Below are 72,089 nucleotides of genomic sequence, written 5' to 3'. Positions count from 1 at the left end.
CAGACAGAGTGTTTCAAAACTGCTCAATCAAAAGTATGGTTTAACTCTGTTAGCTGAAAGCTCAGATCAGAAAGAAGTTTCACAGAATGCTTCTGTGTAGTTTATATTTGAATATATTCCTTTTTCCATTACTACTCTCTTAGCGCTCCAAATGTCCAGTTGCATTTTCTACAGAAAGAGTGTTCAGATCTGCTCAATCAAAAGTATGGTTTAACTCTGTTAGCTGAATGCACAGATCAGAAAGAATTTCACAGAATGATTCTGTGTAGTTTATATTTGGAGACATTCCTTTTTCCACTATTACCCTCTTAGCGCTCCGAATCTCCACTTGCATTTTCTACAGAAAGAGTGTTTCAGAACGGCTCAATCAAAACTAAGGTTCAACTCTTTTAGTTGAACAAACAGAACAGAAAGATGTTTCACACAATTCTTCTGTGTAGCTTTCATTTGTAGACATTCTTTTTCCCAATATAGGCCTCTTAGCGCTCAGAATGTCCAATTGCAGTTTCTACAGAAAGAGTGTTTCAGAACGGCTCAATCAAAAGTAAGGTTCAACTCTGTTAGTAGAATGCACAGAACAGAAAGAAGTTTCATACAATGCTTCTGTGTAGTTCATATTTGAACATATTCTTTTTTCCACTATTACCCACTTAGCGCTACGAATGTCCAGTTGCATTTTCTACAGACAGAGTGTTTCAAAACTGCTCAATCAAAAGTATGTTTTAACTCTGTTAGCTGAATGCTCAGATCAGAAAGAAGTTTCACAGAATGCTTCTGTGTAGTTTATATTTGAATATATTCCTTTTTCCACTACGACGCTCTTAGCGCTCCAAATGTCCAGTTGCATTTTCTACAGAAAGAGTGTTCAGATCTGCTCAATCAAAAGTATGGTTTAACTCTGTTAGCTGAATGCACAGATCAGAAAGAAGTTTCACCGAATGATTCCGTGTAGTTTATATTTGAAGACATTCCTTTTTCCACTATTACCCTCTTAGCGCTCCGAATCTCCACTTGCATTTTCTACAAAAAGAGTGTTTCATAACTGCTCAATCAAAAATATGTTTTATCTCTGTTAACTGAATTTACAGATCAGAAATAAGTTTCACAGAATGCATCTGTGTAGTTTTTATTTGAAGATATTCTTTTTCCCAATGTAGGCCTCTTAGCGCTTAGCATGTCCAATTGCAGTTTCTACAGAAAGAGTGTTTCAGAACGGCTCAATCAAAAGTAAGGTTCAACTCTGTGAGTTGAATGCACAGAACAGAAAGAAGTTTCATACAATGCTTCTGTGTAGTTCATATTTGAACATATTCTTTTTTCCACTATTACCCACTTAGCGCTACGAATGTCCAGTTGCATTTTCTACAGACAGAGTGTTTCAAAACTGCTCAATCAAAAGTATGGTTTAACTCTGTTAGCTGAATGCACAGATAAGAAAGAAGTTTCACAGAATGATTCTGTGTAGTTTATATTTGGAGACATTCCTTTTTCCACTATAACCCTCTTAGCGCTCCGAATCTCCACTTGCATTTTCTACAGAAAGAGTGTTTCAGAACGGCTCAATCAAAACTAAGGTTCAACTCTTTTAGTTGAACAAACAGAACAGAAAGAAGTTTCACACAATTCTTCTGTGTAGTTTTTATTTGTAGACATTCTTTTTCCCAATATAGGCCTCTTAGCGCTCAGAATGTCCAATTGCAGTTTCTACAGAAAGAGTGTTTCAGAACGGCTCAATCAAAAGTAAGGTTCAACTCTGTTAGTTGAATGCACAGAACAGAAAGAAATTTCATACAATGCTTCTGTGTAGTTCATATTTGAACATATTCTTTTTTCCACTATTACCCACTTAGCGCTACGAATGTCCAGTTGCATTTCCTACAGACAGAGTGTTTCAAAACTGCTCAATCAAAAGTATGGTTTAACTCTGTTAGCTGAATGCTCAGATCAGAAAGAAGTTTCACAGAATGCATCTGTGTAGTTTATATTTGAATATATTCCTTTTTCCACTACTACGCTCTTAGCGCTCCAAATGTCCAGTTGCATTTTCTACAGAAAGAGTGTTCAGATCTGCTCAATCAAAAGTATGGTTTAATCTGTTAGCTGAATGCACAGATCAGAAAGAAGTTTCACCGAATGATTCTGTGTAGTTTATATTTGAAGACATTCCTTTTTCCACTATTACCCTCTTAGCGCTCCGAATCTCCACTTGCATTTTCTACAAAAAGAGTGTTTCATAACTGCTCAATCAAAAATATGTTTTATCTCTGTTAACTGAATTTACAGATCAGAAATTAGTTTCACAGAATGCATCTGTGTAGTTTTTATTTGAAGATATTCTTTTTCCCAATGTAGACCTCTTAGCGCTTAGCATGTCCAATTGCAGTTTCTACAGAAAGAGTGTTTCAGAACGGCTCAATCAAAAGTAAGGTTCAACTCTGTTAGTTGAATGCACAGAACAGAAATAATTTTCACAGAATGCTACTGTGTAGTTTATATTTGAATATATTCCTTTCTCCACTATTACCCTCTTAGCGCTCTGAATGTCCACTTGCATTTTCTACAGAAAGAGTGTTCAGAACTGCGCAATCAAAAGTATGGTTTAACTCTGTTAGCTTAATGAACATATCAGAAATAAGTTTCACACAATGCTTCTGTGTAGTTTTTATTTGAAGATATTATTTTTCCCAATAGAGGCCTCTTAGCACTCAGAATGTCCAATTGCAGTTTCTACAGAAAGAGTGTTTCAGAAAGGCTCAATCAAAAGTAAGGTTCAAATCTGTTAGTTGAATGCACAGAACAGAAAGAAGTTTCATACAATGCTTCTGTGTAGTTTATATTTGAACATATTCTTTTTTCCACTATTACCCACTTAGTGCTACGAATGTCCAGTTGCATTTTCTACAGACAGAGTGTTTCAAAACTGCTCAATCAAAAGTATGGTTTAACTCTGTTAGCTGAAAGCTCAGATCAGAAAGAAGTTTCACAGAATGCTTCTGTGTAGTTTATATTTGAATATATTCCTTTTTCCATTACTACTCTCTTAGCGCTCCAAATGTCCAGTTGCATTTTCTACAGAAAGAGTGTTCAGATCTGCTCAATCAAAAGTATGGTTTAACTCTGTTAGCTGAATGCACAGATCAGAAAGAATTTCACAGAATGATTCTGTGTAGTTTATATTTGGAGACATTCCTTTTTCCACTATTACCCTCTTAGCGCTCCGAATCTCCACTTGCATTTTCTACAGAAAGAGTGTTTCAGAACGGCTCAATCAAAACTAAGGTTCAACTCTTTTAGTTGAACAAACAGAACAGAAAGATGTTTCACACAATTCTTCTGTGTAGCTTTCATTTGTAGACATTCTTTTTCCCAATATAGGCCTCTTAGCGCTCAGAATGTCCAATTGCAGTTTCTACAGAAAGAGTGTTTCAGAACGGCTCAATCAAAAGTAAGGTTCAACTCTGTTAGTAGAATGCACAGAACAGAAAGAAGTTTCATACAATGCTTCTGTGTAGTTCATATTTGAACATATTCTTTTTTCCACTATTACCCACTTAGCGCTACGAATGTCCAGTTGCATTTTCTACAGACAGAGTGTTTCAAAACTGCTCAATCAAAAGTATGTTTTAACTCTGTTAGCTGAATGCTCAGATCAGAAAGAAGTTTCACAGAATGCTTCTGTGTAGTTTATATTTGAATATATTCCTTTTTCCACTACGACGCTCTTAGCGCTCCAAATGTCCAGTTGCATTTTCTACAGAAAGAGTGTTCAGATCTGCTCAATCAAAAGTATGGTTTAACTCTGTTAGCTGAATGCACAGATCAGAAAGAAGTTTCACCGAATGATTCCGTGTAGTTTATATTTGAAGACATTCCTTTTTCCACTATTACCCTCTTAGCGCTCCGAATCTCCACTTGCATTTTCTACAAAAAGAGTGTTTCATAACTGCTCAATCAAAAATATGTTTTATCTCTGTTAACTGAATTTACAGATCAGAAATAAGTTTCACAGAATGCATCTGTGTAGTTTTTATTTGAAGATATTCTTTTTCCCAATGTAGGCCTCTTAGCGCTTAGCATGTCCAATTGCAGTTTCTACAGAAAGAGTGTTTCAGAACGGCTCAATCAAAAGTAAGGTTCAACCCTGTGAGTTGAATGCACAGAACAGAAAGAAGTTTCATACAATGCTTCTGTGTAGTTCATATTTGAACATATTCTTTTTTCCACTATTACCCACTTAGCGCTACGAATGTCCAGTTGCATTTTCTACAGACAGAGTGTTTCAAAACTGCTCAATCAAAAGTATGGTTTAACTCTGTTAGCTGAATGCACAGATCAGAAAGAAGATTCACAGAATGATTCTGTGTAGTTTATATTTGGAGACATTCCTTTTTCCACTATAACCCTCTTAGCGCTCCGAATCTCCACTTGCATTTTCTACAGAAAGAGTGTTTCAGAACGGCTCAATCAAAACTAAGGTTCAACTCTTTTAGTTGAACAAACAGAACAGAAAGAAGTTTCACACAATTCTTCTGTGTAGTTTTTATTTGTAGACATTCTTTTTCCCAATATAGGCCTCTTAGCGCTCAGAATGTCCAATTGCAGTTTCTACAGAAAGAGTGTTTCAGAACGGCTCAATCAAAAGTAAGGTTCAACTCTGTTAGTTGAATGCACAGAACAGAAAGAAATTTCATACAATGCTTCTGTGTAGTTCATATTTGAACATATTCTTTTTTCCACTATTACCCACTTAGCGCTACGAATGTCCAGTTGCATTTCCTACAGACAGAGTGTTTCAAAACTGCTCAATCAAAAGTATGGTTTAACTCTGTTAGCTGAATGCTCAGATCAGAAAGAAGTTTCACAGAATGCTTCTGTGTAGTTTATATTTGAATATATTCCTTTTTCCACTACTACGCTCTTAGCGCTCCAAATGTCCAGTTGCATTTTCTACAGAAAGAGTGTTCAGATCTGCTCAATCAAAAGTATGGTTTAAGTCTGTTAGCTGAATGCACAGATCAGAAAGAAGTTTCACCGAATGATTCTGTGTAGTTTATATTTGAAGACATTCCTTTTTCCACTATTACCCTCTTAGCGCTCCGAATCTCCACTTGCATTTTCTACAAAAAGAGTGTTTCATAACTGCTCAATCAAAAATATGTTTTATCTCTGTTAACTGAATTTACAGATCAGAAATTAGTTTCACAGAATGCATCTGTGTAGTTTTTATTTGAAGATATTCTTTTTCCCAATGTAGACCTCTTAGCGCTTAGCATGTCCAATTGCAGTTTCTACAGAAAGAGTGTTTCAGAACGGCTCAATCAAAAGTAAGGTTCAACTCTGTTAGTTGAATGCACAGAACAGAAATAATTTTCACAGAATGCTACTGTGTAGTTTATATTTGAATATATTCCTTTCTCCACTATTACCCTCTTAGCGCTCTGAATGTCCACTTGCATTTTCTACAGAAAGAGTGTTCAGAACTGCGCAATCAAAAGTATGGTTTAACTCTGTTAGCTTAATGAACATATCAGAAATAAGTTTCACACAATGCTTCTGTGTAGTTTTTATTTGAAGATATTATTTTTCCCAATAGAGGCCTCTTAGCACTCAGAATGTCCAATTGCAGTTTCTACAGAAAGAGTGTTTCAGAAAGGCTCAATCAAAAGTAAGGTTCAAATCTGTTAGTTGAATGCACAGAACAGAAAGAAGTTTCATACAATGCTTCTGTGTAGTTTATATTTGAACATATTCTTTTTTCCACTATTACCCACTTAGTGCTACGAATGTCCAGTTGCATTTTCTACAGACAGAGTGTTTCAAAACTGCTCAATCAAAAGTATGGTTTAACTCTGTTAGCTGAAAGCTCAGATCAGAAAGAAGTTTCACAGAATGCTTCTGTGTAGTTTATATTTGAATATATTCCTTTTTCCATTACTACTCTCTTAGTGCTCCAAATGTCCAGTTGCATTTTCTACAGAAAGAGTGTTCAGATCTGCTCAATCAAAAGTATGGTTTAACTCTGTTAGCTGAATGCACAGATCAGAAAGAATTTCACAGAATGATTCTGTGTAGTTTATATTTGGAGACATTCCTTTTTCCACTATTACCCTCTTAGCGCTCCGAATCTCCACTTGCATTTTCTACAGAAAGAGTGTTTCAGAACGGCTCAATCAAAACTAAGGTTCAACTCTTTTAGTTGAACAAACAGAACAGAAAGATGTTTCACACAATTCTTCTGTGTAGCTTTCATTTGTAGACATTCTTTTTCCCAATATAGGCCTCTTAGCGCTCAGAATGTCCAATTGCAGTTTCTACAGAAAGAGTGTTTCAGAACGGCTCAATCAAAAGTAAGGTTCAACTCTGTTAGTAGAATGCACAGAACAGAAAGAAGTTTCATACAATGCTTCTGTGTAGTTCATATTTGAACATATTCTTTTTTCCACTATTACCCACTTAGCGCTACGAATGTCCAGTTGCATTTTCTACAGACAGAGTGTTTCAAAACTGCTCAATCAAAAGTATGTTTTAACTCTGTTAGCTGAATGCTCAGATCAGAAAGAAGTTTCACAGAATGCTTCTGTGTAGTTTATATTTGAATATATTCCTTTTTCCACTACGACGCTCTTAGCGCTCCAAATGTCCAGTTGCATTTTCTACAGAAAGAGTGTTCAGATCTGCTCAATCAAAAGTATGGTTTAACTCTGTTAGCTGAATGCACAGATCAGAAAGAAGTTTCACCGAATGATTCCGTGTAGTTTATATTTGAAGACATTCCTTTTTCCACTATTACCCTCTTAGCGCTCCGAATCTCCACTTGCATTTTCTACAAAAAGAGTGTTTCATAACTGCTCAATCAAAAATATGTTTTATCTCTGTTAACTGAATTTACAGATCAGAAATAAGTTTCACAGAATGCATCTGTGTAGTTTTTATTTGAAGATATTCTTTTTCCCAATGTAGGCCTCTTAGCGCTTAGCATGTCCAATTGCAGTTTCTACAGAAAGAGTGTTTCAGAACGGCTCAATCAAAAGTAAGGTTCAACTCTGTGAGTTGAATGCACAGAACAGAAAGAAGTTTCATACAATGCTTCTGTGTAGTTCATATTTGAACATATTCTTTTTTCCACTATTACCCACTTAGCGCTACGAATGTCCAGTTGCATTTTCTACAGACAGAGTGTTTCAAAACTGCTCAATCAAAAGTATGGTTTAACTCTGTTAGCTGAATGCACAGATCAGAAAGAAGTTTCACAGAATGATTCTGTGTAGTTTATATTTGGAGACATTCCTTTTTCCACTATAACCCTCTTAGCGCTCCGAATCTCCACTTGCATTTTCTACAGAAAGAGTGTTTCAGAACGGCTCAATCAAAACTAAGGTTCAACTCTTTTAGTTGAACAAACAGAACAGAAAGAAGTTTCACACAATTCTTCTGTGTAGTTTTTATTTGTAGACATTCTTTTTCCCAATATAGGCCTCTTAGCGCTCAGAATGTCCAATTGCAGTTTCTACAGAAAGAGTGTTTCAGAACGGCTCAATCAAAAGTAAGGTTCAACTCTGTTAGTTGAATGCACAGAACAGAAAGAAATTTCATACAATGCTTCTGTGTAGTTCATATTTGAACATATTCTTTTTTCCACTATTACCCACTTAGCGCTACGAATGTCCAGTTGCATTTCCTACAGACAGAGTGTTTCAAAACTGCTCAATCAAAAGTATGGTTTAACTCTGTTAGCTGAATGCTCAGATCAGAAAGAAGTTTCACAGAATGCTTCTGTGTAGTTTATATTTGAATATATTCCTTTTTCCACTACTACGCTCTTAGCGCTCCAAATGTCCAGTTGCATTTTCTACAGAAAGAGTGTTCAGATCTGCTCAATCAAAATTATGGTTTAAGTCTGTTAGCTGAATGCACAGATCAGAAAGAAGTTTCACCGAATGATTCTGTGTAGTTTATATTTGAAGACATTCCTTTTTCCACTATTACACACTTAGCGCTCCGAATCTCCACTTGCATTTTCTACAAAAAGTGTGTTTCATAACTGCTCAATCAAAAATATGTTTTATCTCTGTTAACTGAATTTACAGATCAGAAATAAGTTTCACAAAATGCATCTGTGTAGTTTTTATTTGAAGATATTCTTTTTCCCAATGTAGGCCTCTTAGCGCTTAGCATGTCCAATTGCAGTTTCTACAGAAAGAGTGTTTCAGAACGGCTCAATCAAAACTAAGGTTCAACTCTGTTAGTTGAATGCACAGAACAGAAAGAATTTTCACAGAATGCTACTGTGTAGTTTATATTTGAATATATTCCTTTTTCCACTATTACCCTCTTAGCGCTCCGAATGTGCACTTGCATTTTCTACGGAAAGAGTGTTCAGAACTGCGCAATCAAAAGTATGGTTTAACTCTGTTTGCTTAATGAACATATCAGAAATAAGTTTCACACAATGCTTCTGTGTAGTTTTTATTTGAAGATATTATTTTTCCCAATAGAGGCCTCTAAGCGCTCAGAATGTCCAATTGCAGTTTCTACAGAAAGAGTGTTTCAGAAAGGCTCAATCAAAAGTAAGGTTCAACTCTGTTAGTTGAATGCACAGAACAGAAAGAAGTTTCATACAATGCTTCTGTGTAGTTTATATTTGAACATATTCTTTTTTCCACTATTACCCACTTAGCGCTACGAATGTCCAGTTGCATTTTCTACAGACAGAGTGTTTCAAAACTGCTCAATCAAAAGTATGGTTTAACTCTGTTAGCTGAATGCTCAGATCAGAAAGAAGTTTCACAGAATGCTTCTGTGTAGTTTATATTTGAATATATTCCTTTTTCCACTACTACGCTCTTAGCGCTCCAAATGTCCAGTTGCATTTTCTACAGAAAGAGTGTTCAGATCTGCTCAATCAAAAGTATGGTTTAACTCTGTTAGCTGAATGCAGAGATCAGAAAGAAGTTTCACCGAATGATTCTGTGTAGTTTATATTTGAAGACATTCCTTTTTCCACTATTACCCTCTTAGCGCTCCGAATCTCCACTTGCATTTTCTACAAAAAGAGTGTTTCATAACTGCTCAATCAAAAATATGTTTTATCTCTGTTAACTGAATTTACAGATCAGAAATTAGTTTCACAGAATGCATCTGTGTAGTTTTTATTTGAAGATATTCTTTTTCCCAATGTAGACCTCTTAGCGCTTAGCATGTCCAATTGCAGTTTCTACAGAAAGAGTGTTTCAGAACGGCTCAATCAAAAGTAAGGTTCAACTCTGTTAGTTGAATGCACAGAACAGAAATAATTTTCACAGAATGCTACTGTGTAGTTTATATTTGAATATATTCCTTTCTCCACTATTACCCTCTTAGCGCTCTGAATGTCCACTTGCATTTTCTACAGAAAGAGTGTTCAGAACTGCGCAATCAAAAGTATGGTTTAACTCTGTTAGCTTAATGAACATATCAGAAATAAGTTTCACACAATGCTTCTGTGTAGTTTTTATTTGAAGATATTATTTTTCCCAATAGAGGCCTCTTAGCACTCAGAATGTCCAATTGCAGTTTCTACAGAAAGAGTGTTTCAGAAAGGCTCAATCAAAAGTAAGGTTCAAATCTGTTAGTTGAATGCACAGAACAGAAAGAAGTTTCATACAATGCTTCTGTGTAGTTTATATTTGAACATATTCTTTTTTCCACTATTACCCACTTAGTGCTACGAATGTCCAGTTGCATTTTCTACAGACAGAGTGTTTCAAAACTGCTCAATCAAAAGTATGGTTTAACTCTGTTAGCTGAAAGCTCAGATCAGAAAGAAGTTTCACAGAATGCTTCTGTGTAGTTTATATTTGAATATATTCCTTTTTCCATTACTACTCTCTTAGCGCTCCAAATGTCCAGTTGCATTTTCTACAGAAAGAGTGTTCAGATCTGCTCAATCAAAAGTATGGTTTAACTCTGTTAGCTGAATGCACAGATCAGAAAGAATTTCACAGAATGATTCTGTGTAGTTTATATTTGGAGACATTCCTTTTTCCACTATTACCCTCTTAGCGCTCCGAATCTCCACTTGCATTTTCTACAGAAAGAGTGTTTCAGAACGGCTCAATCAAAACTAAGGTTCAACTCTTTTAGTTGAACAAACAGAACAGAAAGATGTTTCACACAATTCTTCTGTGTAGCTTTCATTTGTAGACATTCTTTTTCCCAATATAGGCCTCTTAGCGCTCAGAATGTCCAATTGCAGTTTCTACAGAAAGAGTGTTTCAGAACGGCTCAATCAAAAGTAAGGTTCAACTCTGTTAGTAGAATGCACAGAACAGAAAGAAGTTTCATACAATGCTTCTGTGTAGTTCATATTTGAACATATTCTTTTTTCCACTATTACCCACTTAGCGCTACGAATGTCCAGTTGCATTTTCTACAGACAGAGTGTTTCAAAACTGCTCAATCAAAAGTATGTTTTAACTCTGTTAGCTGAATGCTCAGATCAGAAAGAAGTTTCACAGAATGCTTCTGTGTAGTTTATATTTGAATATATTCCTTTTTCCACTACGACGCTCTTAGCGCTCCAAATGTCCAGTTGCATTTTCTACAGAAAGAGTGTTCAGATCTGCTCAATCAAAAGTATGGTTTAACTCTGTTAGCTGAATGCACAGATCAGAAAGAAGTTTCACCGAATGATTCCGTGTAGTTTATATTTGAAGACATTCCTTTTTCCACTATTACCCTCTTAGCGCTCCGAATCTCCACTTGCATTTTCTACAAAAAGAGTGTTTCATAACTGCTCAATCAAAAATATGTTTTATCTCTGTTAACTGAATTTACAGATCAGAAATAAGTTTCACAGAATGCATCTGTGTAGTTTTTATTTGAAGATATTCTTTTTCCCAATGTAGGCCTCTTAGCGCTTAGCATGTCCAATTGCAGTTTCTACAGAAACAGTGTTTCAGAACGGCTCAATCAAAAGTAAGGTTCAACTCTGTGAGTTGAATGCACAGAACAGAAAGAAGTTTCATACAATGCTTCTGTGTAGTTCATATTTGAACATATTCTTTTTTCCACTATTACCCACTTAGCGCTACGAATGTCCAGTTGCATTTTCTACAGACAGAGTGTTTCAAAACTGCTCAATCAAAAGTATGGTTTAACTCTGTTAGCTGAATGCACAGATCAGAAAGAAGTTTCACAGAATGATTCTGTGTAGTTTATATTTGGAGACATTCCTTTTTCCACTATAACCCTCTTAGCGCTCCGAATCTCCACTTGCATTTTCTACAGAAAGAGTGTTTCAGAACGGCTCAATCAAAACTAAGGTTCAACTCTTTTAGTTGAACAAACAGAACAGAAAGAAGTTTCACACAATTCTTCTGTGTAGTTTTTATTTGTAGACATTCTTTTTCCCAATATAGGCCTCTTAGCGCTCAGAATGTCCAATTGCAGTTTCTACAGAAAGAGTGTTTCAGAACGGCTCAATCAAAAGTAAGGTTCAACTCTGTTAGTTGAATGCACAGAACAGAAAGAAATTTCATACAATGCTTCTGTGTAGTTCATATTTGAACATATTCTTTTTTCCACTATTACCCACTTAGCGCTACGAATGTCCAGTTGCATTTCCTACAGACAGAGTGTTTCAAAACTGCTCAATCAAAAGTATGGTTTAACTCTGTTAGCTGAATGCTCAGATCAGAAAGAAGTTTCACAGAATGCTTCTGTGTAGTTTATATTTGAATATATTCCTTTTTCCACTACTACGCTCTTAGCGCTCCAAATGTCCAGTTGCATTTTCTACAGAAAGAGTGTTCAGATCTGCTCAATCAAAATTATGGTTTAAGTCTGTTAGCTGAATGCACAGATCAGAAAGAAGTTTCACCGAATGATTCTGTGTAGTTTATATTTGAAGACATTCCTTTTTCCACTATTACACACTTAGCGCTCCGAATCTCCACTTGCATTTTCTACAAAAAGTGTGTTTCATAACTGCTCAATCAAAAATATGTTTTATCTCTGTTAACTGAATTTACAGATCAGAAATAAGTTTCACAAAATGCATCTGTGTAGTTTTTATTTGAAGATATTCTTTTTCCCAATGTAGGCCTCTTAGCGCTTAGCATGTCCAATTGCAGTTTCTACAGAAAGAGTGTTTCAGAACGGCTCAATCAAAACTAAGGTTCAACTCTGTTAGTTGAATGCACAGAACAGAAAGAATTTTCACAGAATGCTACTGTGTAGTTTATATTTGAATATATTCCTTTTTCCACTATTACCCTCTTAGCGCTCCGAATGTGCACTTGCATTTTCTACGGAAAGAGTGTTCAGAACTGCGCAATCAAAAGTATGGTTTAACTCTGTTTGCTTAATGAACATATCAGAAATAAGTTTCACACAATGCTTCTGTGTAGTTTTTATTTGAAGATATTATTTTTCCCAATAGAGGCCTCTAAGCGCTCAGAATGTCCAATTGCAGTTTCTACAGAAAGAGTGTTTCAGAAAGGCTCAATCAAAAGTAAGGTTCAACTCTGTTAGTTGAATGCACAGAACAGAAAGAAGTTTCATACAATGCTTCTGTGTAGTTTATATTTGAACATATTCTTTTTTCCACTATTACCCACTTAGCGCTACGAATGTCCAGTTGCATTTTCTACAGACAGAGTGTTTCAAAACTGCTCAATCAAAAGTATGGTTTAACTCTGTTAGCTGAATGCTCAGATCAGAAAGAAGTTTCACAGAATGCTTCTGTGTAGTTTATATTTGAATATATTCCTTTTTCCACTACTACGCTCTTAGCGCTCCAAATGTCCAGTTGCATTTTCTACAGAAAGAGTGTTCAGATCTGCTCAATCAAAAGTATGGTTTAACTCTGTTAGCTGAATGCAGAGATCAGAAAGAAGTTTCACCGAATGATTCTGTGTAGTTTATATTTGAAGACATTCCTTTTTCCACTATTACCCTCTTAGCGCTCCGAATCTCCACTTGCATTTTCTACAAAAAGAGTGTTTCATAACTGCTCAATCAAAAATATGTTTTATCTCTGTTAACTGAATTTACAGATCAGAAATTAGTTTCACAGAATGCATCTGTGTAGTTTTTATTTGAAGATATTCTTTTTCCCAATGTAGACCTCTTAGCGCTTAGCATGTCCAATTGCAGTTTCTACAGAAAGAGTGTTTCAGAACGGCTCAATCAAAAGTAAGGTTCAACTCTGTTAGTTGAATGCACAGAACAGAAATAATTTTCACAGAATGCTACTGTGTAGTTTATATTTGAATATATTCCTTTCTCCACTATTACCCTCTTAGCGCTCTGAATGTCCACTTGCATTTTCTACAGAAAGAGTGTTCAGAACTGCGCAATCAAAAGTATGGTTTAACTCTGTTAGCTTAATGAACATATCAGAAATAAGTTTCACACAATGCTTCTGTGTAGTTTTTATTTGAAGATATTATTTTTCCCAATAGAGGCCTCTTAGCACTCAGAATGTCCAATTGCAGTTTCTACAGAAAGAGTGTTTCAGAAAGGCTCAATCAAAAGTAAGGTTCAAATCTGTTAGTTGAATGCACAGAACAGAAAGAAGTTTCATACAATGCTTCTGTGTAGTTTATATTTGAACATATTCTTTTTTCCACTATTACCCACTTAGTGCTACGAATGTCCAGTTGCATTTTCTACAGACAGAGTGTTTCAAAACTGCTCAATCAAAAGTATGGTTTAACTCTGTTAGCTGAAAGCTCAGATCAGAAAGAAGTTTCACAGAATGCTTCTGTGTAGTTTATATTTGAATATATTCCTTTTTCCATTACTACTCTCTTAGCGCTCCAAATGTCCAGTTGCATTTTCTACAGAAAGAGTGTTCAGATCTGCTCAATCAAAAGTATGGTTTAACTCTGTTAGCTGAATGCACAGATCAGAAAGAATTTCACAGAATGATTCTGTGTAGTTTATATTTGGAGACATTCCTTTTTCCACTATTACCCTCTTAGCGCTCCGAATCTCCACTTGCATTTTCTACAGAAAGAGTGTTTCAGAACGGCTCAATCAAAACTAAGGTTCAACTCTTTTAGTTGAACAAACAGAACAGAAAGATGTTTCACACAATTCTTCTGTGTAGCTTTCATTTGTAGACATTCTTTTTCCCAATATAGGCCTCTTAGCGCTCAGAATGTCCAATTGCAGTTTCTACAGAAAGAGTGTTTCAGAACGGCTCAATCAAAAGTAAGGTTCAACTCTGTTAGTAGAATGCACAGAACAGAAAGAAGTTTCATACAATGCTTCTGTGTAGTTCATATTTGAACATATTCTTTTTTCCACTATTACCCACTTAGCGCTACGAATGTCCAGTTGCATTTTCTACAGACAGAGTGTTTCAAAACTGCTCAATCAAAAGTATGTTTTAACTCTGTTAGCTGAATGCTCAGATCAGAAAGAAGTTTCACAGAATGCTTCTGTGTAGTTTATATTTGAATATATTCCTTTTTCCACTACGACGCTCTTAGCGCTCCAAATGTCCAGTTGCATTTTCTACAGAAAGAGTGTTCAGATCTGCTCAATCAAAAGTATGGTTTAACTCTGTTAGCTGAATACACAGATCAGAAAGAAGTTTCACCGAATGATTCCGTGTAGTTTATATTTGAAGACATTCCTTTTTCCACTATTACCCTCTTAGCGCTCCGAATCTCCACTTGCATTTTCTACAAAAAGAGTGTTTCATAACTGCTCAATCAAAAATATGTTTTATCTCTGTTAACTGAATTTACAGATCAGAAATAAGTTTCACAGAATGCATCTGTGTAGTTTTTATTTGAAGATATTCTTTTTCCCAATGTAGGCCTCTTAGCGCTTAGCATGTCCAATTGCAGTTTCTACAGAAAGAGTGTTTCAGAACGGCTCAATCAAAAGTAAGGTTCAACTCTGTGAGTTGAATGCACAGAACAGAAAGAAGTTTCATACAATGCTTCTGTGTAGTTCATATTTGAACATATTCTTTTTTCCACTATTACCCACTTAGCGCTACGAATGTCCAGTTGCATTTTCTACAGACAGAGTGTTTCAAAACTGCTCAATCAAAAGTATGGTTTAACTCTGTTAGCTGAATGCACAGATCAGAAAGAAGTTTCACAGAATGATTCTGTGTAGTTTATATTTGGAGACATTCCTTTTTCCACTATAACCCTCTTAGCGCTCCGAATCTCCACTTGCATTTTCTACAGAAAGAGTGTTTCAGAACGGCTCAATCAAAACTAAGGTTCAACTCTTTTAGTTGAACAAACAGAACAGAAAGAAGTTTCACACAATTCTTCTGTGTAGTTTTTATTTGTAGACATTCTTTTTCCCAATATAGGCCTCTTAGCGCTCAGAATGTCCAATTGCAGTTTCTACAGAAAGAGTGTTTCAGAACGGCTCAATCAAAAGTAAGGTTCAACTCTGTTAGTTGAATGCACAGAACAGAAATAATTTTCACAGAATGCTACTGTGTAGTTTATATTTGAATATATTCCTTTCTCCACTATTACCCTCTTAGCGCTCTGAATGTCCACTTGCATTTTCTACAGAAAGAGTGTTCAGAACTGCGCAATCAAAAGTATGGTTTAACTCTGTTAGCTTAATGAACATATCAGAAATAAGTTTCACACAATGCTTCTGTGTAGTTTTTATTTGAAGATATTATTTTTCCCAATAGAGGCCTCTTAGCACTCAGAATGTCCAATTGCAGTTTCTACAGAAAGAGTGTTTCAGAAAGGCTCAATCAAAAGTAAGGTTCAAATCTGTTAGTTGAATGCACAGAACAGAAAGAAGTTTCATACAATGCTTCTGTGTAGTTTATATTTGAACATATTCTTTTTTCCACTATTACCCACTTAGTGCTACGAATGTCCAGTTGCATTTTCTACAGACAGAGTGTTTCAAAACTGCTCAATCAAAAGTATGGTTTAACTCTGTTAGCTGAAAGCTCAGATCAGAAAGAAGTTTCACAGAATGCTTCTGTGTAGTTTATATTTGAATATATTCCTTTTTCCATTACTACTCTCTTAGCGCTCCAAATGTCCAGTTGCATTTTCTACAGAAAGAGTGTTCAGATCTGCTCAATCAAAAGTATGGTTTAACTCTGTTAGCTGAATGCACAGATCAGAAAGAATTTCACAGAATGATTCTGTGTAGTTTATATTTGGAGACATTCCTTTTTCCACTATTACCCTCTTAGCGCTCCGAATCTCCACTTGCATTTTCTACAGAAAGAGTGTTTCAGAACGGCTCAATCAAAACTAAGGTTCAACTCTTTTAGTTGAACAAACAGAACAGAAAGATGTTTCACACAATTCTTCTGTGTAGCTTTCATTTGTAGACATTCTTTTTCCCAATATAGGCCTCTTAGCGCTCAGAATGTCCAATTGCAGTTTCTACAGAAAGAGTGTTTCAGAACGGCTCAATCAAAAGTAAGGTTCAACTCTGTTAGTAGAATGCACAGAACAGAAAGAAGTTTCATACAATGCTTCTGTGTAGTTCATATTTGAACATATTCTTTTTTCCACTATTACCCACTTAGCGCTACGAATGTCCAGTTGCATTTTCTACAGACAGAGTGTTTCAAAACTGCTCAATCAAAAGTATGTTTTAACTCTGTTAGCTGAATGCTCAGATCAGAAAGAAGTTTCACAGAATGCTTCTGTGTAGTTTATATTTGAATATATTCCTTTTTCCACTACGACGCTCTTAGCGCTCCAAATGTCCAGTTGCATTTTCTACAGAAAGAGTGTTCAGATCTGCTCAATCAAAAGTATGGTTTAACTCTGTTAGCTGAATGCACAGATCAGAAAGAAGTTTCACCGAATGATTCCGTGTAGTTTATATTTGAAGACATTCCTTTTTCCACTATTACCCTCTTAGCGCTCCGAATCTCCACTTGCATTTTCTACAAAAAGAGTGTTTCATAACTGCTCAATCAAAAATATGTTTTATCTCTGTTAACTGAATTTACAGATCAGAAATAAGTTTCACAGAATGCATCTGTGTAGTTTTTATTTGAAGATATTCTTTTTCCCAATGTAGGCCTCTTAGCGCTTAGCATGTCCAATTGCAGTTTCTACAGAAAGAGTGTTTCAGAACGGCTCAATCAAAAGTAAGGTTCAACTCTGTGAGTTGAATGCACAGAACAGAAAGAAGTTTCATACAATGCTTCTGTGTAGTTCATATTTGAACATATTCTTTTTTCCACTATTACCCACTTAGCGCTACGAATGTCCAGTTGCATTTTCTACAGACAGAGTGTTTCAAAACTGCTCAATCAAAAGTATGGTTTAACTCTGTTAGCTGAATGCACAGATCAGAAAGAAGTTTCACAGAATGATTCTGTGTAGTTTATATTTGGAGACATTCCTTTTTCCACTATAACCCTCTTAGCGCTCCGAATCTCCACTTGCATTTTCTACAGAAAGAGTGTTTCAGAACGGCTCAATCAAAACTAAGGTTCAACTCTTTTAGTTGAACAAACAGAACAGAAAGAAGTTTCACACAATTCTTCTGTGTAGTTTTTATTTGTAGACATTCTTTTTCCCAATATAGGCCTCTTAGCGCTCAGAATGTCCAATTGCAGTTTCTACAGAAAGAGTGTTTCAGAACGGCTCAATCAAAAGTAAGGTTCAACTCTGTTAGTTGAATGCACAGAACAGAAAGAAATTTCATACAATGCTTCTGTGTAGTTCATATTTGAACATATTCTTTTTTCCACTATTACCCACTTAGCGCTACGAATGTCCAGTTGCATTTTCTACAGACAGAGTGTTTCAAAACTGCTCAATCAAAAGTATGGTTTAACTCTGTTAGCTGAATGCTCAGATCAGAAAGAAGTTTCACAGAATGCTTCTGTGTAGTTTATATTTGAATATATTCCTTTTTCCACTACTACGCTCTTAGCGCTCCAAATGTCCAGTTGCATTTTCTACAGAAAGAGTGTTCAGATCTGCTCAATCAAAAGTATGGTTTAAGTCTGTTAGCTGAATGCACAGATCAGAAAGAAGTTTCACCGAATGATTCTGTGTAGTTTATATTTGAAGACATTCCTTTTTCCACTATTACCCTCTTAGCGCTCCGAATCTCCACTTGCATTTTCTACAAAAAGAGTGTTTCATAACTGCTCAATCAAAAATATGTTTTATCTCTGTTAACTGAATTTACAGATCAGAAATTAGTTTCACAGAATGCATCTGTGTAGTTTTTATTTGAAGATATTCTTTTTCCCAATGTAGACCTCTTAGCGCTTAGCATGTCCAATTGCAGTTTCTACAGAAAGAGTGTTTCAGAACGGCTCAATCAAAAGTAAGGTTCAACTCTGTTAGTTGAATGCACAGAACAGAAAGAATTTTCACAGAATGCTACTGTGTAGTTTATATTTGAATATATTCCTTTTTCCACTATTACCCTCTTAGCGCTCCGAATGTGCACTTGCATTTTCTACGGAAAGAGTGTTCAGAACTGCGCAATCAAAAGTATGGTTTAACTCTGTTTGCTTAATGAACATATCAGAAATAAGTTTCACACAATGCTTCTGTGTAGTTTTTATTTGAAGATATTATTTTTCCCAATAGAGGCCTCTAAGCGCTCAGAATGTCCAATTGCAGTTTCTACAGAAAGAGTGTTTCAGAAAGGCTCAATCAAAAGTAAGGTTCAACTCTGTTAGTTGAATGCACAGAACAGAAAGAAGTTTCATACAATGCTTCTGTGTAGTTTATATTTGAACATATTCTTTTTTCCACTATTACCCACTTAGCGCTACGAATGTCCAGTTGCATTTTCTACAGACAGAGTGTTTCAAAACTGCTCAATCAAAAGTATGGTTTAACTCTGTTAGCTGAATGCTCAGATCAGAAAGAAGTTTCACAGAATGCTTCTGTGTAGTTTATATTTGAATATATTCCTTTTTCCACTACTACTCTCTTAGCGCTCCAAATGTCCAGTTGCATTTTCTACAGAAAGAGTGTTCAGATCTGCTCAATGAAAAGTATGGTTTAACTCTGTTAGCTGAATGCACAGATCAGAAAGAAGTTTCACAGAATGATTCTGTGTAGTTTATATTTGGAGACATTCCTTTTTCCACTATTACCCTCTTAGCGCTCCGAATCTCCACTTGCATTTTCTACAGAAAGAGTGTTTCAGAACGGCTCAATCAAAACTAAGGTTCAACTCTTTAGTTGAACAAACAGAACAGAAAGATGTTTCACACAATTCTTCTGTGTAGTTTTTATTTGTAGACATTCTTTTTCCCAATATAGGCCTCTTAGCGCTCAGAATGTCCAATTGCAGTTTCTACTAAAAGAGTGTTTCAGAACGGCTCAATCAAAAGTAAGGTACAACTCTGTTAGTTGAATGCACAGAACAGAAAGAAGTTTCATACAATGCTTCTGTGTAGTTCATATTTGAACATATTCTTTTTTCCACTATTACCCACTTAGCGCTACGAATGTCCAGTTGCATTTTCTACAGACAGAGTGTTTCAAAACTGCTCAATCAAAAGTATGGTTTAACTCTGTTAGCTGAATGCTCAGATCAGAAAGAAGTTTCACAGAATGCTTCTGTGTAGTTTATATTTGAATATATTCCTTTTTCCACTACGACGCTCTTAGCGCTCCAAATGTCCAGTTGCATTTTCTACAGAAAGAGTGTTCAGATCTGCTCAATCAAAAGTATGGTTTAACTCTGTTAGCTGAATGCACAGATCAGAAAGAAGTTTCACCGAATGATTCTGTGTAGTTTATATTTGAAGACATTCCTTTTTCCACTATTACCCTCTTAGCGCTCCGAATCTCCACTTGCATTTTCTACAAAAAGAGTGTTTCATAACTGCTCAATCAAAAATATGTTTTATCTCTGTTAACTGAATTTACAGATCGGAAATAAGTTTCACAGAATGCATCTGTGTAGTTTTTATTTGAAGATATTCTTTTTCCCAATGTAGGCCTCTTAGCGCTTAGCATGTCCAATTGCAGTTTCTACAGAAAGAGTGTTTCAGAACGGCTCAATCAAAAGTAAGGTTCAACTCTGTTAGTTGAATGCACAGAACAGAAAGGATTTTCACAGAATGCTACTGTGTAGTTTATATTTGAATATATTCCTTTTTCCACTATTACCCTCTTAGCCCTCCGAATGTCCACTTGCATTTTCTACAGAAAGAGTGTTCAGAACTGCGCAATCAAAAGTATGGTTTAACTCTGTTAGCTTAATGAACATATCAGAAATAAGTTTCACACAATGCTTCTGTGTAGTTTTTATTTGAAGGTATTATTTTTCCCAATATAGGCCTCTTAGCGCTCAGAATGTCCAATTGCAGTTTCTACAGAAAGAGTGTTTCAGAAAGGCTCAATCAAAAGTAAGGTTCAACTCTGTTAGTTGAATGCACAAAACAGAAAGAATTTTCACAGAATGCTACTGTGTAGTTTATATTTGAACATATTCTTTTTTCCACTATTACCCACTTAGCGCTACAAATGTCCAGTTGCATTTTCTACAGACAGAGTGTTTCAAAACTGCTCAATCAAAAGTATGGTTTAACTCTGTTAGCTGAATGCTCAGATCAGAAAGAAGTTTCACAGAATGCTTCTGTGTAGTTTATATTTGAATATATTCCTTTTTCCACTACTACTCTCTTAGCGCTCCAAATGTCCAGTTGCATTTTCTACAGAAAGAGTGTTCAGATCTGCTCAATCAAAAGTATGGTTTAACTCTGTTAGCTGAATTCACAGATCAGAAAGAAGTTTCACAGAATGATTCTGTGTAGTTTATATTTGGAGACATTCCTTTTTCCACTATTACCCTCTTAGCGCTCCGAATCTCCACTTGCATTTTCTACAGAAAGAGTGTTTCAGAACGGCTCAATCAAAACTAAGGTTCAACTCTTTTAGTTGAACAAACAGAACAGAAAGAAGTTTCACACAATTCTTCTGTGTAGTTTTTATTTGTAGACATTCTTTTTCCCAATATAGGCCTCTTAGCGCTCAGAATGTCTAATTGCATTTACTACAGAAAGAGTGTTTCAGAATGGCTCAATCAAAAGTAAGGTTCAACTCTGTTAGTTGAATGCACAGAACAGAAAGAAGTTTCATTCAATGCTTCTGTGTAGTTTATATTTGAACATATTCTTTTTTCCACTATTACCCACTTAGCGCTACGAATGTCCAGTTGCATTTTCTACAGACAGAGTGTTTCAAAACTGCTCAATCAAAAGTATGGTTTAACTCTGTTAGCTGAATGCTCAGATCAGAAAGAAGTTTCACAGAATGCTTCTGTGTAGTTTATATTTGAATATATTCCTTTTTCCACTACTACGCTCTTAGCGCTCCAAATGTCCAGTTGCATTTTCTACAGAAAGAGTGTTCAGATCTGCTCAATCAAAAGTATGGTTTAACTCTGTTAGCTGAATGCACAGATCAGAAAGAAGTTTCACCGAATGATTCTGTGTAGTTTATATTTGAAGACATTCCTTTTTCCACTATTACCCTCTTAGCGCTCCGAATCTCCACTTGCATTATCTACAAAAAGAGTGTTTCATAACTGCTCAATCAAAAATATGTTTTATCTCTGTTAACTGAATTTACAGGTCAGAAATTAGTTTCACAGAATGCATCTGTGTAGTTTTTATTTGAAGATATTCTTTTTCCCAATGTAGACCTCTTAGCGCTTAACATGTCCAATTGCAGTTTCTACAGAAAGAGTGTTTCAGAACGGCTCAATCAAAAGTAAGGTTCAACTCTGTTAGTTGAATGCACAGAACAGAAAGAAGTTTCATACAATGCTTCTGTGTAGTTCATATTTGAACATATTCTTTTTTCCACTATTACCCACTTAGCGCTACGAATGTCCAGTTGCATTTTCTACAGACAGAGTGTTTCAAAACTGCTCAATCAAAAGTATGGTTTAACTCTGTTAGCTGAATGCTCAGATCAGAAAGAAGTTTCACAGAATGCTTCTGTGTAGTTTATATTTGAATATATTCCTTTTTCCACTACTACGCTCTTAGCGCTCCAAACGTCCAGTTGCATTTTCTACAGAAAGAGTGTTCAGATCTGCTCAATCAAAAGTATGGTTTAACTCTGTTAGCTGAATGCACAGATCAGAAAGAAGTTTCACCGAATGATTCTGTGTAGTTCATATTTGAAGACATTCCTTTTTCCACTATTACCCTCTTAGCGCTCCGAATCTCCACTTGCATTTTCTACAAAAAGAGTGTTTCATAACTGCTCAATCAAAAATATGTTTTATCTCTGTTAACTGAATTTACAGATCAGAAATAAGTTTCACAGAATGCATCTGTGTAGTTTTTATTTGAAGATATTCTTTTTCCCAATGTAGGCCTCTTAGCGCTTAGCATGTCCAATTGCAGTTTCTACAGAAAGAGTGTTTCAGAACGGCTCAATCAAAAGTAAGGTTCAACTCTGTTAGTTGCATGCACAGAACAGAAAGAATTTTCACAGAATGCTACTGTGTAGTTCATATTTGAATATATTCCTTTTTCCACTATTACCCTCTTAGCGCTCCGAATGTCCACTTGCATTTTCTACAGAAAGAGTGTTCAGAACTGCGCAATCCAAAGTATGGTTTAACTCTGTTAGCTTAATGAACATATCAGAAATTTCACACAATGCTTCTGTGTAGTTTTTATTAGAAGGTATTATTTTTCCCAATATAGGCCTCTTAGTTCTCAGAATGTCCAATTGCAGTTTCTACAGAAAGAGTGTTTCAGAAAGGCTCAATCAAAAGTAAGGTTCAACTCTGTTAGTTGAATGCACAAAACAGAAAGAATTTTCACAGAATGCTACTGTGTAGTTTATATTTGAACATATTCTTTTTTCCACTATTACCCACTTAGCGCTACGAATGTCCAGTTGCATTTTCTACAGACAGAGTGTTTCAAAACTGCTCAATCAAAAGTATGGTTTAACTCTGTTAGCTGAATGCTCAGATCAGAAAGAAGTTTCACAGAATGCTTCTGTGTAGTTTATATCTGAATATATTGCTTTTTCCACTACTATTCTCTTAGCGCTCCAAATGTCCAGTTGCATTTTATACAGAAAGAGTGTTCAGATCTGCTCAATCAAAAGTATGGTTTAACTCTGTTAGCTGAATTCACAGATCAGAAATAAGTTTCACAGAATGATTCTGTGTAGTTTATATTTGGAGACATTCCTTTTTCCACTATTTCCCTCTTAGCGCTCCGAAACTCCACTTGCATTTTCTACAGAAAGAGTGTTTCAGAACGGCTCAATCAAAACTAAGGTTCAACTCTTTTAGTTGAACAAACAGAACAGAAAGATGTTTCACAAAATTCTTCTGTGTAGTTCTTATTTGTAGACATTATTTTTCCCAATATAGGCCTCTTAGCGCTCAGAATGTCTAATTGCATTTTCTACAGAAAGAGTGTTTCAGAACGGCTCAATCAAAAGTAAGGTTCAACTCTGTTAGTTGAATGCACAGAACAGAAAGAAGTTTCATACAATGCTTCTGTGTAGTTTATATTTGAACATATTCTTTTTTCCACTATTACTCACTTAGCGCTACGAATGTCCAGTTGCATTTTCTACAGACACAGTGTTTCAAAACTGCTCAATCAAAAGTATGGTTTAACTCTGTTAGCTGAATGCTCAGATCCGAAAGAAGTTTCACAGAATGCTTCTGTGTAGTTTATATTTGAATATATTCCTTTTTCCACTACTACGCTCTTAGCGCTCCAAATGTCCAGTTGCATTTTCTACAGAAAGAGTGTTCAGATCTGCTCAATCAAAAGTATGGTTTAACTCTGTTAGCTGAATGCACAGATCAGAAAGAAGTTTCACCGAATGATTCTGTGTAGTTTATATTTGAAGACATTCCTTGTTCCACTATTACCCTCTTAGCGCTCCGAATCTCCACTTGCATTTTCTACAAAAAGAGTGTTTCATAACTGCTCAATCAAAAATATGTTTTATCTCTGTTAACTGAATTTACAGATCAGAAATAAGTTTCACAGAATGCATCTGTGTAGTTTTTATTTGAAGATATTCTTTTTCCCAATGTAGGCCTCTTAGCGCTTAGCATGTCCAATTGCAGTTTCTACAGAAAGAGTGTTTCAGAACGGCTCAATCAAAAGTAAGGTTCAACTCTGTTAGTTGAATGCACAGAACAGAAAGAATTTTCACAGAATGCTACTGTGTAGTTTATATTTGGATATATTCCTTTATCCACTATTACCCTCTTAGCGCTCCGAATGTCCACTTCCATTTTCTACAGAAAGAGTGTTCAGAACTGCGCAATCCAAAGTATGGTTTAACTCTGTTAGCTTAATGAACATATCAGAAATAAGTTTCACAAAATGCTTCTGTGTAGTTTTTATTTGAAGGTATTATTTTTCCCAATAGAGGCCTCTTAGCGCTCAGAATGTCCAATTGCAGTTTCTACAGAAAGAGTGTTTCAGGAAGGCTCAATCAAAAGTAAGGTTCAACTCTGTTAGTTGAATGCACAAAACAGAAAGAATTTTCACAGAATGCTACTGTGTAGTTTATATTTGAACATATTCTTTTTTCCACTATTACCCACTTAGCGCTACGAATGTCCAGTTGCCTTTTCTACAGACAGAGTGTTTCAAAACTGCTCAATCAAAGTATGGTTTAACTCTGTTAGCTGAATGCTCAGATCAGAAAGAAGTTTCACAGAATGCTTCTGTGTAGTTTATATTTGAATATATTCCTTTTTCCACTACTACTCTCTTAGCGCTCCAAATGTCCAGTTGCATTTTCTACAGAAAGAGTGTTCAGATCTGCTCAATCAAAAGTATGGTTTAAGTCTGTTAGCTGAATGCACAGATCGGAAAGAAGTTTCACAGAATGATTCTGTGTAGTTTATATTTGGAGACATTCCTTTTTCCACTATTACCCTCTTTGCGCTAAGAATCTCCACTTGCATTTTCTACAGAAAGAGTGTTTCAGAACGGCTCAATCAAAACTAAGGTTCAACTCTTTTTGTTGAACAAACAGAACAGAAAGAAGTTTCACACAATTCTTCTGTGTAGCTTTTATTTGTAGACATTCTTTTTCCCAATATAGGCCTCTTAGCGCTCAGAATGTCCAATTGCAGTTTCTACAGAAAGAGTGTTTCAGAACGGCTCAATCAAAAGTAAGGTTCAACTCTGTTAGTAGAATGCACAGAACAGAAAGAAGTTTCATACAATGCTTCTGTGTAGTTCATATTTGAACATATTTTTTTTCCACTATTATCCACTTAGCGCTACGACTGTCCAGTTGCATTTTCTACAGACAGAGTGTTTCAAAACTGCTCAATCAAAAGTATGGTTTAACTCTGTTAGCTGAATGCTCAGATCAGAAAGAAGTTTCACAGAATGCTTCTGTGTAGTTTATATTTGAATATATTCCTTTTTCCACTACTACGCTCTTAGCGCTCCAAATGTCCAGTTACATTTCCTACAGAAAGAGTGTTCAGATCTGCTCAATCAAAAGTATGGTTTAACTCTGTTAGCTGAATGCACAGATCAGAAAGAAGTTTCACCGAATGATTCTGTGTAGTTTATATTTGAAGACATTCCTTTTTCCACTATTACCCACTTAGCGCTCCGAATATCCACTTGCATTTTCTACAAAAAGAGTGTTTCATAACTGCTCAATCAAAAATATGTTTTATCTCTGTTATCTGAATTTACAGATCAGAAATAAGTTTCACAGAATGCATCTGTGTAGTTTTTATTTGAAGATATTCTTTTTCCCAATGTAGGCCTCTTAGCGCTTAGCATGTCCAATTGCAGTTTCTACAGAAAGAGTGTTTCAGAACGGCTCAATCAAAAGTAAGGTTCAACTCTGTTAGTTGAATGCACAGAACAGAAAGAATTTTCACAGAATGCTACTGTGTAGTTTATATTTGAATATATTCCTTTCTCCACTATTACCCTCTTAGCGCTCCGAATGTCCACTTGCATTTTCTACAGAAAGAGTGTTCAGAACTGCGCAATCAAAAGTATGGTTTAACTCTGTTAGCTTAATGAACATATCAGAAATAAGTTTCACACAATGCTTCTGTGTAGTTTTTATTTGAAGATATTATTTTTCCCAATATAGGCCTCTTAGCGCTCAGAATGTCCAATTGCAGTTTCTACAGAAAGAGAGTTTCAGAAAGGCTCAATCAAAAGTAAGGTTCATGTCTGTTAGTTGAATGCACAGAACAGAAAGAAATTTCATACAATGCTTCTGTGTAGTTTATATTTGAAGATATTCTTTTTTCCACTATTACCCACTTGGCGCTACGAATGCCCAGTTGCATTTCCTACAGACAGAGTGTTTCAAAACTGCTCAATCAAAAGTATGGTTTAACTCTGTTAGCTGAATGCTCAGATCAGAAAGAAGTTTCAGAGAATGCTTCTGTGTAGTTTATATTTGAATATATTCCTTTTTCCACTACTACTCTCCTAGTGCTCCAAATGTCCAGTTGCATTTTCTACAGAAAGAGTGTTCAGATCTGCTGAATCAAAAGTATGGTTTAACTCTGTTAGCTGAATGCACAGATCAGAAAGAAGTTTCACAGAATGATTCTGTGTAGTTTATATTTGGAGGCATTCCTTTTTCCACTATTACCCCCTTAGCGCTCCGAATCTCCACTTGCATTTTCTACAGAAAGAGTGTTTCAGAACGGCTCAATCAAAACTAAGGTTCAACTCTTTTAGTTGAACAAATACAACAGAAAGAAGTTTCACACAATTCTTCTGTGTAGTTTTTATTTGTAGACATTCTTTTTCCCAATATAGGCCTCTTAGCGCTCAGAATGTCCAATTGCAGTTTCTACAGAAAGAGTGTTTCAGAACGGCTCAATCAAAAGTAAGGTTCAACTCTGTTAGTTGAATGCACAGAACAGAAAGAAGTTTCATACAATGCTTCTGTGTAGTTTATATTTGAACATATTCTTTTTTCCACTATTACAAACTTAGCGCTACGAATGTCCAGTTGCATTTTCTACAGACAGAGTGTTTCAAAACTGCTCAATCAAAAGTATGGTTTAACTCTGTTAGCTGAATGCTCAGATCAGAAAGAAGTTTCACAGAATGCTTCTGTGTAGTTTATATTTGAATATATTCCTTTTTCCACTACTACGCTCTTAGCGCTCCAAATGTCCAGTTGCATTTTCTACAGAAAGAATGTTCAGATCTGCTCAATCAAAAGTATGATTTAACTCTGTTAGCTGAATGCACAGATCAGAAAGAACTTTCACAGAATGATTCTGTGAAGTTTATATTTGGAGGCATTCCTTTTTCCACTATTACCCTCTTAGCGCTCCGAATCTCCACTTGCATTTTCTACAGAAAGTGTGTTTCAGAACGGCTCAATCAAAACTAAGGTTCAACTCTTTTAGTTGAACAAACAGAACAGAAAGAAGTTTCACACAATTCTTCTATGTAGTTTTTATTTGTAGACATTCTTTTTCCCAATATAGGCCTCTTAGCGCTCAGAATGTCCAATTGCAGTTTCTACAGAAAGAGTGTTTCAGAAAGGCTCAATCAAAAGTAAGGTTCAACTCTGTTAGTTGAATGCACAGAACAGAAAGAAATTTCATACAATGCTTCTGTGTAGGTTATATTTGGAGATATTCTTTTTTCCACCATTACCCACTTGGCGCTACGAATGTCCAGTTGCATTTTCTACAGACAGAGTGTTTCAAAACTGCTCAATCAAAAGTATGGTTTAACTCTGTTAGCTGAATGCTCAGATCAGAAAGAAGTTTCACAGAATGCTTCTGTGTAGTTTATATTTGAATATATTCCTTTTTCCACTACTACTCTCTTAGCGCTCCAAATGTCCAGTTGCATTTTCTACAGAAAGAGTGTTCAGATCTGCTCAATCAAAAGTATGGTTTAACTCTGTTAGCTGAATGCACAGATCAGAAAGAAGTTTCACCGAATGATTCTGTGTAGTTTATATTTGGAGACATTCCTTTTTCCACTATTACCCTCTTAGCGCTCCGAATCTCCACTTGCATTTTCTACAGAAAGAGTGTTTCAGAACGGCTCAATCAAAACTAAGGTTCAACTCTTTTAGTTGAACAAACAGAAGAGAAAGAAGTTTCACACAATTCTTCTGTGTAGTTTTTATTTGTAGACATTCTTTTTCCCAATATAGGCCTCTTAGCGCTCAGAATGTCCAATTGCAGTTTCTACAGAAAGAGTGTTTCAGAACGGCTCAATCAAAAGTAAGGTTCAACTCTGTTAGTTGAATGCACAGAACAGAAAGAAGTTTCATACAATGCTTCTGTGTAGTTTATATTTGAACACATTATTTTTTCCACTATTACCCACTTAGCGCTACGAATGTCCAGTGGCATTTTCTACAGACAGAGTGTTTCAAAACTGCTCAATCAAAAGTATGGTTTAACTCTGTTAGCTGAATGCTCAGATCAGAAATAAGTTTCACAGAATGCTTCTGTGTAGTTTATATTTGAATATATTCCTTTTTCCACTACTACGCTCTTAGCGCTCCAAATGTCCAGTTGCATTTTCTACAGAAAGAGTGTTCAGATCTGCTCAATCAAAAGTATGGTTTAACTCTCTTAGCTGAATGCACAGATCAGAAAGAAGTTTCACCGAATGATTCTGTGTAGTTTATATTTGAAGACATCCCTATTTCCACTATTACCCTCTTAGCGCTCCAAATCTCCACTTGCATTTTCTACAAAAAGAGTGTTTCATAACTGCTCAATCAAAAATATGTTTTATCTCTGTTAACTGAATTTACAGATCAGAAATAAGTTTCACAGAATGCATCTGTGTAGTTTTTATTTGAAGATATTCTTTTTCCCAATGTAGGCCTCTTAGCGCTTAGCATGTCCAATTGCAGTTTCTACAGAAAGAGTGTTTCAGAACGGCTCAATCAAAAGTAAGGTTCAACTCTGTTAGTTGAATGCACAGAACAGAAAGTATTTTCACAGAATGCTACTGTGTAGTTTATATTTGAATATATTCCTCTCTCCACTATTACCCTCTTAGCGCTCCGAATGTCCACTTGCATTTTCTACAGAAAGAGTGTTCAGAACTGCGCAATCAAAAGTATGGTTTAACTCTGTTAGCTTAATGAACATATCAGAAATAAGTTTCACACAATGCTTCTGTGTAGTTTTTATTTGAAGATATTATTTTTCCCAATATAGGCCTCTTAGCGCTCAGAATGTCCAATTGCAGTTTCTACAGAAAGAGTGTTTCAGAAAGGCTCAATCAAATGTAAGGTTCATCTCTGTTAGTTGAATGCACAGAACAGAAAGAAATTTCATACAATGCTTCTGTGTAGTTTATATTTGAACATATTCCTTTTTCCCACTATTACCCACTTAGCGCTACGAATGTCCAGTTGCATTTTCTACAGACAGAGAGTTTCAAAACTACTCAATCAAAAGTATCGTCTAAATCTGTTAGCTGAATGCTCAGATCAGAAAGAAGTTTCACAGAATGCTTCTGTGTAGTTTATATTTGAATATATTCCTTTTTCCACTACTACTCTCTTAGCGCTCCAAATGTCCGGTTGCATTTTCTACAGAAAGAATGTTCAGATCTGCTCAATCAAAGTATGGTTTAACTCTGTTAGCTGAATGCACAGATCAGAAAGAACTTTCACAGAATGATTCTGTGAAGTTTATATTTGGAGGCATTCCTTTTACCACTATTACCCTCTTAGCGCTCCGAATCTCCACTTGCATTTTCTACAGAAAGTGTGTTTCAGAACGGCTCAATCAAAACTAAGGTTCAACTCTTTTAGTTGAACAAACAGAACAGAAAGAAGTTTCACACAATTCTTCTGTGTAGTTTTTATTTGTAGACATTCTTTTTCCCAATATAGGCCTCTTAGCGCTCAGAATGTCCAATTGCAATTTCTACAGAAAGAGTGTTTCAGAACGGCTCAATCAAAAGTAAGGTTCAACTCTGTTAGTTGAATGCACAGAACAGAAAGAAGTTTCATACAATGCTTCTGTGTAGTTTATATTTGAACATATTCTTTTTTCCACTATTACCCACTTAGCGCTACGAATGTCCAGTTGCATTTTCTACAGACAGAGTGTTTCAAAACTGCTCAATCAAAAGTATGGTTTAACTCTGTTAGCTGAATGCTCAGATCAGAAAGAAGTTTCACAGAATGCTTCTGTGTAGTTTATATTTGAATATATTCCTTTTTCCACTACTACGCTCTTAGCGCTCCAAATGTCCAGTTGCATTTTCTACAGAAAGAGTGTTCAGATCTGCTCAATCAAAAGTATGGTTTAACTCTGTTAGCTGAATGCACAGATCAGAAAGAAGTTTCACCGAATGATTCTGTGTAGTTTATATTTGAAGACATTCCATTTTTCACTATTACCCTCTTAGCGCTCCGAATCTCCACTTGCATTTTCTACAAAAAGAGTGTTTCATAACTGCTCAATCAAAAATATGTTTTATCTCTGTTAACTGAATTTACAGATCAGAAATAAGTTTCACAGAATGCATCTGTGTAGTTTTTATTTGAAGATATTCTTTTTCCCAATGTAGGCCTCTTAGCGCTTAGCATGTCCAATTGCAGTTTCTACAGAAAGAGTGTTTCAGAACGGCTCAATCAAAAGTAAGGTTCAACTCTGTTAGTTGAATGCACAGAACAGAAAGGATTTTCACAGAATGCTACTGTGTAGTTTATATTTGAATATATTCCTTTCTCCAATATTACCCTCTTATCGCTCCGAATGTCCACTTGCATTTTCTACAGAAAGAGTGTTCAGAACTGCGCAATCAAAAGTATGGTTTAACTCTGTTAGCTTAATGAACATATCAGAAATAAGTTTCACACAATGCTTCTGTGTAGTTTTTATTTGAAGATATTATTTTTCCCAATATAGGCCTCTTAGCGCTCAGAATGTCCTATTGCAGTTTCTACAGAAAGAGTTTTTCAGAAAGGCTCAATCAAAAGTAAGGTTCATCTCTGTTAGTTGAATGCACAGAACAGAAAGAAATTTCATACAATGCTTCTGTGTAGTTTATATTTGAACATATTCTTTTTCCCACTATTACCCACTTAGCGCTACGAATGTCCAGTTGCATTTTCTACAGACAGAGAGTTTCAAAACTGCTCAATCAAAAGTATGGTTTAACTCTGTTAGCTGAATGCTCAGATCAGAAAGAAGTTTCACAGAATGCTTCTGTGTAGTTTATATTTGAATATATTCCTTTTTCCACTACTACTCTCTTAGCGCTCCAAATGTCCGGTTGCATTTTCTACAGAAAGAGTGTTCAGATCTGCTCAATCAAAAGTATGGTTTAACTCTGTTAGCTGAATGCACAGATCAGAAAGAAGTTTCACAGTATGATTCTGTGTAGTTTATATTTGGAGGCATTCCTTTTTCCACTATTACCCTCTTAGCGCTCCGAATCTCCACTTGCATTTTCTACAGAAAGAGTGTTTCAGAACGGCTCAATCAAAACTAAGGTTCAACTCTTTTAGTTGAACAAACAGAACAGAAAGAAGTTTCACACAATTCTTCTGTGTAGTTTTTATTTGTAGACATTCTTTTTCCCAATATAGGCCTCTTAGCGCTCAGAATGTCCAATTGCAGTTTCTACAGAAAGAGTGTTTCAGAACGGCTCAATCAAAATTAAGGTTCAACTCTGTTAGTTGAATGCACAGAAGAGAAAGAAGTTTCATACAATGCTTCTGTGTAGTTTATATTTGAACACATTATTTTTTCCACTATTACCCACTTAGCGCTACGAATGTCCAGTGGCATTTTCTACAGACAGAGTGTTTCACAACTGCTCAATCAAAAGTATGGTTTAACTCTGTTAGCTGAATGCTCAGATCAGAAAGAAGTTTCACAGAATGCTTCTGTGTAGTTTATATTTGAATATATTCCTTTTTCCACTACTACGCTCTTAGCGCTCCAAATGTCCAGTTGCATTTTCTACAGAAAGAGTGTTCAGATCTGCTCAATCAAAAGTATGGTTTAACTCTCTTAGCTGAATGCACAGATCAGAAAGAAGTTTCACCGAATGATTCTGTGTAGTTTATATTTGAAGACATCCCTATTTCCACTATTACCCTCTTAGCGCTCCAAATCTCCACTTGCATTTTCTACAAAAAGAGAGTTTCATAACTGCTCAATCAAAAATATGTTTTATCTCTGTTAACTGAATTTACAGATCAGAAATAAGTTTCACAGAATGCATCTGTGTAGTTTTTATTTGAAGATATTCTTTTTCCCAATGTAGGCCTCTTAGCGCTTAGCATGTCCAATTGCAGTTTCTACAGAAAGAGTGTTTCAGAACGGCTCAATCAAAAGTAAGGTTCAACTCTGTTAGTTGAATGCACAGAACAGAAAGTATTTTCACAGAATGCTACTGTGTAGTTTATATTTGAATATATTCCTCTCTCCACTATTACCCTCTTAGCGCTCCGAATGTCCACTTGCATTTTCTACAGAAAGAGTGTTCAGAACTGCGCAATCAAAAGTATGGTTTAACTCTGTTAGCTTAATGAACATATCAGAAATAAGTTTCACACAATGCTTCTGTGTAGTTTTTATTTGAAGATATTATTTTTCCCAATATAGGCCTCTTAGCGCTCAGAATGTCCAATTGCAGTTTCTACAGAAAGAGTGTTTCAGAAAGGCTCAATCAAATGTAAGGTTCATCTCTGTTAGTTGAATGCACAGAACAGAAAGAAATTTCATACAATGCTTCTGTGTAGTTTATATTTGAACATATTCCTTTTTCCCACTATTACCCACTTAGCGCTACGAATGTCCAGTTGCATTTTCTACAGACAGAGAGTTTCAAAACTACTCAATCAAAAGTATCGTCTAAATCTGTTAGCTGAATGCTCAGATCAGAAAGAAGTTTCACAGAATGCTTCTGTGTAGTTTATATTTGAATATATTCCTTTTTCCACTACTACTCTCTTAGCGCTCCAAATGTCCGGTTGCATTTTCTACAGAAAGAATGTTCAGATCTGCTCAATCAAAAGTATGGTTTAACTCTGTTAGCTGAATGCACAGATCAGAAAGAACTTTCACAGAATGATTCTGTGAAGTTTATATTTGGAGGCATTCCTTTTACCACTATTACCCTCTTAGCGCTCCGAATCTCCACTTGCATTTTCTACAGAAAGTGTGTTTCAGAACGGCTCAATCAAAACTAAGGTTCAACTCTTTTAGTTGAACAAACAGAACAGAAAGAAGTTTCACACAATTCTTCTGTGTAGTTTTTATTTGTAGACATTCTTTTTCCCAATATAGGCCTCTTAGCGCTCAGAATGTCCAATTGCAGTTTCTACAGAAAGAGTGTTTCAGAACGGCTCAATCAAAATTAAGGTTCAACTCTGTTAGTTGAATGCACAGAAGAGAAAGAAGTTTCATACAATGCTTCTGTGTAGTTTATATTTGAACACATTATTTTTTCCACTATTACCCACTTAGCGCTACGAATGTCCAGTGGCATTTTCTACAGACAGAGTGTTTCACAACTGCTCAATCAAAAGTATGGTTTAACTCTGTTAGCTGAATGCTCAGATCAGAAAGAAGTTTCACAGAATGCTTCTGTGTAGTTTATATTTGAATATATTCCTTTTTCCACTACTACGCTCTTAGCGCTCCAAATGTCCAGTTGCATTTTCTACAGAAAGTGTGTTCAGATCTGCTCAATCAAAAGTATGGTTTAACTCTGTTAGCTGAATGCACAGATCAGAAAGAAGTTTCACCGAATGATTCTGTGTAGTTTATATTTGAAGACATTCCTTTTTCCACTATTACCCACTTAGCGCTCCGAATCTCCACTTGCATTTTCTACAAAAAGAGTGTTTCATAACTGCTCAATCAAAAATAAGTTTTATCTCTGTTAACTGAATTTACAGATCAGAAATAAGTTTCACAGAATGCATCTGTGTAGTTTTTATTTGAAGATATTCCTTTTCCCAATGTAGGCCTCTTAGCGCTTAGCATGTCCAATTGCAGTTTCTACAGAAAGAGTGTTTCAGAACGGCTCAATCAAAAGTAAGGTTCAACTCTGTTAGTTGAATGCACAGAACAGAAAGGATTTTCACAGAATGCTACTGTGTAGTTTATATTTGAATATATTCCTTTCTCCACTATTACCCTCTTAGCGCTCCGAATGTCCACTTGCATTTTCTACAGAAAGAGTGTTCAGAACTGCACAATCAAAAGTATGGTTTAACTCTGTTAGCTTAATGAACATATCAGAAATAAGTTTCACACAATGCTTCTGTGTAGTTTTTATTTGAAGATATTATTTTTCCCAATATAGGCCTCTTAGCGCTCAGAATGTCCAATTGCAGTTACTACAGAAAGAGTGTTTCAGAAAGGCTCAATCAAAAGTAAGGTTCATCTCTGTTAGTTGAATGCACAGAACAGAAAGAAATTTCATACAATGCTTCTGTGTAGTTTATATTTGAACATATTCTTTTTTCCACTATTACCCACTTAGCGCTACGAATGTCCAGTTGCATTTTCTACAGACAGAGTGTTTCAAAACTGCTCAATCAAAAGTATGGTTTAACTCTGTTAGCTGAATGCTCAGATCAGAAAGAAGTTTCACAGAATGCTTCTGTGTAGTTTATATTTGAATATATTCCTTTTTCCACTACTACTCTCTTAGCGCTCCAAATGTCCGGTTGCATTTTCTACAGAAAGAGTGTTCAGATCTGCTCAATCAAAAGTATGCTTTTACTCTGTTAGCTGAATGCACAGATCAGAAAGAAGTTTCACAGAATGATTCTGTGTAGTTTATATTTGGAGACATTCCTTTTTCCACTATTACCCTCTTAGCGCTCCGAATCTCCACTTGCATTTTCTACAGAAAGAGTGTTTCAGAACGGCTCAATCAAAACTAAGGTTCAACTCTTTTAGTTGAACAAACAGAACAGAAAGAAGTTTCACACAATTCTTCTGTGTAGTTTTTATTTGTAGACATTCTTTTTCCCAATATAGGCCTCTTAGCGCTCAGAATGTCCAATTGCAGTTTCTACAGAAAGAGTGTTTCAGAACGGCTCAATGAAAAGTAAGGTTCAACTCTGTTAGTTGAATGCACAGAACAGAAAGAAGTTTCATACAATGCTTCTGTGTAGTTTATATTTGAACACATTATTTTTTCCACTATTACCCACTTAGCGCTACGAATGTCCAGTGGCATTTTCTACAGACAGAGTGTTTCAAAACTGCTCAATCAAAAGTATGGTTTAACTCTGTTAGCTGAATGCTCAGATCAGAAAGAAGTTTCACAGAATGCTTCTGTGTAGTTAATATTTGAATATATTCCTTTTTCCACTACTACGCTCTTAGCGCTCCAAATGTCCAGTTGCATTTTCTACAGAAAGTGTGTTCAGATCTGCTCAATTAAAAGTATGGTTTAACTCTGTTAGCTGAATGCACAGATCAGAAAGAAGTTTCACCGAATGATTCTTTGTAGTTTATATTTGAAGACATTCCTTTTTCCACTATTACCCACTTAGCGCTCCGAATCTCCACTTGCATTTTCTACAAAAAGAGTGTTTCATAACTGCTCAATCAAAAATAAGTTTTATCTCTGTTAACTGAATTTACAGATCAGAAATAAGTTTCACAGAATGCATCTGTGTAGTTTTTATTTGAAGATATTCTTTTCCCAATGTAGGCCTCTTAGCGCTTAGCATGTCCAATTGCAGTTTCTACAGAAAGAGTGTTTCAGAACGGCTCAATCAAAAGTAAGGTTCAACTCTGTTAGTTGAATGCACAGAACAGAAAGTATTTTCACAGAATGCTACTGTGTAGTTTATATTTGAATATATTCCTTTCTCCACTATTACCCTCTTAGCGCTCCGAATGTCCACTTGCATTTTCTACAGAAAGAGTGTTCAGAACTGCGCAATCAGAAGTATGGTTTAACTCTGTTAGCTTAATGAACATATCAGAAATAAGTTTCACACAATGCTTCTGTGTAGTTTTTATTTGAAGATATTATTTTTCCCAATATAGGCCTCTTAGCGCTCAGAATGTCCAATTGCAGTTTCTACAGAAAGAGTGTTTCAGAAAGGCTCAATCAAAAGTAAGGTTCAACTCTGTTAGTTGAATGCACAGAACAGAAAGTAATTTCATACAATGTTTCTGTGTAGTTTATATTTGAACATATTCTTTTTTCCACTATTACCGACTCGGCGCTACGAATGTCCAGTTGCATTTTCTACAGACAAAGTGTTTCAAAACTGCTCAATCAAAAGTATGGTTTAACTCTGTTAGCTGAATGCTCAGATCAGAAAGAAGTTTCACAGAATGCTTCTGTGTAGTTTATATTTGAATATATTCCTTTTTCCACTACTACTCTCTTAGCGCTCCAAATGTCCGGTTGCATTTTCTACAGAAAGAGTGTTCAGATCTGCTCAATCAAAAGTATGCTTTTACTCTGTTAGCTGAATGCACAGATCAGAAAGAAGTTTCACAGAATGATTCTGTGTAGTTTATATTTGGAGACATTCCTTTTTCCACTATTACCCTCTTAGCGCTCCGAATCTCCACTTGCATTTTCTACAGAAAGAGTGTTTCAGAACGGCTCAATCAAAACTAAGGTTCAAATCTTTTAGTTGAACAAACAGAACAGAAAGAAGTTTCACACAATTCTTCTGTGTAGTTTTTATTTGTAGACATTCTTTTTCCCAATATAGGCCTCTTAGCGCTCAGAATGTCCAATTGCAGTTTCTACAGAAAGAGTGTTTCAGAACGGCTCAATCAAAAGTAAGGTTCAACTCTGTTAGTTGAATGCACAGAACAGAAAGAAGTTTCATACAATGCTTCTGTGTAGTTTATATTTGAACACATTATTTTTTCCACTATAACCCACTTAGCGCTACGAATGTCCAGTGGCATTTTCTACAGACAGAGTGTTTCAAAACTGCTCAATCAAAAGTATGGTTTAACTCTGTTAGCTGAATGCTCAGATCAGAAAGAAGTTTCACAGAATGCTTCTGTGTAGTTTATATTTGAATATATTCCTTTTTCCACTACTACGCTCTTAGCGCTCCAAATGTCCAGTTGCATTTTCTACAGAAAGTGTGTTCAGATCTGCTCAATCAAAAGTATGGTTTAACTCTGTTAGCTGAATGCACAGATCAGAAAGAAGTTTCACCGAATGATTCTGTGTAGTTTATATTTGAAGACATTCCTTTTTCCACTATTACCCACTTAGCGCTCCGAATCTCCACTTGCATTTTCTACAAAAAGAGTGTTTCATAACTGCTCAATCAAAAATAAGTTTTATCTCTGTTAACTGAATTTACAGATCAGAAATAAGTTTCACAGAATGCATCTGTGTAGTTTATATTTGAAGATATTCCTTTTCCCAATGTAGGCCTCTTAGCGCTTAGCATGTCCAATTGCAGTTTCTACAGAAAGAGTGTTTCAGAACGGCTCAATCAAAAGTAAGGTTCAACTCTGTTAGTTGAAAGCACAGAACAGAAAGAATTTTCACAGAATGCTACTGTGTAGTTTATATTTGAATATATTCCTTTCTCCACTATTACCCTCTTAGCGCTCCGAATGTCCACTTGCATTTTCTACAGAAAGAGTGTTCAGAACTGCACAATCAAAAGTATGGTTTAACTCTGTTAGCTTAATGAACATATCATAAATAAGTTTCACACAATGCTTCTGTGTAGTTTTTATTTGAAGATATTATTTTTCCCAATATAGGCCTCTTAGCGCTCAGAATGTCCAATTGCAGTTACTACAGAAAGAGTGTTTCAGAAAGGCTCAATCAAAAGTAAGGTTCATCTCTGTTAGTTGAATGCACAGAACAGAAAGAAATTTCATACAATGCTTCTGTGTAGTTTATATTTGAACATATACTTTTTTCCACTATTACCAACTCGGCGCTACGAATGTCCAGTTGCATTTTCTACAGACAGAGTGTTTCAAAACTGCTCAATCAAAAGTATGGTTTAACTCTGTTAGCTGAATGCTCAGATCAGAAAGAAGTTTCACAGAATGCTTCTGTGTAGTTTATATTTGAATATATTCCTTTTTCCACTACTACTCTCTTAGCGCTCCAAATGTCCAGTTGCATTTTCTACAGAAAGAGTGTTCAGATCTGCTCAATCAAAAGTATGCTTTTACTCTGTTAGCTGAATGCACAGATCAGAAAGAAGTTTCACAGAATGATTCTGTGTAGTTTATATTTGGAGACATTCCTTTTTCCACTATTACCCTCTTAGCGCTCCGAATATCCACTTGCATTTTCTACAGAAAGAGTGTTTCAGAACGGCTCAATCAAAACTAAGGTTCAACTCTTTTAGTTGAACAAACAGAACAGAAAGAAGTTTCACACAATTCTTCTGTGTAGTTTTTATTTGTAGACATTCTTTTTCCCAATATAGGCCTCTTAGCGCTCAGAATGTCCAATTGCAGTTTCTACAGAAAGAGTGTTTCAGAACGGCTCAATCAAAAGTAAGGTTCAACTCTGTTAGTTGAATGCACAGAACAGAAAGAAGTTTCATACAATGCTTCTGTGTAGTTTATATTTGAACACATTATTTTTTCCACTATTACCCACTTAGCGCTACGAATGTCCAGTGGCATTTTCTACAGACAGAGTGTTTCAAAACTGCTCAATCAAAAGTATGGTTTAACTCTGTTAGCTGAATGCTCAGATCAGAAAGAAGTTTCACAGAATGCTTCTGTGTAGTTTATATTTGAATATATTCCTTTTTCCACTACTACGCTCTTAGCGCTCCAAATGTCCAGTTGCATTTTCTACAGAAAGTGTGTTCAGATCTGCTCAATCAAAAGTATGGTTTAACTCTGTTAGCTGAATGCACAGATCAGAAAGAAGTTTCACCGAATGATTCTGTGTAGTTTATATTTGAAGACATTCCTTTTTCCACTATTACCCACTTAGCGCTCCGAATCTCCACTTGCATTTTCTACAAAAAGAGTGTTTCATAACTGCTCAATCAAAAATAAGTTTTATCTCTGTTAACTGAATTTACAGATCAGAAATAAGTTTCACAGAATGCATCTGTGTAGTTTTTATTTGAAGATATTCTTTTTCCCAATGTAGGCCTCTTAGCGCTTAGCATGTCCAATTGCAGTTTCTACAGAAAGAGTGTTTCAGAACGGCTCAATCAAAAGTAAGGTTCAACTCTGTTAGTTGAATGCACAGAACAGAAAGTATTTTCACAGAATGCTACTGTGTAGTTTATATTTGAATATATTCCTTTCTCCACTATTACCCTCTTAGCGCTCCGAATGTCCACTTGCATTTTCTACAGAAAGAGTGTTCAGAACTGCGCAATCAAAAGTATGGTTTAACTCTGTTAGCTTAATGAACATATCAGAAATAAGTTTCACACAATGCTTCTGTGTAGTTTTTATTTGAAGATATTATTTTTCCCAATATAGGCCTCTTAGCGCTCAGAATGTCCAATTGCAGTTTCTACAGAAAGAGTGTTTCAGAAAGGCTCAATCAAAAGTAAGGTTCAACTCTGTTAGTTGAATGTACAGAACAGAAAGTAATTTCATACAATGCTTCTGTGTAGTTTATATTTGAACATATTCTTTTTTCCACTATTACCGACTCGGCGCTACGAATGTCCAGTTGCATTTTCTACAGACAGAGTGTTTCAAAACTGCTCAATCAAAAGTATGGTTTAACTCTGTTAGCTGAATGCTCAGATCAGAAAGAAGTTTCACAGAATGCTTCTGTGTAGTTTATATTTGAATATATTCCTTTTTCCACTACTACTCTCTTAGCGCTCCAAATGTCCAGTTGCATTTTCTACAGAAAGAGTGTTCAGATCTGCTCAATCAAAAGTATGCTTTTACTCTGTTAGCTGAATGCACAGATCAGAAAGAAGTTTCACAGAATGATTCTGTGTAGTTTATATTTGGAGACATTCCTTTTTCCACTATTACCCTCTTAGCGCTCCGAATCTCCACTTGCATTTTCTACAGAAAGAGTGTTTCAGAACGGCTCAATCAAAACTAAGGTTCAACTCTTTTAGTTGAACAAACAGAACAGAAAGAAGTTTCACACAATTCTTCTGTGTAGTTTTTATTTGTAGACATTCTTTTTCCCCATATAGGCCTCTTAGCGCTCAGAATGTCCAATTGCAGTTTCTACAGAAAGAGTGTTTCAGAACGGCTCAATGAAAAGTAAGGTTCAACTCTGTTAGTTGAATGCACAGAACAGAAAGAAGTTTCATACAATGCTTCTGTGTAGTTTATATTTGAACACATTATTTTTTCCATTATTACCCACTTAGCGCTACGAATGTCCAGTGGCATTTTCTACAGACAGAGTGTTTCAAAACTGCTCAATCAAAAGTATGTTTTAACTCTGTTAGCTGAATGCTCAGATCAGAAAGAAGTTTCACAGAATGCTTCTGTGTAGTTTATATTTGAATATATTCCTTTTTCCACTACTACGCTCTTAGCGCTCCAAATGTCCAGTTGCATTTTCTACAGAAAGTGTGTTCAGATCTGCTCAATCAAAAGTATGGTTTAACTCTGTTAGCTGAATGCACAGATCAGAAAGAAGTTTCACCGAATGATTCTGTGTAGTTTATATTTGAAGACATTCCTTTTTCCACTATTACCCACTTAGCGCTCCGAATCTCCACTTGCATTTTCTACAAAAAGAGTGTTTCATAACTGCTCAATCAAAAATAAGTTTTATCTCTGTTAACTGAATTTACAGATCAGAAATAAGTTTCACAGAATGCATCTGTGTAGTTTTTATTTGAAGATATTCTTTTTCCCAATGTAGGCCTCTTAGCGCTTAGCATGTCCAATTGCAGTTTCTACAGAAAGAGTGTTTCAGAACGGCTCAATCAAAAGTAAGGTTCAACTCTGTTAGTTGAATGCACAGAACAGAAAGAATTTTCACAGAATGCTACTGTGTAGTTTATATTTGAATATATTCCTTTCTCCACTATTACCCTCTTAGCGCTCCGAATGTCCACTTGCATTTTCTACACAAAGAGTGTTCAGAACTGCACAATCAAAAGTATGGTTTAACTCTGTTAGCTTAATGAACATATCAGAAATAAGTTTCACACAATGCTTCTGTGTAGTTTTTATTTGAAGATATTATTTTTCCCAATATAGGCCTCTTAGCGCTCAGAATGTCCAATTGCAGTTACTACAGAAAGAGTGTTTCAGAAAGGCTCAATCAAAAGTAAGGTTCATCTCTGTTAGTTGAATGCACAGAACAGAAAGAAATTTCATACAATGCTTCTGTGTAGTTTATATTTGAACATATTCTTTTTTCCACTATTACCCACTTAGCGCTACGAATGTCCAGTTGCATTTTCTACAGACAGAGAGTTTCAAAACTGCTCAATCAAAATTATGGTTTAACTCTGTTAGCTGAATGCTCAGATCAGAAAGAAGTTTCACAGAATGCTTCTGTGTAGTTTATATTTGAATATATTCCTTTTTCCACTACTAGTCTCTTAGCGCTCCAAATGTCCGGTTGCATTTTCTACAGAAAGAGTGTTCAGATCTGCTCAATAAAAAGTATGTTTTAACTCTGTTAGCTGAATGCACAGATCAGAAAGAAGTTTCACAGAATGATTCTGTGTAGTTTATATTTGGAGGCATTCCTTTTTCCACTATTACCCTCATAGCGCTCCGAATCTCCACTTGCATTTTCTACAGAAAGAGTGTTTCAGAACGGCTCAATCAAAACTAAGGTTCAACTCTTTTAGTTGAACAAACAGAACAGAAAGAATTTTCACACAATTCATCTGTGTAGTTTTTATTAGTAGACATTCTTTTTCCCAATATAGGCCTCTTAGCGCTCAGAATGTCCAATTGCAGTTTCTACAGAAAGAGTGTTTCAGAACGGCTCAATCAAAAGTAAGGTTCAACTCTGTTAGTTGAATGCACAGAACAGAAAGAAGTTTCATACAATGCTTCTGTGTAGTTTATATTTGAACATATTCTTTTTTCCACTATTACCCACTTAGCGCTACGAATGTCCAGTTGCATTTTCTACAGACAGAGTGTTTCAAAACTGCTCAATCAAAAGTATGGTTTAACTCTGTTAGCTGAATGCTCAGATCAGAAAGAAGTTTCACAGAATGCTTCTGTGTAGTTTATATTTGAATATATTCCTTTTTCCACTACTACGCTCTTAGCGCTCCAAATGTCCAGTTGCATTTTCTACAGAAAGAGTGTTCAGATCTGCTCAATCAAAAGTATGTTTTAACTCTGTTAGCTGAATGCACAGATCAGAAAGAAGTTTCACCGAATTATTCTGTGTAGTTTATATTTGAAGACATTCCTTTTTCCACTATTTCCCTCTTAGCGCTCCGAATCTCCACTTGCATTTTCTACAAAAAGAGTGTTTCATAACTGCTCAATCAAAAATATGTTTTATCTCTGTTAACTGAATTTACAGATCAGAAATAAGTTTCACAGAATGCATCTGTGTAGTTTTTATTTGAAGATATTCTTTTTCCCAATGTAGGCCTCTTAGCGCTTAGCATGTCCAATTGCAGTTTCTACAGAAAGAGTGTTTCAGAACGGCTCAATCAAAAGTAAGGTTCAACTCTGTTAGTTGAATGCACAGAACAGAAAGTATTTTCACAGAATGCTACTGTGTAGTTTATATTTGAATATATTCCTTTCTCCACTATTACCCTCTTAGCGCTCCGAATGTCCACTTGCATTTTCTACAGAAAGAGTGTTCAGAACTGCGCAATCAAAAGTATGGTTTAACTCTGTTAGCTTAATGAACATATCAGAAATAAGTTTCACACAATGCTTCTGTGTAGTTTTTATTTGAAGATATTATTTTTCCCAATATAGGCCTCTTAGCGCTCAGAATGTCCAATTGCAGTTTCTACAGAAAGAGTGTTTCAGAAAGGCTCAATCAAAAGTAAGGTTCAACTCTGTTAGTTGAATGCACAGAACAGAAAGTAATTTCATACAATGCTTCTGTGTAGTTTATATTTGAACATATTCTTTTTTCCACTATTACCGACTCGGCGCTACGAATGTCCAGTTGCATTTTCTACAGACAGAGTGTTTCAAAACTGCTCAATCAAAAGTATGGTTTAACTCTGTTAGCTGAATGCTCAGATCAGAAAGAAGTTTCACAGAATGCTTCTGTGTAGTTTATATTTGAATATATTCCTTTTTCCACTACTACTCTCTTAGCGCTCCAAATGTCCAGTTGCATTTTCTACAGAAAGAGTGTTCAGATCTGCTCAATCAAAAGTATGCTTTTACTCTGTTAGCTGAATGCACAGATCAGAAAGAAGTTTCACAGAATGATTCTGTGTAGTTTATATTTGGAGACATTCCTTTTTCCACTATTACCCTCTTAGCGCTCCGAATCTCCACTTGCATTTTCTACAGAAAGAGTGTTTCAGAACGGCTCAATCAAAACTAAGGTTCAACTCTTTTAGTTGAACAAACAGAACAGAAAGAAGTTTCACACAATTCTTCTGTGTAGTTTTTATTTGTAGACATTCTTTTTCCCCATATAGGCCTCTTAGCGCTCAGAATGTCCAATTGCAGTTTCTACAGAAAGAGTGTTTCAGAACGGCTCAATGAAAAGTAAGGTTCAACTCTGTTAGTTGAATGCACAGAACAGAAAGAAGTTTCATACAATGCTTCTGTGTAGTTTATATTTGAACACATTATTTTTTCCATTATTACCCACTTAGCGCTACGAATGTCCAGTGGCATTTTCTACAGACAGAGTGTTTCAAAACTGCTCAATCAAAAGTATGTTTTAACTCTGTTAGCTGAATGCTCAGATCAGAAAGAAGTTTCACAGAATGCTTCTGTGTAGTTTATATTTGAATATATTCCTTTTTCCACTACTACGCTCTTAGCGCTCCAAATGTCCAGTTGCATTTTCTACAGAAAGTGTGTTCAGATCTGCTCAATCAAAAGTATGGTTTAACTCTGTTAGCTGAATGCACAGATCAGAAAGAAGTTTCACCGAATGATTCTGTGTAGTTTATATTTGAAGACATTCCTTTTTCCACTATTACCCACTTAGCGCTCCGAATCTCCACTTGCATTTTCTACAAAAAGAGTGTTTCATAACTGCTCAATCAAAAATAAGTTTTATCTCTGTTAACTGAATTTACAGATCAGAAATAAGTTTCACAGAATGCATCTGTGTAGTTTTTATTTGAAGATATTCTTTTTCCCAATGTAGGCCTCTTAGCGCTTAGCATGTCCAATTGCAGTTTCTACAGAAAGAGTGTTTCAGAACGGCTCAATCAAAAGTAAGGTTCAACTCTGTTAGTTGAATGCACAGAACAGAAAGAATTTTCACAGAATGCTACTGTGTAGTTTATATTTGAATATATTCCTTTCTCCACTATTACCCTCTTAGCGCTCCGAATGTCCACTTGCATTTTCTACACAAAGAGTGTTCAGAACTGCACAATCAAAAGTATGGTTTAACTCTGTTAGCTTAATGAACATATCAGAAATAAGTTTCACACAATGCTTCTGTGTAGTTTTTATTTGAAGATATTATTTTTCCCAATATAGGCCTCTTAGCGCTCAGAATGTCCAATTGCAGTTACTACAGAAAGAGTGTTTCAGAAAGGCTCAATCAAAAGTAAGGTTCATCTCTGTTAGTTGAATGCACAGAACAGAAAGAAATTTCATACAATGCTTCTGTGTAGTTTATATTTGAACATATTCTTTTTTCCACTATTACCCACTTAGCGCTACGAATGTCCAGTTGCATTTTCTACAGACAGAGAGTTTCAAAACTGCTCAATCAAAAGTATGGTTTAACTCTGTTAGCTGAATGCTCAGATCAGAAAGAAGTTTCACAGAATGCTTCTGTGTAGTTTATATTTGAATATATTCCTTTTTCCACTACTAGTCTCTTAGCGCTCCAAATGTCCGGTTGCATTTTCTACAGAAAGAGTGTTCAGATCTGCTCAATAAAAAGTATGTTTTAACTCTGTTAGCTGAATGCACAGATCAGAAAGAAGTTTCACAGAATGATTCTGTGTAGTTTATATTTGGAGGCATTCCTTTTTCCACTATTACCCTCATAGCGCTCCGAATCTCCACTTGCATTTTCTACAGAAAGAGTGTTTCAGAACGGCTCAATCAAAACTAAGGTTCAACTCTTTTAGTTGAACAAACAGAACAGAAAGAATTTTCACACAATTCATCTGTGTAGTTTTTATTAGTAGACATTCTTTTTCCCAATATAGGCCTCTTAGCGCTCAGAATGTCCAATTGCAGTTTCTACAGAAAGAGTGTTTCAGAACGGCTCAATCAAAAGTAAGGTTCAACTCTGTTAGTTGAATGCACAGAACAGAAAGAAGTTTCATACAATGCTTCTGTGTAGTTTATATTTGAACATATTCTTTTTTCCACTATTACCCACTTAGCGCTACGAATGTCCAGTTGCATTTTCTACAGACAGAGTGTTTCAAAACTGCTCAATCAAAAGTATGGTTTAACTCTGTTAGCTGAATGCTCAGATCAGAAAGAAGTTTCACAGAATGCTTCTGTGTAGTTTATATTTGAATATATTCCTTTTTCCACTACTACGCTCTTAGCGCTCCAAATGTCCAGTTGCATTTTCTACAGAAAGAGTGTTCAGATCTGCTCAATCAAAAGTATGTTTTAACTCTGTTAGCTGAATGCACAGATCAGAAAGAAGTTTCACCGAATTATTCTGTGTAGTTTATATTTGAAGACATTCCTTTTTCCACTATTTCCCTCTTAGCGCTCCGAATCTCCACTTGCATTTTCTACAAAAAGAGTGTTTCATAACTGCTCAATCAAAAATATGTTTTATCTCTGTTAACTGAATTTACAGATCAGAAATAAGTTTCACAGAATGCATCTGTGTAGTTTTTATTTGAAGATATTCTTTTTCCCAATGTAGGCCTCTTAGCGCTTAGCATGTCCAATTGCAGTTTCTACAGAAAGAGTGTTTCAGAACGGCTCAATCAAAAGTAAGGTTCAACTCTGTTAGTTGAATGCACAGAACAGAAAGTATTTTCACAGAATGCTACTGTGTAGTTTATATTTGAATATATTCCTTTCTCCACTATTACCCTCTTAGCGCTCCGAATGTCCACTTGCATTTTCTACAGAAAGAGTGTTCAGAACTGCGCAATCAAAAGTATGGTTTAACTCTGTTAGCTTAATGAACATATCAGAAATAAGTTTCACACAATGCTTCTGTGTAGTTTTTATTTGAAGATATTATTTTTCCCAATATAGGCCTCTTAGCGCTCAGAATGTCCAATTGCAGTTTCTACAGAAAGAGTGTTTCAGAAAGGCTCAATCAAAAGTAAGGTTCAACTCTGTTAGTTGAATGCACAGAACAGAAAGTAATTTCATACAATGCTTCTGTGTAGTTTATATTTGAACATATTCTTTTTTCCACTATTACCGACTCGGCGCTACGAATGTCCAGTTGCATTTTCTACAGACAGAGTGTTTCAAAACTGCTCAATCAAAAGTATGGTTTAACTCTGTTAGCTGAATGCTCAGATCAGAAAGAAGTTTCACAGAATGCTTCTGTGTAGTTTATATTTGAATATATTCCTTTTTCCACTACTACTCTCTTAGCGCTCCAAATGTCCAGTTGCATTTTCTACAGAAAGAGTGTTCAGATCTGCTCAATCAAAAGTATGCTTTTACTCTGTTAGCTGAATGCACAGATCAGAAAGAAGTTTCACAGAATGATTCTGTGTAGTTTATATTTGGAGACATTCCTTTTTCCACTATTACCCTCTTAGCGCTCCGAATCTCCACTTGCATTTTCTACAGAAAGAGTGTTTCAGAACGGCTCAATCAAAACTAAGGTTCAACTCTTTTAGTTGAACAAACAGAACAGAAAGAAGTTTCACACAATTCTTCTGTGTAGTTTTTATTTGTAGACATTCTTTTTCCCCATATAGGCCTCTTAGCGCTCAGAATGTCCAATTGCAGTTTCTACAGAAAGAGTGTTTCAGAACGGCTCAATGAAAAGTAAGGTTCAACTCTGTTAGTTGAATGCACAGAACAGAAAGAAGTTTCATACAATGCTTCTGTGTAGTTTATATTTGAACACATTATTTTTTCCATTATTACCCACTTAGCGCTACGAATGTCCAGTGGCATTTTCTACAGACAGAGTGTTTCAAAACTGCTCAATCAAAAGTATGTTTTAACTCTGTTAGCTGAATGCTCAGATCAGAAAGAAGTTTCACAGAATGCTTCTGTGTAGTTTATATTTGAATATATTCCTTTTTCCACTACTACGCTCTTAGCGCTCCAAATGTCCAGTTGCATTTTCTACAGAAAGTGTGTTCAGATCTGCTCAATCAAAAGTATGGTTTAACTCTGTTAGCTGAATGCACAGATCAGAAAGAAGTTTCACCGAATGATTCTGTGTAGTTTATATTTGAAGACATTCCTTTTTCCACTATTACCCACTTAGCGCTCCGAATCTCCACTTGCATTTTCTACAAAAAGAGTGTTTCATAACTGCTCAATCAAAAATAAGTTTTATCTCTGTTAACTGAATTTACAGATCAGAAATAAGTTTCACAGAATGCATCTGTGTAGTTTTTATTTGAAGATATTCTTTTTCCCAATGTAGGCCTCTTAGCGCTTAGCATGTCCAATTGCAGTTTCTACAGAAAGAGTGTTTCAGAACGGCTCAATCAAAAGTAAGGTTCAACTCTGTTAGTTGAATGCACAGAACAGAAAGAATTTTCACAGAATGCTACTGTGTAGTTTATATTTGAATATATTCCTTTCTCCACTATTACCCTCTTAGCGCTCCGAATGTCCACTTGCATTTTCTACACAAAGAGTGTTCAGAACTGCACAATCAAAAGTATGGTTTAACTCTGTTAGCTTAATGAACATATCAGAAATAAGTTTCACACAATGCTTCTGTGTAGTTTTTATTTGAAGATATTATTTTTCCCAATATAGGCCTCTTAGCGCTCAGAATGTCCAATTGCAGTTACTACAGAAAGAGTGTTTCAGAAAGGCTCAATCAAAAGTAAGGTTCATCTCTGTTAGTTGAATGCACAGAACAGAAAGAAATTTCATACAATGCTTCTGTGTAGTTTATATTTGAACATATTCTTTTTTCCACTATTACCCACTTAGCGCTACGAATGTCCAGTTGCATTTTCTACAGACAGAGAGTTTCAAAACTGCTCAATCAAAAGTATGGTTTAACTCTGTTAGCTGAATGCTCAGATCAGAAAGAAGTTTCACAGAATGCTTCTGTGTAGTTTATATTTGAATATATTCCTTTTTCCACTACTAGTCTCTTAGCGCTCCAAATGTCCGGTTGCATTTTCTACAGAAAGAGTGTTCAGATCTGCTCAATAAAAAGTATGTTTTAACTCTGTTAGCTGAATGCACAGATCAGAAAGAAGTTTCACAGAATGATTCTGTGTAGTTTATATTTGGAGGCATTCCTTTTTCCACTATTACCCTCATAGCGCTCCGAATCTCCACTTGCATTTTCTACAGAAAGAGTGTTTCAGAACGGCTCAATCAAAACTAAGGTTCAACTCTTTTAGTTGAACAAACAGAACAGAAAGAATTTTCACACAATTCATCTGTGTAGTTTTTATTAGTAGACATTCTTTTTCCCAATATAGGCCTCTTAGCGCTCAGAATGTCCAATTGCAGTTTCTACAGAAAGAGTGTTTCAGAACGGCTCAATCAAAAGTAAGGTTCAACTCTGTTAGTTGAATGCACAGAACAGAAAGAAGTTTCATACAATGCTTCTGTGTAGTTTATATTTGAACATATTCTTTTTTCCACTATTACCCACTTAGCGCTACGAATGTCCAGTTGCATTTTCTACAGACAGAGTGTTTCAAAACTGCTCAATCAAAAGTATGGTTTAACTCTGTTAGCTGAATGCTCAGATCAGAAAGAAGTTTCACAGAATGCTTCTGTGTAGTTTATATTTGAATATATTCCTTTTTCCACTACTACGCTCTTAGCGCTCCAAATGTCCAGTTGCATTTTCTACAGAAAGAGTGTTCAGATCTGCTCAATCAAAAGTATGTTTTAACTCTGTTAGCTGAATGCACAGATCAGAAAGAAGTTTCACCGAATTATTCTGTGTAGTTTATATTTGAAGACATTCCTTTTTCCACTATTTCCCTCTTAGCGCTCCGAATCTCCACTTGCATTTTCTACAAAAAGAGTGTTTCATAACTGCTCAATCAAAAATATGTTTTATCTCTGTTAACTGAATTTACAGATCAGAAATAAGTTTCACAGAATGCATCTGTGTAGTTTTTATTTGAAGATATTCTTTTTCCCAATGTAGGCCTCTTAGCGCTTAGCATGTCCAATTGCAGTTTCTACAGAAAGAGTGTTTCAGAACGGCTCAATCAAAAGTAAGGTTCAACTCTGTTAGTTGAATGCACAGAACAGAAAGTAATTTCATACAATGCTTCTGTGTAGTTTATATTTGAACATATACTTTTTTCCACTATTACCAACTCGGCGCTACGAATGTCCAGTTGCATTTTCTACAGACAGAGTGTTTCAAAACTGCTCAATCAAAAGTATGGTTTAACTCTGTTAGCTGAATGCTCAGATCAGAAAGAAGTTTCACAGAATGCTTCTGTGTAGTTTATATTTGAATATATTCCTTTTTCCACTACTACTCTCTTAGCGCTCCAAATGTCCAGTTGCATTTTCTACAGAAAGAGTGTTCAGATCTGCTCAATCAAAAGTATGCTTTTACTCTGTTAGCTGAATGCACAGATCAGAAAGAAGTTTCACAGAATGATTCTGTGTAGTTTATATTTGGAGACATTCCTTTTTCCACTATTACCCTCTTAGCGCTCCGAATATCCACTTGCATTTTCTACAGAAAGAGTGTTTCAGAACGGCTCAATCAAAACTAAGGTTCAACTCTTTTAGTTGAACAAACAGAACAGAAAGAAGTTTCACACAATTCTTCTGTGTAGTTTTTATTTGTAGACATTCTTTTTCCCAATATAGGCCTCTTAGCGCTCAGAATGTCCAATTGCAGTTTCTACAGAAAGAGTGTTTCAGAACGGCTCAATCAAAAGTAAGGTTCAACTCTGTTAGTTGAATGCACAGAACAGAAAGAAGTTTCATACAATGCTTCTGTGTAGTTTATATTTGAACACATTATTTTTTCCACTATTACCCACTTAGCGCTACGAATGTCCAGTGGCATTTTCTACAGACAGAGTGTTTCAAAACTGCTCAATCAAAAGTATGGTTTAACTCTGTTAGCTGAATGCTCAGATCAGAAAGAAGTTTCACAGAATGCTTCTGTGTAGTTTATATTTGAATATATTCCTTTTTCCACTACTACGCTCTTAGCGCTCCAAATGTCCAGTTGCATTTTCTACAGAAAGTGTGTTCAGATCTGCTCAATCAAAAGTATGGTTTAACTCTGTTAGCTGAATGCACAGATCAGAAAGAAGTTTCACCGAATGATTCTGTGTAGTTTATATTTGAAGACATTCCTTTTTCCACTATTACCCACTTAGCGCTCCGAATCTCCACTTGCAAGTTCTACAAAAAGAGTGTTTCATAACTGCTCAATCAAAAATAAGTTTTATCTCTGTTAACTGAATTTACAGATCAGAAATAAGTTTCACAGAATGCATCTGTGTAGTTTTTATTTGAAGATATTCTTTTTCCCAATGTAGGCCTCTTAGCGCTTAGCATGTCCAATTGCAGTTTCTACAGAAAGAGTGTTTCAGAACGGCTCAATCAAAAGTAAGGTTCAACTCTGTTAGTTGAATGCACAGAACAGAAAGTATTTTCACAGAATGCTACTGTGTAGTTTATATTTGAATATATTCCTTTCTCCACTATTACCCTCTTAGCGCTCCGAATGTCCACTTGCATTTTCTACAGAAAGAGTGTTCAGAACTGCGCAATCAAAAGTATGGTTTAACTCTGTTAGCTTAATGAACATATCAGAAATAAGTTTCACACAATGCTTCTGTGTAGTTTTTATTTGAAGATATTATTTTTCCCAATATAGGCCTCTTAGCGCTCAGAATGTCCAATTGCAGTTTCTACAGAAAGAGTGTTTCAGAAAGGCTCAATCAAAAGTAAGGTTCAACTCTGTTAGTTGAATGCACAGAACAGAAAGAAGTTTCATACAATGCTTCTGTGTAGTTTATATTTGAACATATTCTTTTTTCCACTATTACCCACTTAGCGCTACGAATGTCCAGTTGCATTTTCTACAGACAGAGAGTTTCAAAACTGCTCAATCAAAAGTATGGTTTAACTCTGTTAGCTGAATGCTCAGATCAGAAAGAAGTTTCACAGAATGCTTCTGTGTAGTTTATATTTGAATATATTCCTTTTTCCACTACTACGCTCTTAGCGCTCCAAATGTCCAGTTGCATTTTCTACAGAAAGAGTGTTCAGATCTGCTCAATCAAAAGTATGGTTTAACTCTGTTAGCTGAATGCACAGATCAGAAAGAAGTTTCACCGAATGATTCTGTGTAGTTTATATTTGAAGACATTCCTTTTTCCACTATTTCCCTCTTAGCGCTCCGAATCTCCACTTGCATTTTCTACAAAAAGAGTGTTTCATAACTGCTCAATCAAAAATATGTTTTATCTCTGTTAACTGAATTTACAGATCAGAAATAAGTTTCACAGAATGCATCTGTGTAGTTTTTATTTGAAGATATTCTTTTTCCCAATGTAGGCCTCTTAGCGCTTAGCATGTCCAATTGCAGTTTCTACAGAAAGAGTGTTTCAGAACGGCTCAATCAAAAGTAAGGTTCAACTCTGTTAGTTGAATGCACAGAACAGAAAGTAATTTCATACAATGCTTCTGTGTAGTTTATATTTGAACATATACTTTTTTCCACTATTACCAACTCGGCGCTACGAATGTCCAGTTGCATTTTCTACAGACAGAGTGTTTCAAAACTGCTCAATCAAAAGTATGGTTTAACTCTGTTAGCTGAATGCTCAGATCAGAAAGAAGTTTCACAGAATGCTTCTGTGTAGTTTATATTTGAATATATTCCTTTTTCCACTACTACTCTCTTAGCGCTCCAAATGTCCAGTTGCATTTTCTACAGAAAGAGTGTTCAGATCTGCTCAATCAAAAGTATGCTTTTACTCTGTTAGCTGAATGCACAGATCAGAAAGAAGTTTCACAGAATGATTCTGTGTAGTTTATATTTGGAGACATTCCTTTTTCCACTATTACCCTCTTAGCGCTCCGAATATCCACTTGCATTTTCTACAGAAAGAGTGTTTCAGAACGGCTCAATCAAAACTAAGGTTCAACTCTTTTAGTTGAACAAACAGAACAGAAAGAAGTTTCACACAATTCTTCTGTGTAGTTTTTATTTGTAGACATTCTTTTTCCCAATATAGGCCTCTTAGCGCTCAGAATGTCCAATTGCAGTTTCTACAGAAAGAGTGTTTCAGAACGGCTCAATCAAAAGTAAGGTTCAACTCTGTTAGTTGAATGCACAGAACAGAAAGAAGTTTCATACAATGCTTCTGTGTAGTTTATATTTGAACACATTATTTTTTCCACTATTACCCACTTAGCGCTACGAATGTCCAGTGGCATTTTCTACAGACAGAGTGTTTCAAAACTGCTCAATCAAAAGTATGGTTTAACTCTGTTAGCTGAATGCTCAGATCAGAAAGAAGTTTCACAGAATGCTTCTGTGTAGTTTATATTTGAATATATTCCTTTTTCCACTACTACGCTCTTAGCGCTCCAAATGTCCAGTTGCATTTTCTACAGAAAGTGTGTTCAGATCTGCTCAATCAAAAGTATGGTTTAACTCTGTTAGCTGAATGCACAGATCAGAAAGAAGTTTCACCGAATGATTCTGTGTAGTTTATATTTGAAGACATTCCTTTTTCCACTATTACCCACTTAGCGCTCCGAATCTCCACTTGCAAGTTCTACAAAAAGAGTGTTTCATAACTGCTCAATCAAAAATAAGTTTTATCTCTGTTAACTGAATTTACAGATCAGAAATAAGTTTCACAGAATGCATCTGTGTAGTTTTTATTTGAAGATATTCTTTTTCCCAATGTAGGCCTCTTAGCGCTTAGCATGTCCAATTGCAGTTTCTACAGAAAGAGTGTTTCAGAACGGCTCAATCAAAAGTAAGGTTCAACTCTGTTAGTTGAATGCACAGAACAGAAAGTATTTTCACAGAATGCTACTGTGTAGTTTATATTTGAATATATTCCTTTCTCCACTATTACCCTCTTAGCGCTCCGAATGTCCACTTGCATTTTCTACAGAAAGAGTGTTCAGAACTGCGCAATCAAAAGTATGGTTTAACTCTGTTAGCTTAATGAACATATCAGAAATAAGTTTCACACAATGCTTCTGTGTAGTTTTTATTTGAAGATATTATTTTTCCCAATATAGGCCTCTTAGCGCTCAGAATGTCCAATTGCAGTTTCTACAGAAAGAGTGTTTCAGAAAGGCTCAATCAAAAGTAAGGTTCAACTCTGTTAGTTGAATGCACAGAACAGAAAGTAATTTCATACAATGCTTCTGTGTAGTTTATATTTGAACATATTCTTTTTTCCACTATTACCGACTCGGCGCTACGAATGTCCAGTTGCATTTTCTACAGACAGAGAGTTTCAAAACTGCTCAATCAAAAGTATGGTTTAACTCTGTTAGCTGAATGCTCAGATCAGAAAGAAGTTTCACAGAATGCTTCTGTGTAGTTTATATTTGAATATATTCCTTTTTCCACTACTACTCTCTTAGCGCTCCAAATGTCCAGTTGCATTTTCTACAGAAAGAGTGTTCAGATCTGCTCAATCAAAAGTATGCTTTTACTCTGTTAGCTGAATGCACAGATCAGAAAGAAGTTTCACAGAATGATTCTGTGTAGTTTATATTTTGAGACATTCCTTTTTCCACTATTACCCTCTTAGCGCTCCGAATCTCCACTTGCATTTTCTACAGAAAGAGTGTTTCAGAACGGCTCAATCAAAACTAAGGTTCAACTCTTTTAGTTGAACAAACAGAACAGAAAGAAGTTTCACACAATTCTTCTGTGTAGTTTTTATTTGTAGACATTCTTTTTCCCAATATAGGCCTCTTAGCGCTCAGAATGTCCAATTGCAGTTTCTACAGAAAGAGTGTTTCAGAACGGCTCAATCAAAAGTAAGGTTCAACTCTGTTAGTTGAATGCACAGAACAGAAAGAAGTTTCATACAATGCTTCTGTGTAGTTTATATTTGAACACATTATTTTTTCCACTATTACCCACTTAGCGCTACGAATGTCCAGTGGCATTTTCTACAGACAGAGTGTTTCAAAACTGCTCAATCAAAAGTATGGTTTAACTCTGTTAGCTGAATGCTCAGATCAGAAAGAAGTTTCACAGAATGCTTCTGTGTAGTTTATATTTGAATATATTCCTTTTTCCACTACTACGCTCTTAGCGCTCCAAATGTCCAGTTGCATTTTCTACAGAAAGAGTGTTCAGATCTGCTCAATCAAAAGTATGTTTTAACTCTGTTAGCTGAATGCACAGATCAGAAAGAAGTTTCACCGAATTATTCTGTGTAGATTATATTTGAAGACATTCCTTTTTCCACTATTTCCCTCTTAGCGCTCCGAATCTCCACTTGCATTTTCTACAAAAAGAGTGTTTCATAACTGCTCAATCAAAAATATGTTTTATCTCTGTTAACTGAATTTACAGATCAGAAATAAGTTTCACAGAATGCATCTGTGTAGTTTTTATTTGAAGATATTCTTTTTCCCAATGTAGGCCTCTTAGCGCTTAGCATGTCCAATTGCAGTTTCTACAGAAAGAGTGTTTCAGAACGGCTCAATCAAAAGTAAGGTTCAACTCTGTTAGTTGAATGCACAGAACAGAAAGTAATTTCATACAATGCTTCTGTGTAGTTTATATTTGAACATATTATTTTTTCCACTATTACCAACTCGGCGCTACGAATGTCCAGTTGCATTTTCTACAGACAGAGTGTTTCAAAACTGCTCAATCAAAAGTATGGTTTAACTCTGTTAGCTGAATGCTCAGATCAGAAAGAAGTTTCACAGAATGCTTCTGTGTAGTTTATATTTGAATATATTCCTTTTTCCACTACTACTCTCTTAGCGCTCCAAATGTCCAGTTGCATTTTCTACAGAAAGAGTGTTCAGATCTGCTCAATCAAAAGTATGCTTTTACTCTGTTAGCTGAATGCACAGATCAGAAAGAAGTTTCACAGAATGATTCTGTGTAGTTTATATTTGGAGGCATTCCTTTTTCCACTATTACCCTCATAGCGCTCCGAATCTCCACTTGCATTTTCTACAGAAAGAGTGTTTCAGAACGGCTCAATCAAAACTAAGGTTCAACTCTTTTAGTTGAACAAACAGAACAGAAAGAATTTTCACACAATTCTTCTGTGTAGTTTTTATTTGTAGACATTCTTTTTCCCAATATAGGCCTCTTAGCGCTCAGAATGTCCAATTGCAGTTTCTACAGAAAGAGTGTTTCAGAACGGCTCAATCAAAAGTAAGGTTCAACTCTGTTAGTTGAATGCACAGAACAGAAAGAAGTTTCATACAATGCTTCTGTGTAGTTTATATTTGAACATATTCTTTTTTCCACTATTACCCACTTAGCGCTACGAATGTCCAGTTGCATTTTCTACAGACAGAGTGTTTCAAAACTGCTCAATCAAAAGTATGGTTTAACTCTGTTAGCTGAATGCTCAGATCCGAAAGAAGTTTCACAGAATGCTTCTGTGTAGTTTATATTTGAATATATTCCTTTTTCCACTACTACGCTCTTAGCGCTCCAAATGTCCAGTTGCATTTTCTACAGAAAGAGTGTTCAGATCTGCTCAATCAAAAGTATGTTTTAACTCTGTTAGCTGAATGCACAGATCAGAAAGAAGTTTCACCGAATTATTCTGTGTAGTTTATATTTGAAGACATTCCTTTTTCCACTATTTCCCTCTTAGCGCTCCGAATCTCCACTTGCATTTTCTACAAAAAGAGTGTTTCATAACTGCTCAATCAAAAATATGATTTATCTCTGTTAACTGAATTTACAGATCAGAAATAAGTTTCACAGAATGCATCTGTGTAGTTTTTATTTGAAGATATTCTTTTTCCCAATGTAGGCCTCTTAGCGCTTAGCATGTCCAATTGCAGTTTCTACAGAAAGAGTGTTTCAGAACGGCTCAATCAAAAGTAAGGTTCAACTCTGTTAGTTGAATGCACAGAACAGAAAGTATTTTCACAGAATGCTACTGTGTAATTTATATTTGAATATATTCCTTTCTCCACTATTACCCTCTTAGCGCTCCGAATGTCCACTTGCATTTTCTACAGAAAGTGTGTTCAGAACTGCGCAATCAAAAGTATGGTTTAACTCTGTTAGCTTAATGAACATATCAGAAATAAGTTTCACACAATGCTACTGTGTAGTTTTTATTTGTAGATATTATTTTTCCCAATATAGGCCTCTTAGCGCTCAGAATGTCCAATTGCAGTTTCTACAGAAAGAGTGTTTCAGAAAGGCTCAATCAAATGTAAGGTTCAACTCTGTTAGTTGAATGCACAGAACAGAAAGTAATTTCATACAATGCTTCTGTGTAGTTTATATTTGAACATATTCTTTTTTCCACTATTACCGACTCGGCTCTGCGAATGTCCAGTTGCATTTTCTACAGACAGAGTGTTTCAAATCTGCTCAATCAAAAGTATGGTTTAACTCTGTTAGCTGAATGCTCAGATCAGAAAGAAGTTTCACAGAATGCTTCTGTGTAGTTTATATTTGAATATATTCCTTTTTCCACTACTACTCTCTTAGCGCTCCAAATGTCCAGTTGCATTTTCTACAGAAAGAGTGTTCAGATCTGCTCAATCAAAAGTATGCTTTTACTCTGTTAGCTGAATGCACAGATCAGAAAGAAGTTTCACAGAATGATTCTGTGTAGTTTATATTTGGAGACATTCCTTTTTCCACTATTACCCTCTTAGCGCTCCGAATCTCAACTTGCATTTTCTACAGAAAGAGTGTTTCAGAACGGCTCAATCAAAACTAAGGTTCAACTCTTTTAGTTGAACAAACAGAACAGAAAGAAGTTTCACACAATTCTTCTGTGTAGTTTTTATTTGTAGACATTCTTTTTCCCAATATAGGCCTCTTAGCGCTCAGAATGTCCAATTGCAGTTTCTACAGAAAGAGTGCTTCAGAACGGCTCAATGAAAAGTAAGGTTCAACTCTGTTAGTTGAATGCACAGAACAGAAAGAAGTTTCATACAATGCTTCTGTGTAGTTTATATTTGAACATATTCTTTTTTCCACTATTACCCACTAAGCGCTACGAATGTCCAGTTGCATTTTCTACAGACAGAGTGTTTCAAAACTGCTCAATCAAAAGTAGGGTTTAACTCTGTTAGCTGAATGCTCAGATCAGAAAGAAGTTTCACAGAATGCTTCTGTGTAGTTTATATTTGAATATATTCCTTTTTCCACTACTACGCTCTTAGCGCTCCAAATGTCCAGTTGCATTTTCTACACAAAGAGTGTTCAGATCTGCTCAATCAAAAGTATGGTTTAACTCTGTTAGCTGAATGCACAGATCAGAAAGAAGTTTCACCGAATGATTCTGTGTAGTTTATATTTGAAGACATTCCTTTTTCCACTATTACCCTCTTAGCGCTCCGAATCTCCACTTGCATTTTCTACAAAAAGAGTGTTTCATAACTGCTCAATCAAAAATATGTTTTATCTCTGTTAACTGAATTTACAGATCAGAAATAAGTTTCACAGAATGCATCTGTGTAGTTTTTATTTGAAGATATTCTTTTTCCCAATATAGGCCTCTTAGCGCTTAGCATGTCCAATTGCAGTTTCTACAGAAAGAATGTTTCAGAACGGCTCAATCAAAAGTAAGGTTCAACTCTGTTAGTTGAATGCACAGAACAGAAAGAATTTTCACAGAATGCTACTGTGTAGTTTATATTTGAATATATTCCTTTCTCCACTATTACCCTCTTAGCGCTCCGAATGTCCACTTGCATTTTCTACAGAAAGAGTGTTTCAGAACGGCTCAATCAAAAGTAAGGTTCAACTCTGTTAGTTGAATGCACAGAACAGAAAGAAGTTTCATACAATGCTTCTGTGTAGTTTATATTTGAACATATTCTTTTTTCCACTATTACCCACTTAGCGCTACGAATGTCCAGTTGCATTTTCTACAGACAGAGTGTTTCAAAACTGCTCAATCAAAAGTATGGTTTAACTCGGTTAGCTGAATGCTCAGATCAGAAAGAAGTTTCACAGAATGCTTCTGTGTAGTTTATATTTGAATATATTCCTTTTTCCACTACTACGCTCTTAGCGCTCCAAATGTCCAGTTGCATTTTCTACAGAAAGAGTGTTCAGATCTGCTCAATCAAAAGTATGGTTTAACTCTGTTAGCTCAATGCACAGATCAGAAAGAAGTTTCACAGAATGATTCTGTGTAGTTTATATTTGGAGACATTCCTTTTTCCACTATTACCCTCTTAGCGCTCCGAATCTCCACTTGCATTTTCTACAGAAAGAGTGTTTCAGAATGGCTCCATCAAAACTAAAGTTCAACACTTTTAGTTGAACAAACAGAACAGAAAGTAGTTTCACACAATTCTTCTGTGTAGTTTTTATTTGTAGACATTCTTTTTCCCAATATAGGCCTCTTAGCGCTCAGAATTTCCAATTGCAGTTTCTACAGAAAGAGTGTTTCAGAACGGCTCAATCAAAAGTAAGGTTCAACTCTGTTAGTTGAATGCACAGAACAGAAAGAAGTTTCATACAATGCTTCTGTGTAGTTTATATTTGAACATATTCTTTTTTCCACTATTACCCACTTAGCGCTACGAATGTCCAGTTGCATTTTCTACAGACAGAGTGTTTCAAAACTGCTCAATCAAAAGTATGGTTTAACTCTGTTAGCTGAATGCTCAGATCAGAAAGAAGTTTCACAGAATGCTTCTGTGTAGTTTATATTTGAATATATTCCTTTTTCCACTAATACGCTCTTAGCGCTCCAAATGTCCAGTTGCATTTTCTACACAAAGAGTGTTCAGATCTGCTCAATCAAAAGTATGGTTTAACTCTGTTAGCTGAATGCACAGATCAGAAAGAAGTTTCACCGAATGATTCTGTGTAGGTAATATTTGAAGACATTCCTTTTTCCACTATTACCCTCTTAGCGCTCCGAATCTCCACTTGCATTTTCTACAAAAAGAGTGTTTCATAACTGCACAATCAAAAATATGTTTTATCTCTGTTAACTGAATTTACAGATCAGAAATAAGTTTCACAGAATGCATCTGTGTAGTTTTTATTTGAAGATATTCTTTTTCCCAATGTAGGCCTCCTAGCGCTTAGCATGTCCAATTGCAGTTTCTACAGAAAGAGTGTTTCACAACGGCTCAATCAAAAGTAAGGTTCAACTCTGTTAGTTGAATGCACAGAACAGAAAGAATTTTCACAGAATGCTACTGTGTAGTTTATATTTGAATATATTCCTTTTTCCACTATTACCCTCTTAGCGCTCCGAATGTCCACTTGCATTTTCTACAGAAAGAGTGTTCAGAACTGCGCAATAAAAAGTATTGTTTAACTCTGTTAGCTTAATGAACATATCAGAAATAAGTTTCACACAATGCTTCTGTGTAGTTTTTATTTGAAGATATTATTTTTCCCAATAGAGGCCTCTTAGCGCTCAGAATGTCCAATTGCAGTTTCTACAGAAAGAGTGTTTCAGAAAGGCTCAATCAAAAGTAAGGTTCAACTCTGCTATTTGAATGCACAGAACAGAAAGAAGTTTCATACAATGCTTCTGTGTAGTTTATATTTGAACATATTCTTTTTTCCACTATTACCCACTCAGCGCTACGAATGTCCAGTTGCGTTTTCTACAGACAGAGTGTTTCAAAACTGCTCAATCAAAAGTATGTTTTAACTCTGTTTGCTGAATGCTCAGATCAGAAAGAAGTTTCACAGAATGCTTCTGTGTAGTTTATATTTGAATATATTCCTTTTTCCACTAGTACTCTCTTAGCGCTCCAAATGTCCAGTTGCATTTTCTACAGAAAGAGTGTTCAGATCTGCTCAATCAAAAGTATGGTTTAACTCTGTTAGCTGAATGCACAGATCAGAAAGAAGTTTCACAGAATGATTCTGTGTAGTTTATATTTGGAGACAATCCTTTTTCCACTATTACCCTCTTAGCGCTCCGAATCTCCACTTGCATTTTCTACAGAAAGAGTGTTTCAGAATGGCTCAATCAAAACTACAGTTCAACTCTTTTAGTTGAACAAACAGAACAGAAAGTAGTTTCACACAATTCTTCTGTGTAGTTTTTATTTGTAGACATTCTTTTTCCCAATATAGGCCTCTTAGCGCTCAGAATGTCCAATTGCTGTTTCTACAGAAAGAGTGTTTCAGAACGGCTCAATCAAAAGTAAGGTTCAACTCTGTTAGTTGAATACACAGAACAGAAAGAAGTTTCATACAATGCTACTGTGTAGTTTATATTTGAACATATTCTTTTTTCCACTATTACCCACTTAGCGCTACGAATGTCCAGTTGCATTTTCTACAGACAGAGTGTTTCAAAACTGCTCTATCAAAAGTATGGTTTAACTCTGTTAGCTGAATGCTCAGATCAGAAAGAAGTTTCACAGAATGCTTCTGTGTAGTTTATATTTGAATATATTCCTTTTTCCACTACTACACTCTTAGAGCTCCAAATGTCCAGTTGCATTTTCTACAGAAAGAGTGTTCAGATCTGCTCAATCAAAAGTATGTTTTAACTCTGTTAGCTGAATGCACAGATCAGAAAGAAGTTTCACAGAATGATTCTGTGTAGTTTATATTTGGAGACATTCCGTTTTTCCACTATTACCCTCTTAGCGCTCCGAATCTCCACTTGCATTTTCTACAGAAGGAGTGTTTCAGAATGGCTCAATCAAAACTAAAGTCCAACTCTTTTAGTTGAACAAACAGAACAGAAAGTAGTTTCACACAATTCTTCTGTGTAGTTTTTATTTGTAGACATTCTTTTTCCCAATATAGGCCTCTTAGCGCTCAGAATGTCCAATTGCAGTTTCTACAGAAAGAGTGTTTCAGAACGGCTCAATCAAAAGTAAGGTTCAACTCTGTTAGTTGAATGTACAGAACAGAAAGAAGTTTCATACAATGCTTCTGTGTAGTTTATATTTGAACATATTCTTTTTTCCACTATTACCCACTTAGCGCTACGAATGTCCAGTTGCATTTTCTACAGAAAGAGTGTTTCAAAACTGCTCAATCAAAAGTATGGTTTACTCTGTTAGCTGAATGCTCAGATCAGAAAGAAGTTTCACAGAATGCTTCTGTGTAGTTTATATTTGAATATATTCCTTTTTCCACTAATACGCTCTTAGTGCTCCAAATGTCCAGTTGCATTTTCTACACAAAGAATGTTCAGATCTGCTCAATCAAAAGTATGGTTTAACTCTGTTAGCTGAATGCACAGATCAGAAAGAAGTTTCACCGAATGATTCTGTGTAGTTAATATTTGAAGACATTCCTTTTTCCACTATTACCCTCTTAGTGCTCCGAATCTCCACTTGCATTTTCTACAAAAAGAGTGTTTCATAACTGCTCAATCAAAAATATGTTTTATCTCTGTTAACTGAATTTACAGATCAGAAATAAGTTTCACAGAATGCATCTGTGTAGTTTTTATTTGAAGATATTCTTTTTCCCAATGTAGGCCTCTTAGTGCTTAGCATGTCCAATTGCAGTTTCTACAGAAAGAGTGTTTCACAACGGCTCAATCAAAAGTAAGGTTCAACTCTGTTAGTTGAATGCACAGAACAGAAAGAATTTTCACAGAATGCTACTGGGTAGTTTATATTTGAATATATTCCTTTTTCCACTATTACCCTCTTAGTGCTCCGAATGTCCACTTGCATTTTCTACAGAAAGAGTGTTCAGAACTGCGCAATCAAAAGTATGGTTTAACTCTGTTAGCTTAATGAACATATCAGAAATAAGTTTCACACAATGCTTCTGTGTAGTTTTTATTTGAAGATATTATTTTCCCCAATAGAGGCCTCTTAGCGCTCAGAATGTCCAATTGCAGTTTCTACAGAAAGAGTGTTTCAGAAAGGCTCAATCAAAAGTAAGGTTCAACTCTGTTAGTTGAATGCACAGAACAGAAAGAAGTTTCATACAATGCTTCTGTGTTGTTTATATTTGAACATATTCTTTTTTCCACTATTACCCACTTAGCGCTACGAATGTCCAGTTGCATTTTCTACAGACAGAGTGTTTCAAAACTGCTCAATCAAAAGTATGGTTTAACTCTGTTTGCTGAATGCTCAGATCAGAAAGAAGTTTCACAGAATGCTTCTGTGTAGTTTATATTTGAATATATTACATTTTCCACTACTACTCTCTTAGCGCTCCAAATGTCCAGTTGCATTTTCTACAGAAAGAGTGTTCAGATCTGCTCAATCAAAAGTATGGTTTAACTCTGTTAGCTGAATGCACAGATCAGAAAGAAGTTTCACAGAATGATTCTGTGTAGTTTATATTTGGAGACATCCCTTTTTCCACTATTACCCTCTTAGCGCTCCGAATCTCCACTTGCATTTTCTACAGAAAGAGTGTTTCAGAACGGCTCAATCAAAACTAAGGTTCAACTCTTTTAGTTGAACAAACAGAACAGAAAGAAGTTTCACACAATTCTTCTGTGTGGTTTTTATTTGTAGACATTTTTTTCCCAATATAGGCCTCTTAGCGCTCAGAATGTCCAATTGCAGTTTCTACAGAAAGAGTGTTTCAGAAAGGCTCAATCAAACCTAAGGTTCAACTCTGTTAGTTGAATGCACAGAACAGAAATAAATTTCATACAATGCTTCTGTGTAGTTTATATTTGAACATATTCTTTTTTCCACTATTACCCACTTGGCGCTACGAATGTCCAGTTGCATTTTCTACAGACAGAGTGTTTCAAAACTGCTCAATCAAAAGTATGGTTTAACTCTGTTTGCTGAATGCTCAGATCAGAAAGAAGTTTCACAGAATGCTTCTGTGTAGTTTATATTTGAATATATTCCTTTTTCCACTACTACTCTCTTAGCGCTCCAAATGTCCAGTTGCATTTTCTACAGAAAGAGTGTTCACATCTGCTCAATCAAAAGTATGGTTTAACTCTGTTAGCTGAATGCACAGATCAGAAAGAAGTTTCACAGAATGATTCTGTGTAGTTTATATTTGGAGACATCCCTTTTTCCACTATTACCCTCTTAGCGCTCCGAATCTCCACTTGCATTTTCTACAGAAAGAGTGTTTCAGAATGGCTCAATCAAAACTAAAGTTCAACTCTTTTAGTTGAACAAACAGAACAGAAAGTAGTTTCACACAATTCTTCTGTGTAGTTTTTATTTGTAGACATTCTTTTTCCCAATATAGGCCTCTTAGCGCTCAGAATGTCCAATTGCAGTTTCTACAGAAAGAGTGTTTCAGAACGGCTCAATCAAAAGTAAGGTTCAACTCTGTTAGTTGAATGCACAGAACAGAAAGAAGTTTCATACAATGCTTCTGTGTAGTTTATATTTGAACATATTCTTTTTTCCACTATTACCCACTTAGCGCTACGAATGTCCAGTTGCATTTTCTACAGACAGAGTGTTTCAAAACTGCTCAATCAAAAGTATGGTTTAACTCTGTTAGCTGAATGCTCAGATCAGAAAGAAGTTTCACAGAATGCTTCTGTGTAGTTTATATTTGAATATATTCCTTTTTCCACTAATACGCTCTTAGCGCTCCAAATGTCCAGTTGCATTTTCTACACAAAGAGTGTTCAGATCTGCTCAATCAAAAGTATGGTTTAACTCTGTTAGCTGAATGCACAGATCAGAAAGAAGTTTCACCGAATGATTCTGTGTAGTTAATATTTGAAGACATTCCTTTTTCCACTATTACCCTCTTAGCGCTCCGAATCTCCACTTGCATTTTCTACAAAAAGAGTGTTTCATAACTGCTCAATCAAAAATATGTTTTATCTCTGTTAACTGAATTTACAGATCAGAAATAAGTTTCACAGAATGCATCTGTGTAGTTTTTATTTGAAGATATTCTTTTTCCCAATGTAGGCCTCCTAGCGCTTAGCATGTCCAATTGCAGTTTCTACAGAAAGAGTGTTTCACAACGGCTCAATCAAAAGTAAGGTTCAACTCTGTTAGTTGAATGCACAGAACAGAAAGAATTTTCACAGAATGCTACTGTGTAGTTTATATTTGAATATATTCCTTTTTCCACTATTACCCTCTTAGCGCTCCGAATGTGCACTTGCATTTTCTACAGAAAGAGTGTTCAGAACTGTGCAATCAAAAGTATGTTTTAACTCTGTTAGCTTAATGAACATATCAGAAATAAGTTTCACACAATGCTTCTGTGTAGTTTTTATTTGAAGGTATTATTTTTCCCAATAGAGGCCTCTTAGCGCTCAGAATGTCCAATTGCAGTTTCTACAGAAAGAGTGTTTCAGAAAGGCTCAATCAAATGTAAGGTTCAACTCTGTTATTTGAATGCACAGAACAGAAAGAAGTTTCATACAATGCTTCTGTGTAGTTTATATTTGAACATATTCTTTTTTCCACTATTACCCACTCAGCGCTACGAATGTCCAGTTGCGTTTTCTACAGACAGAGTGTTTCAAAACTGCTCAATCAAAAGTATGGTTTAACTCTGTTTGCTGAATGCTCAGATCAGAAAGAAGTTTCACAGAATGCTTCTGTGTAGTTTATATTTGAATATATTCCTTTTTCCACTACTACGCTCTAAGCGCTCCAAATGTCCAGTTGCATTTTCTACAGAAAGAGTGTTCAGATCTGCTCAATCAAAAGTATGGTTTAACTCTGTTAGCTAAATGCACAGATCAGAAAGAAGTTTCACAGAATGATTCTGTGTAGTTTATATTTGGAGACATTCCTTTTTCCACTATTACCCTCTTAGCGCTCCGAATCTCCACTTGCATTTTCTACAGAAAGAGTGTTTCAGAATGGCTCAATCAAAACTAAAGTTCAACTATTTTAGTTGAACAAACAGAACAGAAAGTAGTTTCACACAATTCTTCTGTGTAGTTTTTATTTGTAGACATTCTTTTTCCCAATATAGGCCTCTTAGCGCTCAGAATGTCCAATTGCAGTTTCTACAGAAAGAGTGTTTCAGAACGGCTCAATCAAAAGTAAGGTTCAACTCTGTTAGTTGAATGCACAGAACAGAAAGAAGTTTCATACAATGCTTCTGTGTAGTTTATATTTGAACATATTCTTTTTTCCACTATTACACACTTAGCGCTACGAATGTCCAGTTGCATTTTCTACAGACAGAGTGTTTCAAAACTGCTCAATCAAAAGTATGGTTTAACTCTGTTAGCTGAATGCTCAGATCAGAAAGAAGTTTCACAGAATGCTTCTGTGTAGTTTATATTTGAATATATTCCTTTTTCCACTACTACTCTCTTAGCGCTCCAAATGTCCAGTTGCATTTTCTACAGAAAGAGTGTTCAGATCTGCTCAATCAAAAGTATGGTTTAACTCTGTTAGCTGAATGCACAGATCAGAAAGAAGTTTCACAGAATGATTCTGTGTAGTTTATATTTGGAGACATCCCTTTTTCCACTATTACCCTCTTAGCGCTCCGAATCTCCACTTGCATTTTCTACAGAAAGAGTGTTTCAGAACGGATCAATCAAAACTAAGGTTCAACTCTTTTAGTTGAACAAACAGAACAGAAAGAAGTTTCACACAATTCTTCTGTGTAGTTTTTATTTGTAGACATTCTTTTTCCCAATATAGGCCTCTTAGCGGTCAGAATGTCCAATTGCAGTTTCTACAGAAAGAGTGTTTCAGAACGGCTCAATCAAAAGTAAGGTTCAACTCTGATAGTTGAATGCACAGAACAGAAAGAAGTTTCATACAATGCTTCTGTGTAGTTTATATTTGAACATATTCTTTTTTCCACTATTACCCACTTAGCGCTACGAATGTCCAGTTGCATTTTCTACAGACAGAGTGTTTCAAAACTGCTCAATCAAAAGTATGGTTTAACTCCGTTAGCTGAATGCTCAGATCAGAAAGAAGTTTCACAGAATGCTTCTGTGTAGTTTATATTTGAATATATTCCTTTTTCCACTACTACGCTCTTAGCGCTCCAAATGTCCATTTGCATTTTCTACAGAAAGAGTGTTCAGATCTGCTCAATCAAAAGTATGGTTTAACGCTGTTAGCTGAATGCACAGATCAGAAAGAAGTTTCACAGAATGATTCTGTGTAGTTTATATTTGGAGACATTCCTTTTTCCACTATTACCCTCTTAGCGCTCCGAATCTCCACTTGCATTTTCTACAGAAAGAGTGTTTCATAACTGCTCAATCAAAAATATGTTTTATCTCTGTTAACTGAATTTACAGATAAGAAATAACTTTCACAGAATGCATCTGTGTAGTTTTTATTTGAAGATATTCTTTTTCCCAATGTAGGCCTCTTAGCGCTTAGCATGTCCAATTGCAGTTTCTACAGAAAGAGTGTTTCAGAACGGCTCAATTAAAAGTAAGGTTCAACTCTGTTAGTTGAATGCACAGAACAGAATGAATTTTCACAGAATGCTACTGTGTAGTTTATATTTGAATATATTCCTTTTTCCACTATTACCCTCTTAGCGCTCCGAATGTCCACTTGCATTTTCTACAGAAAGAGTGTTCAGAACTGCGCAATCAAAAGTATGTTTTTACTCTGTTAGCTTAATGAACATATCAGAAATAAGTTTCACACAATGCTTCTGTGTAGTTTTTATTTGAAGATATTATTTTTCCCAATAGAGGCCTCTTAGCGCTCAGAAAGTCCAATTGCAGTTTCTACAGAAAGAGTGTTTCAGAAAGGCTCAATCAAAAGTAAGGTTCAACTCTGTTAGTTGAATGCACAGAACAGAAAGAAGTTTCATACAATGCATCTGTGTAGTTTATATTTGAACATATTCCTTTTTCCACTATTACCCACTTAGCGCTACGAATGTTCAGTTGCATTTTCTACAGACAGAGTGTTTCAAAACTGCTCAATCAAAAGTATGGTTTAACTCTGTTAGCTGAATGCTCAGATCAGAAAGAAGTTTCACAGAATGCTTCTGTGTAGTTTATATTTGAATATATTCCTTTTTCCACTACTACTCTCTTAGCGCTCCAAATGTCCAGTTGCATTTTCTACAGAAAGAGTGTTCAGATCTGCTCAATCAAAAGTATGGTTTAACTCTGTTAGCTGAATGCACAGATCAGAAAGAAGTTTCACAGAATGATTCTGTGTAGTTTATATTTGGAGGAATTCCTTTTTCCACTATTACCCTCTTAGCGCTCCGAATCTCCACTTGCATTTTCTACAGAAAGAGTGTTTCAGAACGGCTCAATCAAAACTAAGGTTCAACTCTTTTAGTTGAACGAACAGAACAGAAAGAAGTTTCACACAATTCTTCTGTGTAGTTTTTATTTGTAGACATTCTCTTTCCCAATATAGGCCTCTTAGCGCTCAGAATGTCCAATTGCAGTTTCTAAAGAAAGAGTGTTTCAGAGCGGCTCAATCAAAAGTAAGGTTCAACTCTGTTAGTTGAATGCACAGAACAGAAAGAATTTTCACAGAATGCTACTGTGTAGTTTATATTTGAACATATTCTTTTTTCCACTATTACCCACATAGCGCTACGAATGTCCAGTTGCATTTTCTACAGACAGAGTGTTTCAAAACTGCTCAATCAAAAGTATGGTTTAACTCTATTAGCTGAATGCTCAGATCAGAAAGAAGTTTCACAGAATGCTTCTGTGTAGTTTATATTTGAATATATTCCGTTTTCCACTACTACACTCTTAGCGCTCCAAATGTCCAGTTGCATTTTCTACAGAAAGAGTGTTCAGATCTGCTCAATCAAAAGTATGGTTTAACTCTGTTAGCTGAATGCACAGATCAGAAAGAAGTTTCACCGAATGATTCCGTGTAGTTTATATTTGAAGACATTCCTTTTTCCACTATTACCCTCTTAGCGCTCCGAATCTCCACTTGCATTTTCTACAAAAAGAGTGTTTCATAACTGCTCAATCAAAAATATGTTTTATCTCTGTTAACTGAATTTACAGATCAGAAATAAGTTTCACAGAATGCATCTGTGTAGATTTTATTTGAAGATATTCTTTTTCCCAATGTAGGCCTCTTAGCGCTTAGCATGTCCAATGCAGTTTCTACAGAAAGAGTGTTTCAGAACGGCTCAATCAAAGTAAGGTTCAACTCTGTTAGTTGAATGCACAGAACAGAAAGAATTTTCACAGAATGCTACTGTGTATTTTATATTTGAATATATTCCTTTTTCCACTATTACCCTCTTAGCGCTCCGAATGTCAACTTGCATTTTCTACAGAAAGAGTGTTCAGAACTGCGCAATCAAAAGTATGGTTTAACTCTGTTAGCTTAATGAACATATCAGAAATAAGTTTCACACAATGCTTCTGTGTAGTTTTTATTTGAAGATATTATTTTTCCCAATAGAGGCCTCTTAGCGCTCAGAATGTCCAATTGCAGTTTCTACAGAAAGAGTGTTTCAGAAAGGCTGAATCAAAAGTAAGGTTCAACTCTGTTAGTTGAATGCACAGAACAGAAAGAAGTTTCATACAATGCTTCTGTGTAGTTTATATTTGAACATATTCTTTTTTCCACTATTACCCACTTAGCGCTACGAAAGTCCAGTTGCATTTTCTACAGACAGAGTGTTTCAAAACTGCTCAATCAAAAGTATGGTTTAACTCTGTTAGCTGAATGCTCAGATCAGAAAGAAGTTTCACAGAATGGTTCTCTGTAGTTTATATTTGAATATATTCCTTTTTCCACTACTACTCTCTTAGCGCTCCAAATGTCCAGTTGCATTTTCTACAGAAAGTGTGTTCAGATCTGCTCAATCAAAAGTATGGTTTAACTCTGTTAGCTGAATGCACAGATCAGAAAGAAGTTTCACAGAATGATTCTGTGTAGTTTATATTTGGAGAAATTCCTTTTTCCACTATTACCCTCTTAGCGCTCCGAATCTCCACTTGCATTTTCTACAGAAAGAGTGTTTCAGAACGGCTCAATCAAAACTAAGGTTCAATTCTTTTAGTTGAACAAACAGAACAGAAAGAAGTTTCACACAATTCTTCTGTGTAGTTTTTATTTGTAGACATTCTTTTTCCCAATATAGGCCTCTTAGCGCTCAGAATGTCCAATTGCAGTTTCTACAGAAAGAGTGTTTCAGAACGGCTCAATCAAAAGTAAGGTTCAACTCTGTTAGTTGAATGCACAGAACAGAAAGAAGTTTCATACAATGCTTCTGTGTAGTTTATATTTGAACATATTCTTTTTTCCACTATTACCCACTTAGCGCTACGAATGTCCAGTTGCATTTTCTACAGACAGAGTGTTTCAAATCTGCTCAATCAAAAGTATGGTTTAACTCTCTTAGCTGAATGCACAGATCAGAAAGAAGTTTCACCGAATGATTCTGTGTAGTTTATATTTGAAGACATTCCTTTTTCCACTATTACCCTCTTAGCGCTCCGAATCTCCACTTGCATTTTCTACAAAAAGAGTTTTTCATAACTGCTCAATCAAAAATATGTTTTATCTCTGTTAACTGAATTTACAGATCAGAAATAAGTTTCACAGAGTGCATCTGTGTAGTTTTTATTTGAAGATATTCTTTTTCCCAATGTAGGCCTCTTAGCGCTTAGCATGTCCAATTGCAGTTTCTACAGAAAGAGTGTTTCAGAACGGCTCAATAAAAAGTAAGGTTCAACTCTGTTAGTTGAATGCACAGAACAGAAAGAATTTTCACAGAATGCTACTGTGTAGTTTATATTTGAATATATTCCTTTTTCCACTATTACCCTCTTAGCGCTCCGAATGTCCACTTGCATTTTCTACAGAAAGAGTGTTCAGAACTGCGCAATCAAAAGTATGGTTTAACTCTGTCAGCTTAATGAACATATCAGAAATAAGTTTCACACAATGCTTCTGTGTAGTTTTTATTTGAAGATATTATTTTTCCCAATAGAGGCCTCTTAGCGCTCAGAATGTCCAATTGCAGTTTCTACAGAAAGAGTGTTTCAGAATGGCTCAATCAAAAGTAAGGTTCAACTTTGTTAGTTGAATGCACAGAACAGAAAGAAGTTTCATACAATGCTTCTGTGTAGTTTATATTTGAACATATTCTTTTTTCCACTATTAGCCACTTAGCGCTACGAATGTCCAGTTGCATTTTCTACAGACAGAGTGTTTCAAAACTGCTCAATCAAAAGTATGGATTAACTCTGTTAGCTGAATGCTCAGATCAGAAAGAAGTTTCACAGAATGCTTCTGTGTAGTTTATATTTGAATATATTCCTTTTTCCACTACTACTCTCTTAACGCTCCAAATGTCCAGTTGCATTTTCTACAGAAAGAGTGTTCAGATCTGCTCAATCAAAAGTATGGTTTAACTCTGTTAGCTGAATGCACAGATCAGAAAGAAGTTTCACAGAATGATTCTGTGTAGTTTATATTTGGAGACATTCCTTTTTCCACTATTATCCTCTTAGCGCTCCGAATGTCCACTTGCATTTTCTACAGAAAGAGTGTTTCAGAACGGCTCAATCAAAACTAAGGTTCAACTCTTTTAGTTAAACAAACAGAACAGAAAGAAGTTTCACACAATTCTTCTGTGTAGTTTTTATTTGTAGACATTCTTTTTCCCAATATAGGCCTCTTAGCGCTCAGAATGTCCAATTGCAGTTTCTACAGAAAGAGTGTTTCAGAACGGCTCAATCAAAAGTAAGGTTCAACTCTATTAGTTGAATGCACAGAACAGAAAGAAGTTTCATACAATGCATCTGTGTAGTTTATATTTGAACATATTCTTTTTTCCACTATTACCCACTTAGCGCTACGAATGTCCACTTGCATATTCTACAGACAGAGTGTTTCAAAACTGCTCAATCAAAAGTATGGTTTAACTCTGTTAGCTGAATGCTCAGATCAGAAAGAAGTTTCACAGAATGCTTCTGTGTAGTTTATATTTGAATATATTCCTTTTTCCACTACTACGCTCTTAGCGCTCCAAATGTCCAGTTGCATTTTCAACAGAAAGAGTGTTCAGATCTGCTCAATCAAAAGTATGGTTTAACTCTGTTAGCTGAATGCACAGATCCGAAAGAAGTTTCACCGAATGATTCTGTGTAGTTTATATTTGAAGACATTCCTTTTTCCACTATGACCCTCTTAGCGCTCCGAATCTCCACTTGCATTTTCTACAAAAAGAGTGTTTCATAACTGCTCAATCAAAATTATGTTTTATCTCTGTTAACTGAATTTACAGATCAGAAATAAGTTTCACAGAGTGCATCTGTGTAGTTTTTATTTGAAGATATTCTTTTTCCCAATGTAGGCCTCTTAGCTCTTAGCATGTCCAATTGCAGTTTCTACAGAAAGAGTGTTTCAGAACCGCTCAATCAAAAGTAAGGTTCAACTCTGTTAGTTGAATGCACAGAACAGAAAGAATTTTCACAGAATGCTACTGTGTAGTTTATATTTGAATATATTCCTTTTTCCACTATTACCCTCTTAGCGCTCCGAATGTCCACTTGCATTTTCTACAGAAAGAGTGTTCAGAACTGCGCAATCAAAAGTATGTTTTAACTCTGTTAGCTTAATGAACATATCAGAAATAAGTTTCACACAATGCTTCTGTGTAGTTTTTATTTGAAGATATTATTTTTCCCAATAGAGGCCTCTTAGCGCTCAGAAAGTCCAATTGCAGTTTCTACAGAAAGAGTGTTTCAGAAAGGCTCAATCAAAAGTAAGGTTCAACTCTGTTAGTTGAATGCACAGAACAGAAAGAAGTTTCATACAATGCATCTGTGTAGTTTATATTTGAACATATTCCTTTTTCCACTATTACCCACTTAGCGCTACGAATGTCCAGTTGCATTTTCTACAGACAGAGTGTTTCAAAACTGCTCAATCAAAAGTATGGTTTAACTCTGTTAGCTGAATGC

This window comes from Symphalangus syndactylus, chromosome 7, assembly GCF_028878055.3.
Source record: "Symphalangus syndactylus isolate Jambi chromosome 7, NHGRI_mSymSyn1-v2.1_pri, whole genome shotgun sequence".
NCBI lineage: Eukaryota > Metazoa > Chordata > Mammalia > Primates > Hylobatidae > Symphalangus > Symphalangus syndactylus.
Note: the sequence above shows the minus strand (reverse complement) of the source record.